Source organism: Rhamphochromis sp. 'chilingali' (genome assembly GCF_963969265.1).
Source record: "Rhamphochromis sp. 'chilingali' genome assembly, chromosome: 11".
NCBI classification, from domain to species: domain Eukaryota; kingdom Metazoa; phylum Chordata; class Actinopteri; order Cichliformes; family Cichlidae; genus Rhamphochromis; species Rhamphochromis sp. 'chilingali'.
Genome location: NC_137938.1, coordinates 25,160,041 through 25,231,642, shown reverse-complemented (window position 1 = coordinate 25,231,642; position 71,602 = coordinate 25,160,041). Strand labels below are relative to the sequence as shown.

The 71,602-nt window shown below is 40.3% G+C and overlaps 5 protein-coding genes across 8 annotated transcripts in view; 2 read left to right on the top strand and 3 right to left on the bottom strand.

Annotated features, from left to right (window-relative positions):
• LOC308405365 (telomerase protein component 1) overlaps positions 1-1,215 on the top strand; it is a 12,339-nt gene extending 11,124 nt beyond the window's left edge. The window contains exons 12-13 of the mRNA XM_080895951.1: positions 616-704; positions 866-1,215. Of these exons, the coding sequence (XP_080752077.1) occupies positions 616-704; positions 866-972 (196 nt within the window). The 3' untranslated portion in view covers positions 973-1,215. The remainder of the gene's footprint in view (positions 1-615; positions 705-865) is intronic.
• Positions 1,216-1,361: 146 nt separating this feature from the next.
• On the top strand, positions 1,362-11,858 carry pianp (PILR alpha associated neural protein). 3 transcript variants are annotated; one of them, XM_080895954.1, is made up of 5 exons: positions 1,362-2,349; positions 2,548-2,939; positions 3,323-3,401; positions 8,189-8,335; positions 9,037-11,858. In XM_080895954.1, exons 1-5 carry the CDS (start codon positions 2,339-2,341, stop codon positions 9,056-9,058), a joined length of 651 nt encoding a protein of 216 aa, XP_080752080.1. In that variant the 5' UTR covers positions 1,362-2,338; the 3' UTR covers positions 9,059-11,858. The 3 variants fall into 3 exon arrangements, with proteins under 3 accessions (XP_080752080.1, XP_080752082.1, XP_080752081.1); XM_080895956.1 differs by lacking the exon at positions 8,189-8,335; XM_080895955.1 differs by lacking the exon at positions 9,037-11,858 and having other exon boundaries at positions 6,819-8,323.
• A 119-nt stretch (positions 11,859-11,977) lies between these two features.
• On the bottom strand, positions 11,978-32,251 carry cops7a (COP9 constitutive photomorphogenic homolog subunit 7A). Of its 2 annotated transcripts, none has more exons than XM_080895953.1 (8): positions 32,150-32,251; positions 25,476-25,598; positions 21,067-21,142; positions 20,256-20,344; positions 19,228-19,430; positions 19,031-19,136; positions 13,893-14,062; positions 11,978-12,586 (listed from the first exon to the last, which is right to left on the bottom strand). In XM_080895953.1, exons 2-8 carry the CDS (start codon positions 25,596-25,598, stop codon positions 12,547-12,549), a joined length of 807 nt encoding a protein of 268 aa, XP_080752079.1. In that variant the 5' UTR covers positions 32,150-32,251; the 3' UTR covers positions 11,978-12,546. The 2 variants fall into 2 exon arrangements, with proteins under 2 accessions (XP_080752079.1, XP_080752078.1); XM_080895952.1 differs by having other exon boundaries at positions 13,901-14,062.
• Positions 32,252-35,006: 2,755 nt separating this feature from the next.
• Positions 35,007-41,925, bottom strand: cldc1 (C-type lectin domain containing 1; the record flags this gene model as incomplete). Its single annotated transcript, XM_080896834.1, has 6 exons — positions 35,007-35,169; positions 35,443-35,564; positions 36,832-36,983; positions 37,086-37,220; positions 39,938-40,048; positions 41,835-41,925. The coding sequence occupies 6 exons, from the start codon at positions 41,923-41,925 to the stop codon at positions 35,007-35,009; spliced, it is 774 nt and encodes a 257-aa protein (XP_080752960.1).
• Positions 41,926-46,478: 4,553 nt separating this feature from the next.
• On the bottom strand, positions 46,479-53,510 carry cd4-1 (CD4-1 molecule). The gene is made up of 10 exons (XM_080897025.1): positions 53,474-53,510; positions 50,012-50,082; positions 49,760-49,915; positions 49,508-49,657; positions 48,948-49,184; positions 48,483-48,860; positions 47,532-47,774; positions 47,285-47,385; positions 47,137-47,180; positions 46,479-46,920 (listed from the first exon to the last, which is right to left on the bottom strand). Exons 2-10 carry the CDS (start codon positions 50,067-50,069, stop codon positions 46,890-46,892), a joined length of 1,398 nt encoding a protein of 465 aa, XP_080753151.1. The 5' UTR covers positions 50,070-50,082; positions 53,474-53,510; the 3' UTR covers positions 46,479-46,889.
• Positions 53,511-71,602: the final 18,092 nt, after the last annotated feature.

Here is a 71,602-nt window from a genome sequence, read left to right as displayed (position 1 = left end):
CTAATGGGTTTAATTGATTTTGACACACACATTTATCTTGATATCATGCTTTTGGTTCAGGGGGTGTTAAATCTAAGGCGAATATAAGGGGCTAGAACCAGCCTGCCACAGGGCTCAATCTGGTCCACTGGACGGGTTTGCAAAGAAAAGTCATGAATACTTCCAATTTTTTCACGAAATCTCGGTGCAGTGGTACCAGCTTGACTGTACCGGGAGTAAAAATCTGTGAAAAGTTGAAAGTATTTCCACGACACACCGAGTTTGAGGACTCATTAATCAGAACATACTGTGGTTGTTCAGTTGTGATTTACTCCACATATGAAGTGTTTTGTGCCTTTGTAGATCAGCTGTGTAAATTATAATGCACATCTAATGAGAATAGATTGAGTGAACATGCAAAATTGAGACGTATTTCTACAGCAGCACCTTTTTCCTCAGACATCTCAGGCTGTTTTTCATCTGTTTTCTAAATGCGAGTGTTGCCAGAGTGTGATCTATAGGTTGCTATGCAGTAGTTTTACTGTTTGGTCCACTTGAGATGAAATCGGGCTCTTCTGTGAACTATAACGAGTTCAAAGCGCCTGCTTTATTTAATTGCGGGTGTAAATGTTACAGGGGTGATGTCACGGCAAGGATAGACAGTCTAATGGATTCCTGTTTACTGGAGTCAGAGGGAGACACTGAAGATGATGAGGAGACTGATGGTACACACACACACGCTGCAATTTCACACACATTCACATCTTCATTTGCTGCCTCACACGTTTAATGAGCAACCGTGGAATTGCCGAAATGAATACGGTCGTGTTAATTTTAGGTGATGCTTGTCGTGAAAAATCGTTATGACCCCCCTCGTCTAATTTAGATTACGAGGATAACGACGAAGGCGGCGATGAAGGAAAAGACAGCCGGTCCGCCGCCGCGGAGGAGGACGCAGGGTCCGGCTCGTGGCTCCGCTGCGCTCTCCAGTGAGCGCCGCTTTCTCGTGCCGAGAACACCACGGCCTGCAGCCATGAAGAGGAAATGAGAGGGTGGGAGCGAAGTGACAGCGAGGGAGGGTGCAGGGGTGTGAAGTGTGACAGACCGAGCCGAGTATCAGTGTTGGAAGGAGAAAGTGAGCGAGTGTGCGTGTGAGCGCGATAAGCAGATTGTTTTCTGTGTAAATATTATTTTCACATACAATAAAGCTGTCACACTGTGACTCTCACCAACAAATTTGCATCTCTTTTTTGCTCTTTTTGTATTTCCGTCTGACCCCGTCTCCTCTGGAAACACCAGTTCTTTAGCCTCCTCTGCCAGCGTAAATGAATGTAAATTAAATTTTATTCCCGTCATTCCTTTCTCTCGCGCCTCTTCCTCTTTACTGTCTGTATTTCTGTCTCTTTTTTTCTCTCTGGGGTGTCCTTGCTGTCTTTGTAAACACAATTGGAGAGGTTTCTTCTTTTTTTTTTAACCTCCGCCTCCAAAATGAGCTTATTAATGTCGTCCTCGGTATCATTTCTGTTTGGCTCGTCAAATTCATTTCTTTTTCCTCTGTGTCCGTTTAATTGAACCCATTTTTAAAAAAACACATAATTAGCATTTAAATCTCTTTCCTACAGTCTCTTGCCCTCCCCACGTCGCTCTCTCTCCCCTCTCTTACTCCACCAGACTCTGCATGTCTCAGTCGCTAAGGCAACCGATGCTTTTTTTTCCCCTCCCTCCCTCACTCTCTCTCTCTCTCTCCCTGTATCTCCCCCTTTCTCTCTGTCTCCCTCTCTCATTCCCTCTCTCCACAGCCAGAGGTAGGCATGATAACTGATATGTGTCGGAGCGCGTGTGTTCGTGTGTCTCTGAGTGACATTTCTGTGGCATTTATGCAGTAGTTGTTGATAGGAAGTTATCTCTCTCTGCTCAAAGTGACTTATAGAGTACTCGCTCCATGCATGACGACTCTAATGATGATTAATGTGCCGTGCTCAGGTGTGTGTGCGCTGTGGATGTGTGTGACAGGGCAGAGCAGACGACCGGTGTGTACTTCTGGATGTTTTTTTTTTTTACCATGCAGATGTGTGTGAACATGTGGCGGACAGTTGAGCTTTAGATTGTGATGCCCCGGGGAGTCCGCGTGTGTGCTTCTTTCAAAATGTGACAGAGTTGGCTTTTCGCCAGCACTCTTGCTGCTGTCTGTGTTTACATGGATTTTATGTGGCAAAACACAAGAAGAAGAAGAAGAAAGGAGGCGACAAAAAGCAGGACCCTCCCCCCTTTCTGGCTTTTATTCCTCTCTTGCCCCTCTGTTTTATCTTACAGAGAGAGATGATCGGAGAAGAGGAGTCTCAGTGAACAGAGTGAAGCGATGGAGAGATGGTAAGATGGATAGTTTCTGAGGTGGAGAGATGTGTGGGACGCAGATGCATAAAATGTCATTCTGAGTGATGGCCGGCTTGAGAATCAATGTCTAAGCTGTTGAGGTCGTGCAGGGCGGCCGCGGACAATGCATTTTCTCAGATAACTGTCCTGTCACTCCACCCTCTCTCATCCTTTCTCCTTCACCTTTCCTTCCAGCTCCATCTCTCCTGTCGCACGACTGACTGGCCTCATCTCTCTCCTCCTGGTTGCTTTGGTGACACAGCCCTCCACCTGTAACCGTGACGACAGAGAGGCTGAGGAGCAGGTGGACGCCTTGTCGGTCCAGCTGTCCGTCACCGCCCAAGTCACGCCCACCCCTCTGTGGGCGGTGGTCTGGGGTCCCACGCAGCAGCTGGAGGACGAGACCTACCACTTCCTCTCCAGCCAGGAAACCGATCACCTGTACCTGCATGGGAACCAGCAAGAGGCCAGCACCGCCACGCCTGAGAACTGGCTTTACCCTGACGAAAGCATGCAGCCACCACTGGAGCCCAAGAAGGGAGTGGAGGATGGTGGGACTGAGGCAGAGGAGACAGAGCCTGAGGAAGGTGGGCATCAAGAGATGAAGGATTTCTAAATAAAGGTGTCCATGAGTTGCAGTGAGCGAACACACTCACATGCCAGGAGTCCTCTAGGGAATTAGCTGTCATGAGGGTGAAGGCTGACACCCAGCTGTGTGCACCCGGCTGTGTCTGCGGCGGGGATTGCCTAATAAAGTTCTCATCACTCACAGGGAAGAATTAGCCGCTGTCATAACTGCAAAACACAGAGGAGACGTCATCGGATGGGTGTGATAGTTGGAGGCTAGAGTCTTGCACGTCCAATTTGATGTTTCAGCTGGCTACACTGTTTTCTTCTTTTGTTCTGGCTACAGCTAAACAATCTGAGATGAATAACTTCGTGAGTGTGTGTGTAAATGTGTGTGTTACAGTGGACCCACAGTTCTATGTCACCGTGACCATCTCCTCGCTGCTCATCCTGACAGCAGTCATCATTACAGCCAAACTCTGGTAGGAACCAAAATTCTCTCCTCCACCGTGTTGTGTGTGTGTTTGTGTCCATGACCACATAAATATGAGGTGGGCATTGCTGAGTAAGGATGAGGCGACTTTCCTTGTGTAAGCCTGACACGCAGCAGGGTGGTGTTACTGGATTCTTCTGGTTAAAATACCTCAGGGCCTTTTTTTTTTTTTACAATGGTAAGAAATAGAAACTGGGTATTTTCCAAAAACTGAAATTGCACACTTCAGTGGAAGCATATGAATGTAGCAGCATCTTGGACACTTTAATGTTGAGAGAGGTGTATGAGCTGCTAATTATCATCTTGTTTTTGTTCTTTATTTTAAAATCATGGTTCTTTCCATTAAAGCAGGGATGTGTTGAGGCCAGCTGAATGTTTGATTAGAACAGTCCCAACATGGGGATTTGTAACCCCACCAAGGAATTGAAAGAAAAACCTGAGGCATAATGAGATGATTAAAAACAAAATATTCTGCTACAGAAAAAAAAATTGTTTTCTGTCTTCAGACTTTTATCTCATTAATTACTAGATAATTGCACTTCATTAATATTTTAATAATTGTAAGTGGACTAATCTCGATTTGATGACCTGGTTGTTATCCAAAGACAGTGAGGAGAGGGTGCAGAAAGGCAAAATCGTAATCTTGGCTTAATCTTCACTGTAGGTTATACCTGACTCAGAAACTTGTCAGGACAGGTCATAAGTGTTAACAGAGTAAAGCATATGTAAAAGAAAACAAGGCCATAAACTGTGATGTCACCGGTGGGTTCACAAAGTCTTCACTTGTGCTGAGTCCTTGAGATGAGTGTTTTTGGATGTCGCTCTCTTGTTTTTTTTAACCAGTAAGCAAGTATGCGTGCTAATAGGTAACACTATGTTAATCACATGCTAGCCATGGGCTGAATCACAGCCTGCTTTATTGATTATTTTACTCCGAATGGCAGCATGATTTGCTAAGTAAAATTCATAATCTTCTCTTAAATTAATAAGACCAAAAACAAACTCGTTAGGATAGACTTTACATAGGAAGTGGACATACCTATGAAGCCATGATGTCACCCATTGTTTGGTGGAAGCTTCAAATTTAGCATTTTGGCTGCTGACCATGTTGGTTTGTGGAGCCTGTATTTGGGCAAGTGGACGGAGTAATTGGCTAAGGCTAACGAACTCGGGTTAGCAAGCTGAGCAAGTAGCATCCATAAACTGTATGTGAGCAACACAAAGACACAGACATCTGCTAATTAGTCTTAATTAACAGACTGATTAAAATACTGCTGTGAATTTCACTCATTAAAACTGAAGCACAGACTTGCACCGTCGCTGGAAGTTCCTGACGGTGCTCCACCAGAAACTTCCTTGTGATTACTTTGCCTGCTAGCATGTTACCACAGTCACCCACAGTTGACATGAATAACGCCCGCTTGTCTGCGGTCTCTACATTTACTCTCTGAGCAGTAATTGCGAAAAAATGTGATGGAGTTCACAAACAGAAAACATTCGCCTTCATTGTAAAAGTTATGCCTTACTGCTCCACCCAACACATTTAAACAACTTCTTCTCTAAAGGCAGAATATCATTATTTCTGGTTTGCATCATTTACAGGCAACCTGCTGTTTTCCGTGCAGACTGAGGGTACCACAGTAACTTGCTAACAACCAAAGCAACTACAAGAAGTTTTTGGTGTAGCACTGTGTATCTCTATTTCAACCAGTTTTATGCTAGCGACTGCTAGCAACCTCCAGCTACTGCATAATACACATTTTTTCTTTCAGGGCCTGTGCTAACACACTGGTATCTAGGCTTGTGTGACTCAAGCTTAAAGGCAGCTATTGACTGAAGCTACCTGTGTTGCCACAGCTTTTAAGCCTTAAAAACATCAAAACAATTGACTTATAAAACATGTCATTGCTGTACAGTTGTTATAAAGGTTAAATAATCCATAGATGCCAAAACTGTATTTAATACTAGGCTGCAAATATTCCTTTTAATGGTGTATGTTGGCCATTTAAACATAGAAGTCAGTGGCGACTGACTCACTTTTGTAGCCAGCCTCAAGTGGCCACTAGAGGAACTGCAGTTTATGGACTGGTTTCATTTTTCAGCTCTGAGGTGAGCATCATTACCACTTTATCTTAGACTCCTGTACAGCCAGGCTTCCTCTTGGACCCAGATGAGTCTCCCTCTGCTGGAAATAAATTAAAAATGCAGGTTTATGGCACCATCTATGGAACTTGTTTCCATCACTGAGTTTTTTCCCCTTTTCTTTCTTTCTCTTTTTTTGCCAGGCAGAGTTCATTTTGACTTAACTTTGGATTTTTAACTCAAACTTTTGAGTAAGTCAAAATTTTGACATATGGGTGTTTTTCATTGGCATAAACAAGCTTTAATAACCACCTAATTGTCTTTAATTTTGAGACCTATAAGTCAAATCCATCATAAAAACCCAGATGCCTCATGTTTTATAGACAGTTTAGGAGAGTGCTGAATTTGCTTTTTTATGTAGTAGTATTTAGACTTTTGTTGTTGTTTTTTTAAATAAAGCGAGTAAGCAAGAGACACCATTTTCCCCCACACATGTGTGTAATGGGACAGATGCATGGGGTTTAGATGAGTGGGGTTTTTCTTGAAGAGGAGACTTTAATGGCTGCAGATGTGTTTGCCCGCACACGCTGGCCTGCCCGTCTTGTCTGTGCGCCTGTCGCCGATTATGTTACGGGCCTAAATGAGAGCTGAGTAATTGCTCACTAATGACTTTATTAACAGCACTTGTGTTCCCAAAAGTCACGATTGGCACAGATGTATCATTTAGAGCCATTAAAGTTGCAGTGATTAAGCATTAACTATAACCAGTGATCTCTTGTCTTATAGTTTTGGGTGTTCACGTGGCGTCCCCGAGCGTATAGACGCAGAGTGGGCGGTGTGTGTGCGCATGTGTTATGTTTTCAGGCCGGGGAGGCAGGTAGGAGGTGATCCGTACACACATGGCCATTATCTCTCCGCGATGTAGTGAAGCACTTCTTCGCCTTGCTGATCAAACCAATAACGGCTCATTTATTTGACCGCTGGGACCCCTCTCTTCCCACTCTCACACTCCCTCCCCCCCTTCTCGCACTCCTCCTCCTCTTCCTTACTGTAATCTCATCTGCACATCTTACCTGAATTTCTGTTGTATCACTTTTTTTTCATTGCCTGCATCGGTATGATTTGTTCTCCCCCATATCCCCTTTTCACGCTCTCTCTTAATCTCAATTTTGCTCCCACACTCGTACATTATCTACCCCTCATACCCCATCTACCCCTCCCCTCCTCGTTTCTCCTTCCCCTTCGGCTCCCACTGGATTTTTTTTCTCTTCCTTTCGTTGAATACCTGTTCTCTCCCCCCCCCCCCCACACACACTTCTTTTAGGTTCCTCGCTTTGTTCCAGTTATCGTCAGTGCCTTGCTCTAAAGCTGCCTGTCTCTGCACAGCCGGTACTTCTCTTATCTCCCCCACCAGTCTCCTATCTCTCCCAGCACCGCCAGTCCGGCTGCAGATCCACAGATAATCCTCCAGCTTGCCGTGAGCTGATACATGATAAGCCCCCCTTTCTCTCTGTTCCTGAGACTGGCCTTCGCTCTTGTTTCGATAACTTACTTCACCTGGCGCTGGCAAAAAAACAAAAAAACCCTACACTGCTTAGTGAATCCCAAGTGGTATTAGAATAGCGAGAACTGCAGGGAATCAGTCTGGAGACATGGCAGCAGCTCCTCTCTATAGACTGGCTCGTACTTCAGTGTCATAAATGTGTAAATAACACCATGTGTTAGAGGGAGAAAGTGCCGCGGAAGGAACGGGAAGGGGGTACAGATGGACCGAAATGATAGCCTATAGTGGAAATTGGCCACAGTCCAGTTCATTATGATTATAGAAGAGCGGCATATGTGCTCAGTGATTTTCCCAGCCCTAAAATCGTCAGTGTGGCTAATGTCATCAAGTGTGTGACGGTGTGTGTTTGTGTGTGCGCGTACAGTGAGAGGAGTCAGCCAGGAAAGAACAGGTGTTACTGAGGGACGATGAGGGTGCACGAGGGCTTTTATGGCGGTGAGAACAGCTTTGTTGTGCGTCTAAGTGTTCCAAAGAGCCCGAACCTGCGCCTCTCAACTGCGTCTTCACCAGAACTCCCCTCTCCTTACAGGAGTAATGGCACAACACCTCAGTCACGCGCCACCGCTCCGTCCGTTTCTTCGCCTTGTTGCATCCTTCCCACCTCCAACCTTCTGACTCCCTCCCCACATCTCACAGTGAAGTCTCCTTCCCCATTTCTCGCTCTGCCTCCCTCCCCCCCCCCCCTCTCTCCCCTCTCCGACAGTGTTTTAATGAGTCCGATGAGTGCACTAATTCTCTCTCACAGTGGCAGGATAATGTGTTCGCTGATGCTAAATGGATCGGCTGTTCCTGATGTTCTCTGACTTTGTTTCTCCCTCTGTGTCTTTCATTCTGATCGCTCTCCTTATCGTTCCTCTCCGCGCCTCTCTTCATTTCAATCTCTCTGTCGTTTCCTCGTATCCGTCTCGCCCTCTCTTACTGTAATATCTGTCTCAAACTCAAACTAACTTTATTGCATCTGTTTATGCCCCGTTTCTCTTCTCGTTTGTCTTATCTCTCTTCGTCCTCGCACTTGTGTCCCACTCCATGCCGACTGCTTGCCTCTTTAACTCTTCATCCTTTGCAAATCTTGTCCCCCTACTCCCCTCCTCTTCCTCCATCTATCTATCTGACTATCCTTTCTCTCCCAGTTACGATCGCAGCTGTTCCCAGCATCCGCCCCCGCTTTCCCGTGGCGTAGCACCCCCCCTCTCCCTCGCTCTCCCTCGCTCCCTTGCTTCGGAGGACAGCCGGCAGACGCTGCACAGCACCTCCTCCTCCTTCACCGACAGGGAGAGGTAATGAGTCGCCTCACCAGCTCTACACGGCCCGAGTGTGTGCGCGTGCGTGCGTGTTTGTGTCAGTCTCTAAGCCGCATGTGCGTGTGCGAGTCTCCGTGCAACCCCTGGATTGAAGTTTTCTTCCGTGTCTGTGTGTGAAGCACCCGTATTACCTTTTCGCATGCACTGTAAGGACGTACCTGGAGTGTAATTGGACGGTGGCGCTATTCTCTGTGGAGTATTCAGGCCTGAAGTGTTGGCGCTGCTCTAAGATGTATCAGTGTTTTAAACTCCCTCACCGGATGAGTCATCCTGGGCCTATCAAAAAAGGCGCCCAACCACCATCCATGAAATGATGCTTATATTCGAGAGTATTTAAAGTTAATCTCAATCAGGATAATTATAGAGCTACACTCCAGTGCTCCCCCTCTCACTTCCTCCCCTCCCATCAGCTTCACCTCCACCTTCCTCTCCTCCTTCCTCGCTGCTCTTCCGTTTCTTCCTCCCCCCCCCGCCACCCTCTCCGTCCCCCGCCACCCTCTCCGTCCCCCTGCGACGCAGCGTTCCTTTTGCATGTACACAACTTTTCCAGCTTCAGGCTTTTGTGCTCCACTTCTCCTCTCTTCTTCTGCCTTTTCCTTCCATCGCCGGGCCTCCCCAGCTTCTTCCTTTCCTTCTATCCCTCTCACTCTTCTCCTCTGTGTCTCTTGCTGTGTCAGGATCCCTGTTGTGAACCTCTGAGGTGACTGTTTTTCCATATGGTAAACATTTCTACGGGGCCTGAGGAGGAGCATCAACAAGACCGGAGGGTGCGCCCGCAGCACCGTTTTTATTTTCTCTAAACTGTGAAATGAATTCAGGGATCCCAGGTATCCAGCCATCACAAAACACTCCTGCTTCCCTGAGGTCTAAAAAAACAAAAAACAAAAAAAAAGGAACATCTGAACTCATCTCCCTCCTTTCCTCCGTCCGTCCGTCCTTCCTTCCTTCTGGCTTGGTGTAAATTTCTGTTAATGTGGATCTGCGTCACTGTGACATGTTCTCCATTTTCCAGCCTTTATTTGGCCCCGAGCTCTGCTAAGCTTCGACTCGCCACGACTAATTCACAAACAAGCAGTTTAAACAACCATGAAGCATCCCATTATCCCCAAAATGCCCTACCTGTGCTTCCACAACCGTTCTCACCGATCCAGCCCCACATGTGAAGCTGTTTAGTATTAATGGCAATCCCGGCAGAGTCTTCTTTTTACATAACATGACACTCAAATTTGGCTCAGATTAACAGGCTTGTAGATGGTTAAAAAGCCATTCTGAGCACCTCCACACACTGAACGGGGCATTTCACAAAGCTGTTTGGCACGGCTGTAGCCAGCAGTCAATGTGTTTAACATGTCACGCTCCAAAAACTGCTGTTTATTCCCTGCTTTGAGCGCCCGAAATGCAAATAGTGTGGCTATATCCCTCTGCACTATGCAGAGGAGCCTGTTTTTGTTTCAGTTTTTCCTCATGATTTGTTCTCTTAATTATCTGGCCGACGTTCACCTTTTCTCGGCGAACCTTTTTTTCTGCCGGACGCTGCACAGGTACTTCAAATATTCAGGACATGAATGGAAGCGAGGAACCGTTCCTGCTGAAAATCGATGTTTCCCAAAGGTTTGGATGGTACACTACAAAGACAGATTGATGTATCAGTGAACTGCACATGTGATCAAAGGACTGATGTTAGCACAACAAGATGTTTTTCTTCTTTTTTCCCCCCCTCTTCTTTTCACCCGACAGCCAAGTATCTCAATCTGGAAAACAAAACCACCATTGTTCCCTCTCACATTATTATCATCATTTTTTTAGCTGTCTTGGGTGTACCAAAGGAAAGTAGAACATCAAGGAGCATCGTTTCTGTATCTCCTGTGAATCTGCATGTATACACCTGTGAGAGTTGCTTTGAATCTATTATTTATAAAATGTCTATTTTACCTATCAGTGAGTGATGTCTTTTAGACCCTTTCAAAGCCAAATGTCACTTTGTGTCTGGCAACTTTTCTAAGCAGCTTTGAGGCATGACCCCCTCCTCCCCTCCCCCTACCAGTTACACAAACACACACAGATTCCCACTACACACATAGTGCTGGTGGCATCATGCGTAGCTCGTGCAATCCTCCAGATATCCAGTCTTGTGATTTTTAGTAGCATTCCTGTAGAAATGTGGTCTTTCTGTACCATGGAAGTTCAATAAAGACTCAATACTGGCGTTTTAGCTCTGCCTATCTGTTTATTTCTGTGCATGTTGAATAAATTCCCCCTGGAGCGGTGCGATCGGCAATGCTTTACGGGAAGGATAAAGCTTACACCGTGCATTTTAATAGCTACCCCTGTATCCTAATCTTTTTCTCCCTGAAGTGAACATTTAGTCCACTGCCTTGCATTGATTTGAAACCACAAGCTTGGCATTGAAAAGTCTTGAATATGCCAGCCACGGTTGGCTGTTTTTACACCATTGAGGAGCAGATGAAAGGAGGTGAAGAATAAGGCGCTTGCTTTTGTCTGAAACTTCTTCCTTATCTCCTCACCTCATACGGATTTCTTGCGCTTTACAACGATTAACGGGGTGCTAAGCAAGAATTTCCTCTGTGTAGTTTCTCAAACAAATGTCAATAAAATCAAGGCGGGCACGAGTAGAGAAATGCCACTGGAGTGTATTGAGATTCTGCGGCAGCATTGCCGCACAGCGTTTCCATCTCCTCTGGGCATTTTACTGATCAATCAAAGTAATTGATTGGCTCGGTTCCGCGTGGAAGTTTTAATGGTGGTCTAGTTATGAGACGTACCGGCAGGTGTTGCGGCAATTTAGGAACCATGATGGGTAAACAACAAACATTAATGCATAAGTTTAAAAAATAACAGGTGTGAACTCGTGCATGCGGTCTCTTGGTCACATGATCACACCTATAATAAAGCACGCAGCTGACACCGTCGACTCATCTCTCACTCGCAAACACCTCCAAAGGTGTGCAGCTGTTAGATTTCACAGATCCAATCTAGTAAAAAAATTGAACCGATGAAACTGAATCGCACTGACTGAAATTAACACCACTATTTATAAAGGTGAGGAGAAAAGTGGCAGGAAGGAGGGAACGGAGAAAAACGGGAGGTTAAATGAAAAGGGCCTCACAATTTCCGTCTGCTGCCCTTTCTCCATTGCTGATGGTCAGCTAATTGCAACCATTACTGTCACACGGGACAATGAGCGGAGAATTTAGAGGAAACAGAATCAAAAGAGTGAGAGAAGGACAGAGCGGTGAAGATGAAGGCAATTTTGACTGCGTGATGGAGGTACAAGAAAGGGTGGCAGGCAATTTCAACAGGCAATTTTGACATTGAAATAGAAGCTCTGGGCAAAACATTCTCATATGAAATATGGATGCTCTTAGAGTTTCTGTGTGTGTGTGTGTCTGTGTATGTGTAGCCATGCTGGTAGTGCACAGGGGAAGCCTCAGCTCTATAATACATTAGTCTCTTTGGGGACATGCCCTAATTAATGGCTTGACCTCCTAACGGGTAGCCCCCTTCTGCGAGTTAACATTTAGCAGCGCACCCTCCGGAGTTAGACTCTGAAGCGCATTTAATAAAAGAAGTGACAGTGACATTAATGAGACAGTCGAGACAAGTACAGGGCTTCGTTTTATTTTCCAACAATTTATATTCAGATTTTTTTTCCTTTTTTTACACGTCTCACCTCAGAAGCGAGCGAGAGAGACAAATAATACAAAGCAACATAGAATTAAACTAAACCAAGAGAACAATTTAGACCAAAAAAATGCACACACACGCACACACACACACACACAAACACACACACACTCGCGCATGCACACACACACGCATACACAAACAAACAGGCGTCAAATACACTGATCCTGTTTCTGGTCAAAGGCAACTGACTCCTGCTGCAGACTGCTCTGTCTCCGTGTATTTACACAAACAGTCCGCCCGTTAACGACTGCAGGAGAAGATGTCACGCCTGCTTTATCCATCAGCTCCGTGTGTGGTTCTCAATCCGTCAGGGTGAGATTTGGTTAGAAGAAAAAGTTCCCGTGAAGCTCCCTGGTTGTTCTGTGGTAAATGAACTGTGATCATCACATTTTATTTATTTATTTAAATGTTTGTTTTTGTCAACACCGTGTGTGCCCGTTGATTAGTGAGTGTCCATCAGTGCCGCTGTCCCTTCGTCCTCAGTTGGACTTGGACCAGATCTTGCCGCTGCCTCGCAGCCTGGACAGAAAACAAATACAAAACTCAGCTGGTGTTTCTTTTTTTTATTTAAATAATTTGATGACTTACATGTTTACTTTCTGCTTGCTCTACTGAAGCAACAAATTACTGATGCAACCTGGGTGCAAAAGTGTCTTTATGCTAAAATTCCCAACACCAGTATTTACAGTTTAGTTTTTTTCGCAGTGGCACTGATCACAGTGGATTTTCTTCTTCTGCATATTTCGGCAAAGAGCAGATTTCTAATAATAACAGCTGCAGTATCAGTCCCATCCTTTAAATAGCTTCATAAAGAAATGGTGTCAAAACTTGTTTTCATTTGAGGATTGAGGTTAAGCTATCATTAATTTGGATTTTAAAACACTGAGTGGATCTTCATTTGAATGATGTGTGGTGCTGAGTGATGGAAATTACAGGGCTCTATGCTTCGTCAAAATGTGACAGGCAGCCAGAAAATAATCACTGCTCTCTGTTTGACAAGAACAACATAAACAGCAGCCAAGCAAAGCATCTTGGCCGGTCACTGGAGGGGGGAAATGGTTCTTTCAGGAAGGAAACACGCGGGGCGTTTGTATATCCACTGACATTTTACAATCCAGGACAGATGTGAAATTAGCCACTGGTAATTAGGCCGGATGGAAGCAGAACAGAAAGAGAGTTCCTGATAGCGGGGTTATGGTACCGCTGCAAAACACTAATGTGCATCTGATAATAAAGCTACTTCATGCAGACACACGCTCTGCACAGACAAGCCACTTACAGCAGCAGCTGGCTTTTTACTGTTTATTAGAAAAATGGAAACACGGTGGTTCTCGGCTGAATTAACTTTTGCTCTCTACAAGAAACCCGGACTAATGGCTTTAATTTAGTGTTTGAAGTAGTCTTTATAGTTTCATGCTTATAAGTAGGGATATACGTATTTATGAAGCACCTTTCAAAAATCACAGTTACAAAGTGCTTCAAAGAACAAAAGGAGGTGCAGCGATAAAACAAACGTAATGGAAAAAACCTCCATATGAAGCTTTCTGTTCCAATTTTGTGACTTGTAAAAATGAATTTCTTATTTGGATGGGGGAGGGAAGAACCTCAACAACAGAAACTTCATTTAAAAGCGTACCAACCAATTTGAATAAAATGCGCTCAATCTGTAAAATATTTAGCCATGAAAACAATAAATGCAATTTCTATGCAAACTCCTGGTGGGTGCTTTTGTATAATAAAATAAATAAATATGAAAGCAGCTCACTCAAAATACTCTGCTGCCCGCTACGTGCAACCACTACAAACACAGCGGGACGCCACTCACCCTTTCACCTTTGAGCTCTTTTTGCCTGGTTGTCTCGGTTCCTGAGAGGAAGCGGGGTCTCGTGGCTCGGCGGGTTGGTCTGCGTCCTGATTGGAGGCGGCTCCAGCTGGAGCGGGGCCTGACGATGGAGACGCGGCGCTGGCCTTTAACGTCTTCTGTAGATTTGAGACCTGGTGGAGAAGTGAAGAGAGAGGGTAAAAACTGAAAATTAAAGGGACGAGCGTGGGTGTCCTCTTGTGTTAGTGACACCAGGAGGCCATGTCAAAAATATTTAGAACAACTGGTAACGTAAAACTCTTGTGTCTGGGCTGCTGTTGGTCCTTCAGCCTGCTGTGGAGAAGACAGCAGCCATAACAGACAAAGAACTTCTTTGTAGTGAAGTGAAACTGAGTTAAAAATGATTAAGACGGTCCACTGCGGCTGCTGTCTGTGTGTCTCGTGCTGATTGTTTGGTCTTTGATATTTTTCCCATCTTCTTTCCCCATTGCGCTGAACTCTGCTGTCCTGTTCAAGCCAAACTTTCAACCAATCAGCATTCTACCTACGTACAGCGTCACTGCTACATGTCTTTGTCGGCTGCACACCCAGAATGAAGAAAAGGATCTACACAAGCGGACAAACACACGTCAGGGAGCAGATCTTGTTTTTTTTGTGCATGTAAAAAGTTACAAAAACCAAACTCCACTCTAATTATCCTTTTATGGTCGCGTGCTGAATTTTGTAGGCTGGTGTACTGGCCGTGTTGGACACCAGAGTGTATGACCGTTTCTTTCTTTAGCGCCATTTCAATGATATAACAGTACAGGAGCTCAGAGATGGTCTGATTACAGAGTAGGAGATGCTGCAACAGCTTGAAAGCTTGCTTCCTACTTTAACTTCTTCTATTCCCATAACAGCACTGATGCTGAGAACATGCAAGTGACAACTGCAGTGTGTCAGGTGCACCTGAACCAAGAAGTGTCAACGATCACAGGACTGTGGTGACATCACAGTTGACGCACAAAAAACAAATGCTTAATAACAGGTTTTTCTTCCTCAGAAAACGTGTAGCTGAAAAGTCTCTTTTGTAGTTGAGGATTTTTTTCTTCCTGTTACTTATCTACATCACTGTAGATAAGAATGAACAACTGCCTCGGTCCCACATTAGTCTAAAGGGCCATATACAAACGGAAGCATTCGAGGGCTGCCGCGGAGTCCAAGCCTCGACTGACCGATTTATCACCTATCTAATGTTCGCTGACGATAGCGCCATTTTTGCCGAAGACGACACCGAGGCAACTCACATCCTCTATGACATCGCCCGGCACTCCAAACTGTACGGCCTCAAGGTTAACGCTGAGAAGACCAAAGTCCTGACCACCGACGGCTCACCAACGATCGTCCACCTTGATGGTGTGCAGATCAAACAAGTCCAACAATTTCAATATCTGGGGTCCCTCGTCGAGGAGAAGAAAGTGGCATCATCAGCGGAGATATGCTCCAGAATCGGGCAGGCGGCGGCAGCATTCGCTTCCCTGCGCTGGTGCGTCTGGAAGAAGAACAACATCTCATTGGCGACAAAGATCCGCCTTTACTGAACCCTGCCCATTCTACTTTACGGCGCAGAGACGTGGACAATGCTCAAACACGACCTGAGCAAGCTCAAAGTTTTCCAAATGCGTTGCCTTAGATGCATTCTCGGCGTTTCCCTTCGCGACCGTCATTCGAATGACACCATCCTCACCAGCTGCGGCAGCCAACCAACGATCGGCGACCTAATCCAGCGCCGCCGACTCCTTTGGTTTGGCCACATTTGTCGAATGGACCCGAGCCGCTACCCCCATGGCCTACTCTGGTTGACCCGCCCCACCGATTGGAGGGTGCATCGAAATGCACCAAAGAAGACATGGATGAAACAAATCCAGGATGATTTGAAGGCCCTTCGACTTGACCTCGAGCAGGCAAGAACCATCGCCTTAGATCGAAAAGCGTGGAAGATAATCGTTGGTCAAGCAAGAGAACCTGCGGCACCTACAGGAGCGTACTGGTTGCGCGGCAGACCACCGCCGCTGGTCGCCCGCTAAGGACAAGAAGATATACAAATGGATGTGATGGTGAGAGGCAATGGACAGTGAGTTCTTAGGCCTGACCAGGAGGTACCAAACCCCTCTCCTACGACAACCTATGACAGGCTCCAGTTCTCCCGACTCTTCAAGTGGGACAGGTGGAGAGAACCAAATTCAGAGACTTGTAGAGATGACTGCCGAAATGACCGCAACACAAGATGCTCATTTATCCTGAACCAGAACCTGTAACATCCACTAGCAACCAGCTGTAAACAATGGGATTCAGAGCGATTCAGCTGATAAATCAATCACTTTAAATTCGGGGAGAGGTTATCTGTGTCTTCTAAGGTAATGAAGAGCCCGTGGATGACTTCTGGAGGGAACAGCCTGCATTTAGAAGCTTTAAAGTAGATTTTGTATCAAAGGAAACTTATAAAAGCTTTTATGTTCCACTGATTGTAATAAGTTACCTTTAAATATCCACTCCTTGCCATCTTTTCACTTCTTCAAACATGCTTTGCTTTGTCACCTCAAACCAGATTACTTATGCTTTCAGTAATTCAATCAGTTTTCTTCATCTCTTCTTTTAGTGGAGTGATTTATTGGATGATTTGTTTTCTATAAGGTTGCAATTTGTTTTCTTGTTTCTTCTTTTCTTTGTTGTGCTATTTTATTATGTTTCTTCTTCTGCACTTAAATATAAAATGTTACATCTCGAGCAGTTTAACCGCATGTAATAATTGTCAGCACAGTGCACGGCAAATGTGGCTAACACTGCAGTGTTGTTTACTTCTTCTGTTACTCTCTCTGCTTCCATAAACTGTATTTTAAAAGAGCCGAGTTCCCAATAAAGCAGTTCTCATTTACATACCTCTATTTTTCTCTTGTCAGACAACAGGACAAGCATGAAATAGTGACACAAACACGTCCCATTATACTGATGTTAAGCAGCCTTAACTGACAAGCCATTATCCGAGCTGCTGCACTGCTAAATCCTGATTTTATAACGACAATGATGTAACAAAACCACAATTCAGAAAAGTTAACGGCAATGTATAAGCTGCGATATTGTCCATATTTACATGTTAATCTCTCAGAGGAATGCGTTTAGTTAATCTTATGAAAACGCTGTTAACTTAAGCAGTCCGAGTCCACTCATGTGAACTGCAGGTAGAAGCAAGTTAAATTTAGGATGTTTTAAGACCTTTTCAAGAGAAAAAAAAAAAGAGACCAAGCATGGAAAGAGAATACACATTCATTCATTTTTGGCACGTTATCCATGGTTGTCTGTCTCTATGTGTTGAGCCTGTGACAGACATCCTGTGGTGACCTGTCCAGGTCGTTCCTCGCCTCTTGCCCCGTGACAGCTGGGATAGGCTCCAGCGCCCCTCATAACCCTGATGGTGTCAACGGGAATAGAGATTATTCCCACTGCCACCGATACATACAGGGTGTATGAGAAAGAATTATCGTGGTTTATTTATCGTATTGACGCATGCTGTGAGTCCAGAGGGGCAACACATCGAACACTTGTGAACATTGTTTATATTTTGTATGTAAAGCTTTTATCAAACTAATTTTCCTATCGTTGCATGAACTGTTTTCTATAGATATAAGAACAGCCTCATATAAAGCAGCCACATCTAAATATGCAGCAGTGGCAGAAACAGTGGTGTTGTCTCATCCATACTAAAGTCAACACTTTCAAAGGTCATCTTATAGTTAAAGTACACTGAGAACACTTTCACTTTAAGAACACTTTGAGGGCTTGATGCAGCTTAACTCTTTGTGAGCAAACGAACGCTTGTAAAAGGGTACGTCTGTGCCAAGAGAGCGGCTCGCTGGCACGACGAAAGCGAAGAAATGTTGATTTGGTAAGTAATTCCTAATTGGGGAGACTGGCCAGGTTTCAGAGTATGGACAGATGTGAAAGGGGAGTGGCAAATGTCACCCAGCGGGTCAACAGAAGGTCAAAAATTCAATCCTGGGCTCTTCCATTTCACCTGTTGAAGTGTCCTTGGACAAGACACTAAAGCCCAGACTGCCACATACAGTCAGATGATGTGTTTTATGATTAGAAAGCTCTCAAAGCCTCTGCTGCTTGAATGTAGTTTTAATGTAAAAGGGATTTGAGTGCTCAGATGGAGTAAAGGAGTACTATGTTATTATTGGTCCATTTACATATGACACATGTACAGTTTGTTTAGTGAACATGTAAAACTATTCTAGTTACCCCCAATGAGTCTGCAAATATCTGTAAGTCTACATTAAAACAACAGTGAGGTACCTACATGAATACAAAAACATGTTTGCGTAGCTGCATCTGTTCCTGTTCACACTGCCCATGAATGCCTTTGAAAGTCCCCTCTCACTTTTCCATGCAAATTTGCAGTGAAAAGTTTACGTGAGGCTTCGGCCCCTTTTCCACAGACAGGACTTTAACCTTGCTGAGCTGCTCTCTTGCACGGAGAGGGAGTTTTGTACTAAGACAGCTTTAACCTTGGAAGATGCCCACTTGATTTGTCAAGCTCGAGCTAGTTGGAGCAATCACACATCATCAGTGAATTTACTGTCTAAATCTGGCATGAATACTAATAATAGAGGGGTGTGTCAGTGCCTGTGTGACTGACAGCATCTAGCAGGCTGCCTGAGTGTTGATGAAGGGAACATGAGAAAAGTAAACAAACTTGCACCGTGGCTTCATGTCAGTCAATTTAATGCAAATCTCGAAAAAATGTAAAATAAAAATGCATTCATTATCTTTTCTATTTTTTAACCCCACCAAGCAATTCACAGAGCTGCGCTAACAGAGAATAAAAATGTTTAGTTTAACATCAGCTGGACATTTAAGGGACTGCAGGTTTTTACTGACACAAAGTGCATTAGAAAAGAAATCACTTTAAATGGCTGTTATGAAATTGTTAATCGCATTCCCACTGATTACAGACTGATTACAGAAATGAGGTTGCAAATAACGAAATATGCAGTCAGGGTGAAACTAGAATACCACAAATGGCTGGTAGGGAAAAAAGGGGAGATAGTAGCCAAGCGGAAAAGAGACAGAACTGAAGACTGAAGGGAGGAAGGACTTACTTCTGTTTCCACTTGGACTTTGACCTTTAACTGGCTCTCTCTGTATTGGTTTGCCCTCGAGACTTGCTCCTCAATACCACACAGAACTGCCTCACAACCTGCACACCTGAGAGAGAACAAAAGCACGGAGTAAGAAAAACAGATAATTGAGACATAAATCTAAAGTGTGTCCACAGACACTTAGAGGTGATACTGACCACTCCTGCAGCGTGTTGATTATGTTTGGCAGCTCATTAGGGCCGAGGTCGCGACCCACGCTGCAGTCTACCTCCACCTGCTGGTTCCTCTGATCCAGTTTCCCCTGGATGATGTCGCAGTAAACAGCTTCAATCAGCAGGTCCTCGAGTTCCCGCACGTTCTTCAAATCGAGCTGTTGCAGGAGCAGCGAGTACGGCAGGCACTGAGGGGAAAATAAAGAGAAGAGGAAAGTGTAGGTAAGCAGGCAACTAATTTGATTCCACTTCAGTGCTCTGATGGAAAATGACAAAAAAAAAAATGTTACAGTGAAAACGCTCATTTGTGTAAATGTCACTGCCAGAGGAAGATGAAAGGAGCTTAAATCTTTACAATCCTTCACTGGGCAATTAGTGAGTTCAAACCCACATGTAGGGAGAGCGGTGACACATTAAGGAGAAAAACAAGGGGGCAGGAGTGAAAAGAGGGATGTTAACGGACACAGATATTAAGTTAGAGGAGGAAGAAAAAAAAAGACAGCACTGGTGAGAATAATGAATCTATTATTTATCAGGAGCAGAGAAAAGAAAAGGGCACAAGGAGAGGTGCAGGACAGTGGAGAGATGCTGTAACAAACCACATAAGATGAATACTTTATCGTGGACATGGAGTGCTGGCACTGAAATTTCAAATGACACGAAGGGTACAAGTTGTGCTGGTAACTTTTCTTGAGAAATTAAGAGGCTCGTCTGTTGTTTTCCTCCAAATTTAGCTGATATATTTACAGCCACAAGCTTAGGATCACAGCCAACCTCACACGAGTGTTAAAAAGAAAAAGAGAAAAAAAAAATCTGATTATGAGCCCGAGGAAAATAGCAAAGCCATCTAAAAGCAGAATTGCCCACATATCATTTATATCAGGGCTTGCTTTATGACGCCTGCAGCAAATTTATTTTCTAAGATTGAGACAAAGAAAACAAAAATCAATACAACACCACAGCTCATCTGCACTTTTATGTAAAACCTGGACGAGAGAATAATGGACCTGTACCTTGAGGTTGGAAGCCAAGCTGATGATTGACAGATGACGGAGTTTGTTTCTCTGTGCCGGGGTCAGCTCGGGAAGTGAGGCTGCTCTCTCTGCAGCAGCAGACGAGAATAATAATACACAAAAAAACAAATAGAAACACAATGGGAAACATTTACCAGAACAGTGTGTAAGTGTTACTTTACAGAGGGTCAAACAGCCACACATAATAGAAGCAAAACTTATTACTATGAGGTGTAATGTAACACAGCAAGGTGAAGGTGAGTGTGGAGCTGTTTAAGCAGTCAGAGAACAGAGTCGGGAGGAAGTCCATTTCCTGCAACTGTGCCTCCTGCTGACTCGCTACCCTGGTGACAGGACTCACGCCCCCTGAGACGGCAGCTCTGACAGCTCCTCTAAGGGATCCACTACACAGCTCTATGAAAGTAAATGTGCTCCCTGGCGGCAAGTCTCAAAAGGGAAAGAACAATAAAGTAGGCTACAATCTTTTTTTCCAGGCTATTGGTTGATCCTCAGTACATAATTAGTCATAATTAGGATTCCACTTCTACTTGAAGCTTCCTGGTGTGTTACGCAGAAAGCAATTTAAGTTGGAAAAGATTTGTTTACAGTCTGTTTGTGACACAGACAATCATCAGTCTAAATAGGCTCCAGCAATTTTTATCCATGAACCACCTGCCTGCAGCATTTCAGGTGAGGGTGTTTAAAGCCTCTGTGTCAAGGTGCCTGCCTTGAAGCAAAGAAATACGGCTCATAATAAAAGAGTTGCAGGGCCACCCTATTACTTATTTACATTGTGCTGCCGCTGCAATACCTTTGTAGTCGCAGTAGGTTCCATAGGCAAAGAGGTTCAGGAGCTGGTACACCGGTGCATGAGGACCATTCTCCAGCTGTGGTTTGGAGAGAAGATGAAAGAGAAAATGATGTGGCAGAATATTGTAAGTAATGAGACTCTCTACGTAAGAGCTATTCAACGGCATTTTATCCATGGACAGAGCAGAGGTGTTTCTGTGAGTCAGTAAAAAAGAAAGAAACACAAAAAAAGACCTGACGGGTATATTCAAATGTGTTAGGACTATTCTGCATTCATACCAGGCTCCAAAATCCATCTCTGGCGATCTGTGGGTCATTCCATCTCAGTTTATAATAAAAAAAAGAAGTTCCCACATGACAGTTTCACAGTTTTGCCTGAAAAGATTCCAGGTAAAGATGCACTATTTAGCAGGAATTATGCTGGATTTCAGCTCCCTAGTGACATTAATTTTTGCAGAAAAAATACTTTAAGTTATGAAAGGTTTTAGATGTTTTATAGCATAATTTTTGAGCGGCAACTTTAAAATTCTAGAAAATTACTTGAGCTGTGTCCTTCAAATATTTCAGAGTAAATATCTGGTGCTGACTCTCTGACTCTCAGGAGTGAAGCTCAGGTTAACAAAGAATGATGGATGTTTGAAGCATCATAAATATTTGGATGCCTAATCGCTTTCAATTTGGAGTCCTGAAGAAACTGCAAGTTCACGTAGGGATAAGTAGGGGCTTATATTTTCTTTATAGCTTCTCATATACAAGACACAAAATATTCTTTAAATCAGTCCAGATCAGCTGAATAGTTTCACTGATATTCAAGCTTGAATATGGAAAACAAAACCACATTTTCATTCAACTTCACTGTGATATTTCCCAGGTATGACCCGATGTACCAAATCTAAATTACCTTTTTTGAAAGAGGACATTTCTGCTAATAACATATCAAAATTTGTCCCAGTATGAATTTTGAAATACTCATCTTTATGTATGGCAGTTGAGGATTATAATAAATTCAAATATTTCTAAAATTTACTGGATCTAAGACAAAGGGCCTAAATTTCACCCGCTGCCTTTCATTTTTAATAGCCGAGATAAAATTTGAGAGATTGTCCTTATCAGATTATTGGCTACAGAGATACTCGGGCTTCAAAAGTGCATTTTAACATTCTTATTTAAGTATTTCCAAGATATAATTTTCAATCACTTGATCATAAAGTCTCAGTAATTCAGCTAATGACATTTTTTTTCAAAGAAATTATAAATACTACACCAACAGCATTTAATTCATTTGAAGAAATATAATATAACACCACATGCATTCACATGCATGAATTCTGCTACCTGTATAGCTTGCATCATCAACGTTAATGAAACAAGTTATCTTCAATAGCAGAATGTAACTAAAAGTTGAATTCCTTCATGGAAGTCTCAGCCTTTTTATGTCATCCTCCTTAATTACATATCTGCATCCAGTGTACCAGGAACTCCTGCCTGTAATCATGTGCTTATGGTACTGAGCACACATCCTCTCTTCTTGGCTAGAAAAAAAAACTTCCTGCTGGGCCCTGAAGGTGCATAAATTAAATTAAAACATGTTGCTCGGCTTCTGAAACAATCTTTGGCTCCCGTACATAAATTTAAGAGTGTCAAAAAAAAAGAAAGAAAACACCTCATACTGAGAAAATGAGACAGAAAACCATCACAAATTTTGATATATTATTAACAGAAACCTTCTCTTTCTAAAAAAGGTAATTTGGATTTTGGTACATGGAGGCATACCTGGGGAATGTCACACTGAAGTTGGATGAAAATGTGTTTTTTTTCCCTCTCCACCTATACTGAAGCTTGAACATCAGTGAAACCATTCACCCGATCTTTTAAAGAATATTATATGCCTTGTGTATGAGAAGCTATAAACAAATTATCAGCCCTCTACTCTCCCCTTCCAGAATTTGTAGTTTCTACAAGCCTTCAAATCTGCTGTCAGAGATTAGACATCCAAGTATTTATGACACTTCAAGCTGCCATCATTCTATGTTAATTTAAGCTACACCCCCGACAGTCCATATTAATATCGTCATGGTACCAGATATTTCCTCTGAAAAATCTAGCTCAAGTAATTTTCTAGATAAATGAACTTTAAAATATCCCCTCAAAAAAAGATGCCAGAAAAACGTCTGACAGCAGGGACCTGAAATTTAGCATAATTCCTATTAAGAGACTATCTTTGCCCTGGCAAATCTGAGATGGTCAGGTGGGAGGCATATGATGAACTGACACAGAATGACCCCCGTCTAATATTTCCTGGTCCTTAACATTTAAATAGTAATCACATCCATCCATTTCCTCACCAGGGTTTTTTCTTGGCTCAGAGTTGGCCTTAGGCGGGTGACTACACACAGCATGATAAGGAAGATCGCCTGGTACAGTTACCTTATACCTTATGTGGCCATTTAATAAACAAACGTGTCAATTATATTTTAATTAATAAAAACCTGGCTAAAACATGCATGTTAAACAGTCGGGTACTAACATAGTGCTTTTCTACTAAATCTGATCACTCTTTGCTACTCCAAGCCTCATCCACCTGAAACACACACATTCATACAAGTGCTTTCATCGTTCACACACTTACACTCTGATGGATGAGGGCAACTCTGCAGTCAGTTTCTTGCCCAAGGATACTTTGACAGGCAGGTTAAAGGAGACAGGGATCGAACCACTAGCAATTAGCAGACAACCTGCGCTACCTCCTGATGCACAGCTTCCCCATGGTTTAAAAAAAATATTTTAATATAACTTTTAAAAAAAAAAAGAAAGAGGGCAGGTGAAATTCTTCTTTGCTAATGTCCAGCTGCTCTATTGCAGAAATCCTATTCCATTTCAAACCATTTTCCCTGTCCTTATAAATAACTGGAGGCCATCTATTAAATTTAACAGAAATTATAGGGGGGAAAGGAATGACCGCAGTGGCCCTTCGTCTGACTTCTGTAATTGCCTACGTCGATTTGAGTGTTGTGCATGTCTGGAAAGTAGCTAAGAGGAAAGGAAAATATTCACTGCTGTTAAAAATACAAATATTGTCTGATGAAAAGAGAACACTTGTCTTTGTCCTGCCAGAGGAAAATCACAATAGAACTGAATAAACTCACACAGGATGTTTGGAATAGATTATTGTGTAAATAGATGCACAGTTAAAAAACAGTGAGGGGAAAAAACACAGAGGTAAATATTTGTGTAGGCTGTTGTATTGTTGCTCTTCTGTCTAAACTGACTCCAAACCGACATTTTTAATTTCCTGTGGTATTTATCACTTTGTCTGAACTGTTCAGAAATCTCAACTTTAGCTTTTTTCTCTTGTCTTTTTATTGCAATCTGTTAGTTAAAATGTCCTCTGCTATATTTCTTTAGGACTGCTTGTCTTCATTTTTTTTCACCTTGGTATGGTTCTTTATTAAATAAGGACAAATGCAATTTATCTGTTTAGCTCCTAAAAAAGGGTGTCTCAAATCCTTAGCAAATATTCCCGCTGGTCTGGCTTTTTCTCCATCCTTTTCACGGCTTAACTTAAGTAATGGATGAATGTTTCTGCTAAATCACACTCTCCTTTAAAAGCAGCATTTCGCTTCAAAAACAGGGTATTAGCTGTGTGTATGTAACGTGTTATCCTGCACTTTATGGTGCCTTCAGGAGCTCGATGCTTATTATGTGTTGTTGTGTTGATCGGAGGGTGAGTTCTGATTTCAGTCACTGGAACATAACTGTGGTGTTTTTCCACTTGCACGGATGGCAAATGTGATTCAGTTTGTAAACACTTGCAATCATACTACACACAAGCTGTGCAGCCACTGGTTTGGCTGATCAGCTTCTTCTTGTATTCATTAAAGGACATTTTTGTAATTTCCCTCTGCAGTTTTTAACTTAAACTCTCACCACCAGGGGGCAGCATTAAGACAGGAAGGTCTGCCATTTACCTGGCCAAAACTGTAAATAAGACTGTGCTTAATCATTTTCTGGTTAAGTGATTAAGCTTAAAGGTTATAGTGACTTACTGCATAATCTTGTGGGACCAGCTTGGCTCTAGTTCATCTTCAGTTTATATATCTTCAGGAAATTGACTTGTTAAGTCTGACATCATTATCACTTCAGGATCCAAAAGCTCCTTCAGGTCCAAAAAGCAAACAAGCACTGAGGCACCACTGAGTTAAAAATGGTGCAAATTCTTTCAGCTCCAATAAAATTATCAGTGTGGTTGTTCTCTGTGGTGTTGTTGGTATCTTTAGTTAGTTTTGGAAGAATTTATTGATGGTGCATTTAAACACAAGACTTAACTAATAATGATTTTCATTCATGCCAGGACTGACAATATCCCAAAGGGCAGAGTGTGTGGATAAAGCGTGAGGAAAGAGCATTTACCTCTCTGACATTAGGCAGCTCCAAGATGTCAGAGAAAACATAGAGGCCTGGGGTCTCCAGCAGAGAGCTGACAGCCTGGGCCAGTGCTGAGCCTGACAGAGACAGGAGCTGCTCCACCTCCATCTGATGCCGGGAGGACACAGGTACCAGAAACACAGTTAGCAGGTTAGACGAGACAAGGATACTACAGAGACAAGGATGAGCTGCAGAGCAATCACGATAAGAATCAAAGAGATATCCTCTCTTATTGCCTTAGCTCTGCCACTTTATTAAAGCCCTCTGGGGACATCATATCAAAATCTTTGAAAAACACAAGAACAAGAACTACAATGGTCTATTAATGAAGCCTCAGACCCCACAGCATCTGCGTGCAATGCCATGCCCTTGTCAAACCTTGCAGCCACTCGTCACTTGTTGAAAATATATCTATATAAATGAACAATACTCACTCTAATTTAATGTCCAACAGCCAAGGGCTCTTGACCAAAGCACTTAACCCTCAAACTGCCTGGAGAGCTCCTCAGACACTGAAAGAGCAGCTTAACTGGGCAGTACCAAAGCAGGCAACAAGTGAAACGAATGTGAAGCAGGGCATGTATATTCATCAGCCCACTCCCTCAATAGAAATACGATGCAAATGCACTTTGGGCTGAAGGCAGCACCAGAATAATTACCTAAGTACTGACATGAATCTATCTGCGCCTCAAGCAGACACTTAAAATCTGGAAAGAAAACAAACAACCTAATAAACATCCAGGACCATACCCCGATCTAACCCGTCATATTTAATGTTTTCTTTACATTCTCTAGTTATAAAAATCTAAATGTATGCCAGTTTGATCCCACTTCCTCCTGATTCAAATGAGCCTCAACTGAGCAACTGATGGGATATTTTAAGATCTTAATCCCAGTAGACACATCCTGGGACACAAGGGAAGTTGGTATTACAGATGCATGATTAAATTATTGCAGTTGCATCATACTGGCATCATTACCTTAGGCCACTTCCTAAAATTTATGCAACAGTGTCTGGATACCCATTGTGGTGCTAATACTACTCTGCCTGCTTCTGCTGATGGCACCAATATAGTATCTTATCCCCATAAATTGGACACATTTAGATGCACATTTTCTGTATGTCGCCCCATCGCATCATCATTGAGGAGGTCCAAAGTGCACATTCCCAGATGAGCTGAAAAGGTGAGTGGACATGCGATTTAATCAAACAAGTTAACCTACACCGTGCTAAAGAAACACCGCCTCTCGTACTTTCAGGGCTTTCTAAAAGTCAAATCAAGCTCGAAGTGTGAGGCTGAACTGGATCCATCTGTATACCTCAACTGAATTTAAAAGATGGCCAAAACTGGCTGCATATCAGTGAGAGGTGGCATGAGGAATTTGTTGATCTGCTCAATATGAGAGATGCAGCTGTCCAGACACAAGATACTGTGATATAATAAACATGAATAAAACAGAAAAAACCCCACTGTCATTCATGAATAAATTTAAATGGACAGACAGCTGCAAATTAAGATACGTGGTTTTAACAAAGACCTTAGGTAATGCCTGTATTATTCTTTTTAACAACGTATCCTTAATTTTGCCTATTCATTTACTTTAATTGTGTATTAATGTTAATACAATGTCCCTGTCCTACCATATTCAGGCATTACAAGTCCTACTCAAAACATTCAGTTCTTTAGCTATTGTTATTGCTGAGAGGAGCTCTATATTTGGACAGCTAGAAAATCAAAGTGACTAAGACAGTTTATTAAATAATAAAAAGTCTATACTGCAAGCAGAAGAAATACAAAATTGAATTTTGGAGCTGCAAGCTTCCACTGTTTTCTAATACCCCGAACTCACTAAACAGCTCCCTGTGCTATAGACTTTGCATCGCAACCAAGACACATGCTGAAGGTCACTGCAAACCACTGCTAAGGCTTGAGTTTTTGTTTTGACACTTCACATAGTCAGCTTCTTATTAAATGCTGAGGCAAACTGAGCCATAAAAACACAGAGGTTACAGCCTGTGCAAATACTAAAAACCTAAAACAAAGAACAGAAGCTTAAATCATTTTAAAGCTACTTAAAGGAAAATAACTGATGAGATGTTTGGTTCTAGATTAACTAAGACCATATGGACAGAGGACAGAAATTATCACGATGTGACAATAAAGTTGCTTGTTTTGGTTAGATGGGGTTTGTGTCCTCTTTACCTTTCTGCAGGCAACTTTGGGAGCTGCATATGTTTTATGTTTGACTGCTGTCTAGACCAGGGTCACTGCATATAAACACATTGATTTGTGTCATTTTAACAGCATTTTTGAGCCCTCATAATCTCTTAAGTACAGGAGGAGCTGTAGCATGAAATTTTCTGGGCTGAAAAACAAATTTAACATCGAGTGAAGAACTGCAACCAAATTAACTTTACACCCACTCCAAGTGTCACCATCTAAGGCTAAAATCAATTTTTTGTTTAGCACAGTTTCTTCTGTAACCAACTTTGAGGATCATCATGGGATATATCACTGTTCAAATAACTAAACTGTATCAATGTAATGTCTATCACATAGAATAACAGAAACAAACACTGGTACCCAGAAAGAAACTTCAGGAAGTGCATTTTGGATAAACTCTCAAGGGTTATACGACTGTGTAAGCTATCTGGCTGGTGAAAACAAGCTATGAAAGCTATATACCTACATTTTGGTACCAGATTCATTTTTAGATGCTACTCAAACTACATGCTTTATGTCAGTGCAAATTTTCACCCACTGAGGGCTTGAAAAAAAGACTTTTTCATAGTGTGAAGGTAAATTTAGCATATGTTCTTAGAATATTGAATGGTCATTAATAAAAAAGAATCTGTTTATTCGGAGAGGCTCAGGTGGGAGACACTCACTGAATTTATCGTTGAATGACCCACCAACCTGATTAGCATGTTTGCTGTTTCTCAATGCTAATGTTTTCTTTCTACCCTTTCCCCAACCAGTAGAGACAGATGGCAGCCCTCACTGAACCAGTCTGGTTCTCTCTGAGGTTTCTTCCTGCTAATAAGACCCCCTACTGTGCTTGCTCAAATGAAAATTGTTGTGCTTTACTTTAAACTACCGTATTTTCCGCACTATAAGGCGCACTTAAAATCCTTTAACTTTCTCAAAAATTGACAGTGCGCCTTATGTATGAATTCTGGTTGTGCTTACGGACCTCGAACCGATTTTATGTGGTACACAGTGCTCAAAAATCTGTCAAAAAATGTTTTAGAATGACTTAAGCTACGAAGCCGCACAGCTTGATGGATTGTTGGAGCATTATGGCTACCATAGTCAGGAGCCTCGCGGAGTAATCTGGGTACAAAACTCCGTCCGCATCAGGTCCCAAAGTCAGACGAACACTGCAGCATCACCGAGAGTTATAAACTGTCTAAATTCTTTCCTCTGTAATAAAATGATCAGTGTTGCTGCTTTACCGGGTGTAACAGTTAAGTTTAACATCCAGGCATCCATGAAAACAGAATTTATTACATTTAACGGAGTTAGAAATTATCAGGAAGTTAGCTCGCTAGTTTCCACCTAAACAAGATATACCATGTTCTGACAGAGAGATTTCTGAAAAAATTAAAATGTACAGCTCTGCTATCACTTCCAACATAAGTGAAGACAGAAAACTAAACAGCAGTGACGTTTGTAGCGTAACTGAAGTTGGGCTAGATGGTATATAATGATGTGCTACATGATCGCTAGCGGCACAGCTATGCTAGCATAACATAAACAGTAAAGCTGGAATGCTAACGCTTGTTTCGCTTAATGCGCCTTATAATCCGGTGCGCCTATGTATGGAAGCAGACCCGTTCATCGACAGTGCACCTTATAATCCAGTGCGTCTTATGGTCCGAAAAATATGGTAGTTACTATTCTGAAATCCCCTGAGATTACTTGTGTTATAATTTTAGTAAGTAAGTAAGTAAACTTTATTTATTAAGCGCTTTTCGCAGACAGGCAATCACAAAGCGCTGTACACAAATATTAAAATATTAAAATAAACAATAAAATCAATAGACATTATATACAATGTAAAAGATCAAATGTAAATAATGTAAAAAAAATAAAATAAAATAAAATAAAATATGTAGATCAACAAAAGGCTTGTTTGAACAGAAGAGTTTTTAACTGTTTTTTAAAAACAGTTAAAAACAGTTTTGTAGCATTTTAAGTATCATCTACGTATCAAATCTGTGAGAGTTAAAACACTAGTAGACTATTTAGAAGTAAGGCCATAACTATTAGTCTGTCAATTGGCTTCATTTGTTCGGAATATGAAAATTAAAGATTAACCAACTGTGGAATTATGGGCCCATATTGGTGGTAATTATCATTATTATCTCATTTTGAATTTGATAGTAGCAACACGTCTCAAAAAAGTTCTTCTTTTTCATAGTGTTCCAAATGTTTTCAGTCAGCAAAAGAGCTGGATTGCAGGCAGTCCAGTTCAGCACCCGGACCAGGAAGTCACGCTGTTTTCATAGCAGCGGTATGCAGTTTCACATTGTCTTACTGATTTATGGAAGGACTTTTTTGAAGAAAAAAAAAAAGCCAGATAATCCCTCTCCTCTTTAGTCAAGAGGATACAGTGTCCACGTTTTGCAAAAAGAATTTCAATTCATATGACCTCAGAACAGTTTTCTATTTGCCTCAGTCCCTTTTCAATGAGCTGTGACCCAGAGAAGATGAGGTTTCTGGATCATGTTCACATATGGATTATTATTTGCATAATAGAGCTTTAATCTGCATTTGTGGATGTGATGTTGAAGTGTGTTAAAAGACAGTAATATCAACAAGTGTTCCTGAACCCATGCAGTGATTTTCAGAATAACATAATCCTGTCTGTTTTTAATGCAGTGTTGCTTGAGGGGCTAAATTGCAATGGCATCCAATAGTGATTGTCGACATTGTCCCTTGGGCACTTTGAATCATTTAATATTGTTGTGGACTGCAGATGATGAGATACTCAAAGTCTTAACAACTTTATTATCGAGGTACATTACTCCGAAACTATTCTCCAATTTGTAGATGCAGTTTTTGTTTTTTGGCAACAGATCATGTTACTGACTTTTTGCCAATTAATCCAATTAGTTACAAAATGTTCCTCCATCTGTTTCTTCTTCATACTGCTTACTTTTTTAACCTTTAATTGCTCCCAAACCAAATTTATGGAAACATGTTTCTGACATGAAATTAAAAATGAACGGATATTTTTCATAAAACAGTGTCTCCATGTGAATAAAATCTGGGTTTGTGAGATTTTAAAATCATTCCATTCTGTTTTTAGTCACATTTTACACAATGTTGGAAGTGAGTTTGTGCTTGCCAATACACTGATATTCCCTTAATAAGGCTAATACTAGCGCTTACTAATATTCACTTCATGTTTATCAGTGTACCCTTGAGAAACTGTCGTTCACACTCTACCAGAGATAAGGGTGACACCTTCAAATAGCTTGTTTAGTCAAACAAGCAGTGTACCCCACAAATTATATTTAAAGTGTTATAAATACCTCTGGGAACTAAACCATTTTTGTCATGTTTGTTTTATGGATATATTTAAATTGACTGTTCTGCATGAAAAAGGAGCACAAATACATTTTAGCACTAATTGACATTCATAAATAAGAGCCTTCTTTGCTGACAGTTTTCGGTCAAAGTCACAAATAAATCTGCAACTTTTCAGGTCATTAATACAATACTGTTTGAATCAACTTGTGTGCATAAAGTTTGCATTTAAATATGAAACTACTTCAAGCAAAGTTCCTTCACCACTTGGAAGCCACCTTGAAACCTATCCGTGCGTATATTTCCAAGCATTATCTATAATTATTTGTAATTTAATTGTTCAGCAGCACAAAAGCTGCATCTACAGAGCAAGCAGTCAACCTGACTGCTTTAAAATGGCAGACTTTGCCCAGAAATTGGGTCTTTAAAAAATTATTGTTTCCTTGCTTGAAGTTTTACTTCTATCACCATGTTAATTTTGTTACATTCTTTGTTAAAATTAAATTAATATTCGTCTTTCAAGTCTAAAGCAGTAAACAGAAACGTCTCTGTCATTCTGCACTGATTCAAGATCTCAATTTTAAACTTGTTAATATTAAATAACAATAACAACAACAACAATAATAATAATAATAATAATAATAATAATAATAATAATAATGATGATGATGATCTATTTATTCAAACAAAAATCAACCAAAACTCTCGCTTACAGAGACTTAAAGGGTCATGTGTTGTCCTGAAGTAAGTAGTTAAATTTAGGGTGCACTGATATTAAGCTTATATGCTTACCCGGGGCGAAACATCAAATCAGCTGTCAGACAAAGTGCTAAAGATACACATTATAACTGTAGTTTTGGGTAGCTGCCCGACTTTAAGCTCACTGTTTACGTAAACATTACCTATTATTCAAGCTCAATGTGTCATGCTAGCTCGGCTGCTAGCGGCTAATTAGCCGCCGACAGGCTTCATCTAACCGCTGACTTCAGGCCTCAGTCCATTTTAAGGCTTTATATTGACTTCAAACATGCCACCATCGTATTCAGATAGCCAATAAACTACATATGCATTGAAATATTAAAACAAAAATGGTAAAACGCAGATTAGCGTGTTAAAATTTACCTTGTTGTGTTGGTTTCTGGCAGACAGTTTCCCTTTCGAGCGCTCAGTTCCGCTACAACAAAGTGACGTAATCCGTGATTGGACAGCCGCTCAAAGCAGGCGGGACAAAGCCAGCTGTCAATCACGATTTGTTACAGCGGATTAGAGAGGAGAGCACCACTTAGCGGCGACTGGGTATACTCCACGCAAATGTTAGCGGACTGTACCGAGTGTCAATGTTCTCATGAACAGCAGTCAGTGATGAAATGCTTCTTCCTGCTAAACACAAAGCCAAATAAAACAGTTAGCATGCTTTCAACTTGGGAACATAAATATGAAAAAAAGGCCTCAACTGTTTATTATCTTCAATAACCTTTACTAATATTTATTTTCTCTTTAATATTACTCTACATCTCCCAAAGTCTATGTATGTATTTCAGAGGGAAACTCAAGACAAGCATGATATCTTTATCTTCTTATTTTGGCTGCTCCCTTTAGGGATCGCTACAGTGGATCATCTGCTAGCTCCTAGCATCCTCCTCTATTAGAATAGAATAGAATAGAATTCAACTTTATTGTCATTGCACATGCACAGGTACAGGGCAACGAAATGCAGTTTGCATCCATCCAGAAGTGCTTTAGTGATATAGATATATTACAATATATATTAGCAATAATATAGATATGTGAGTAATATTACAGAAATGGGTCTATTATGGTATGTTATAATGTACACGGTATGAAGTATGTTGTGAATATTCTATAACTATAAGTATGTACAGGCTGTAGTGAGTACAAGCTATGTACAGGCTATGAACAGGATATAAATATGAAAAACTATACAGAATATGAAATAAATAACTTTACAGAAATCTGAGATATACAGCTATACAGCTATACTGCATGTCCTCCTTAAACAACATCTGAACCTACACTCTGGTTTGGTTCTTTCCTTTAAGATATTTCCTTAGGAATTAATACAGTATTCTGATTCTGAATCCTCCTGCCTGGATGCTTGATATTCAACATTTTCTCAGTGATATATCCACACTCCCTCCTCTGCAAATAAACCAAACCATCTCAGCTCTCTTATGTACCCTCTGTTGCTTTGAATGGTTGGCCACAGGTATTTAAATCTTTACTATCTCTACTCCTTTTATGATCCCTCACACACACGTATTCTGTCTTGCTTCTGCTGACTTACATTCCTCTTCTCTTCAGACTATGCCTCCATCACTTTACCTCCTACCTACTCTAAGTACAAGCCACAATGTCGTCTGCAAGGAGCATCCACCATAGAGACTGCCTGACCTCACCTGTGAACCTGTCCATAATCATTGGAAACAACAAAATGTTCCCCATACCCTTCACCACGTGCTTTTAAATTACATAACTGATCAGTAGATATAACTGTATTTAAGTATTCATGGCCCCAAAAGGTTGATTCTGTTCATCTGGACGTAGCGTGACGAAACGTTTCTCCAATTGAAAACGCTACGTCCAGATGAACAGAATCCACCATTTAGGATTTACTTACTCGTGCCTTTTTAAATTGCACAAGTTTTCCAGTATATGTTGTTAGGGCTTGTATCTATTTAAAAGTTATATTGTCTGTTTATTAAAAGGTGCTTTACTAGGGGCCTTGTATATGACATTCTTGCAACTCATAATACTCCAATTCTTGTGTAATAGTTGACAAATGTATCAAAAATAAACAAAGAATGTAAAGTCTGTAAGAGGTCCGCAAACTCATATCTACACGAAGGCCATAACATTTAACAAGAGGTCAGTAATTTAGCTTTAAACAATAAAAAAAAGGTTTGTAAACTGTTATATCTTTTTTATTTGTTCATTTGTCTGCAAGCAGCATGGAATAGACAGAAAGCAAAAAGGTAGATGATAAAACATAGTTTATTGATTTACAAGTGTACATACATACAAATATAGAATACTCCAGACAAGCAACATGGTTCATCTTAAAGGGAAAATACTAAGAAATTATACTTTAGCTGACAGCAGATATGAAGGGCCAGTTCAGCAGAGCAACACACACACACACACACACACACACACACACACACACACACACACACACACACACACACACACACACACACACCATATCCACCAGATGTTTCAGATGTAAGTCGAAACACTTGACCATGTTTACACAAAGAATTGCCGAGATATTATCTCATTTCCTGTTTTGCAGCCATTTTCGACTGAAATTCAATTGAAATCCTCAGTTTTAAAAAAACGCAACTTCTGTGTACGCACAAAACTCGATCAACAGAATCAAATCACCTCCCTAACTTTTTTTTTTTTTTCACAGGGTTTTACGGGCTGTCATATGGGTTTTGTGTGATAAGGTAAGGTGGATTTCTAAGATAAGGTCAAAATAGGACATCCGCTGCTTGGCACCCAACAAACCCTACAGTGCTGTTTCTAAACCATTTTGCAGCCCTCAACAGCAGACAGATTAAAAAAATGTGACACAGTGACAACATTCATGCTCATTTCCCAGCAGACCGTGCAACTCTGAAACTACACGAGTTCATTGTAAAGTCAAAAATTGCCACCTGATGTCATGGTCTCACATTTTTTTAAAAATATTCACGTCCTTGTGTACAATCAGTGCACCACTAAGCAAATGATATCTTTCAGCGAACAGCTTAATCTCCAACAAGCTTTCTCAACATAATGTGCAGCTTTTCAGCAACCGTGAGCTTACAAAAAAACCCCAAAAACAAAAAAGCAAAACTGTGCTTATTTTAGTGCCGACATCTATTTTCAGTAATCCCAAACATGCCCCCATTCATTTTCACGTCTTGCATATCCAGCCTTCGCAGGTCTGCATCATTTTTAGTGGTGTAGGGATTCAGTTGAGCTGAATGGCATCCATCTGGCAGATTCGTTTATAAATGTGATCACAAGGAACATCAAACCATGTCTTGGAGTGGCTGTCTAAGGTGGCACAGTCCTCTCCGTGTTCCCCTCCTGTGTGGTGGTTATCTGGCTCTGAGCTCGCTTGATCCCAGTATCTGTGACAGAGGGAGAGAGCAGAAAGTGTGATAGATAGGTGAGCTATAAATAACAACTAAACATGTCTGACAAATGATAAAAACAAGTTCACCTTGGCCAGCAACCTGATTTATTGATGATGAAATGTTTGATATACCTGAGGCTTTGATATAAGTGTGGGCAGAGTTTGCCATTTGAATTTATATAGGTTGTTCCTGGACAGATTGATTGGTGTCATAATCGAAAATAAAAGTTTAAAAAAGAAAATAAATGCATGCATTAAATTTTGTTACTTGTGTTCGAGTGTCGTGTTGTCCACCCATTTCCACTCTCCTTCAGTCTCTATGTCAGACAGGCCGATCCAGTAGTGGTAATAAAATCCACCAATTCTCTTAGCTTCCTTTTCCAGAGCATCCTGGAGAAAATGAACACACATACATGACTCAGAGTCCTTTCTTACACCTAAAATCTAAACTCAACCTTAACCGTAACTTAGAAGCTGTGCTCCTTGAAAACTGTTGATGTAAAATTTATGTTGCAAAACGTACACCCGCAAGGTCGAAAGCTCAAAATACATTCTCTTAATATTGCACTATTGGAGAATGATCTCCAGTTAATGCAGTAAACCAAACCCACATAGCTAGAAGCACAACAGCAAATCTAACAGCATATAAGACTAACAGTGTCTCTGTTGTGTCCGGCAAACCATCAGTCATGATGCAAGAATGCCAGGAAATGGAACCTGAAGGTGATAAATGGACTTTAGCCATCATAAATCTTATTATTTACATCCATGCCTTTCTTTTTTGTGACATGTCCCAGAGTCTTTCTTGACAAATTAACTCAGTTTACACTGTGATGTGGTGCAACAAAGCCAAAACGATAGTCGAACATGGTCTGTTCGGATCACCTGTGTATGTTTATTTTCTTAAATTAGCATTGTAACTAGGCGTTAACTTCTGGGGCTCCACTCAGCCAGTCGCCACTTGAGGCTGACGCCCTAAAAAAGTCAAATCAGTGAACATCAGCAATGAAATGAGCATTTTAAAGACCTGATATAAAAAGGTTTTTGGCCTATTTAACCAATTCCCCTTTCACAATAACTGGACAAGAGGAGATTTTGCTCTCTTCTTTTCTTTTTTTGTAACTTAGTCACTCAGCTAGTTGGCTAATGTGGTCTTATCTGGTTCCAAAAGACCAAGATGGTGATCACATGAAATCACACAAATGAAATCATGAAATCACATAAATATTACTCACACTGTGGAGTTTAAACAATTGACTGCATTATTTGTGTGTGGCTTAGTTACTGTTTTTTAACAAATTATGTTGAATGTGGGCTGAGTTTTATTTTTTTGCTCCTATTGCAGCATCCTGGTATTGTGCATGACTCAGCTAACTGCCACACTGACCATGTTAACTGTGACACTTGAATAGAAGGAAGGCATCATTAATGTTATCACCGAAAAATCCAGTGGTCCTCTTAACTTCAGCAGATAAAATAACCTTGCCTCGCAAAGATATATGAGTGTCATCGCTCCTTCCACCCACATCCACTCCTTCGCCAACAGCATGCTGTAACCCACACAATTAGGGGAATGAGCAACACCTGTGCTGGTCAGCAGGGTTCAACACACTCACACACACAAGCACACGCACACAAAACACATTAATTTGCATACATGCTGTTCTATGGTGTGCAGTATGGTGAGATGGCTGCCCATTTCTTCACAGCTGTCTCTGCTCCTCACCCAGTCCAGCCTGTCATTGCTGAAATAGTAACACTGATTCCCGATGTGAAGCCAACCTTCAGGACACTCCCTGCACTGCTTAACTGTTAATGAGAAAGAGCAAGATAAAGGGATGAGGGGAAAGGGAAATCAAAGACAGCAGGAAATGAAGACTGTGTTCATTTGTTTGAACGACTTCCTGCCACCTGTCTTTGAACAGCCCTGTCCCAGGGCAGTGTAGTCTTCACACAGCTGGATGTAACGCCTCTGCATCGATTTCAAACCCAGAGCTGAAGAGGAGGAAGACTCCAGTGGGGCTGTTGGCACCGGCCTACTAATCACTGAGAGAGAGAGAGAGATAGATAGATAGATAGATAGATAGATAGGCCACAATAGGTATACGTGTTCAGCTAAATGCTAATTTAAACATCGAATCAGCCAATCATGTGGCAGCAACTCACTCACTGCATTTAGGCAATGTGACATGGTCAAGAAAACTTGCTGAAGTTTAAACTGAAAATCAGAATGGGGAAGAAATATGTGCATGATTTAAGTTACTGCAGTGACCTTTTGACTTTGGTTGTTAAGTCAAAAGATCATGGCGCCTTATCCCGCTTTCAGCAGCGCCATGTCACAAAGCTCAAATCATCACAAGCTGGTTTCTTAAACATAACAATGATTTTCCTGGACTCAAATGGCCTCTGTAGTGCTCCACACAGAGCACTACTGAGATGTTGCACATCAATGTTGATGTGAGGCTATCATGTCAATATGGGTCAAAATCTCTGATGAATGTTTCCAGCACATCCAGAATTAGGGCAGCCGTGAAGACAAAAGGGTATCCGACCCAGCAGTGGCAAGGTGTACCTAAATTTCTGATGAGTGTATGTACCAAATTTTATGGCAATTCATGTGATACTTGGGAAGATCAGTCTGGAAAAAAGTGATGGACCGATCAGCAAAGCAATCCACAGCAAATGTGATCGTTTGGTGGAGCATCCGCTGGCATGCTTTGCTAACAGCTATCAGAGTGCTCGCACACTAATGTTTGGAAATTAGCAGGTTGATAGGAACATTATGAGGAAAATCTAATTGTTGACTCAGCGATGATATTGATGAAAAGAACACGGATGCATGTGCAAAATTATATGAGACAGTGAAGACATTTCAATCAACACAGCCAATATCTCGGGGTCGATCACCGGATAAATCCATCCAGTATTCTCGTGTTGGACTGAATATAAGACTGAATATAAACAAATGCAGTTTTTATACTGTTGTGGTTTCTCATTTGCCAATAAACCGCTCCCTCTTGAAGCATATAAGCCTTCTCTTTACAGTCTGTGACTCTGTATGGTTTCATTGCTGCCCTGGCTGGAATGATCGTGTTTACATGAGATCCCTTGCGGCCAGAAGAAATTATCATTTGCAATCTGGTTTCATTGCCACATATTTTTCCATTTGTGTGTCTGCTCTCTTTTATGTTGCCACTTCCCATTTGAGTACTGAAACGTTTAAAAAATATATTCATCTAATGACATAAATAGAGATAATGGTTACTATAGTTACCTCACTGTCATTAAGAAGTACCATAAGAAGTGGTGACATCCTTCAGGCCCAATCAACATGTTACCCTGAAGAAGTGTCGCAACTGGTCATGTGTCAGGGAAGTGAAAGCCAAGGTGCTTGCAACAGCTGAACTGATTCAAAGTTATTTTCAGCATGTTTATCTTGATTTACTGTAAGCTGAACTGTGGTTAGTAAATCACATCAGAGTTAATATGTGCTAGAAAAACGAGTTGGACCTTTTACCACTAATGACATGTGATCCTTTCCTGGAAAGCCCTCTCAAAACACAGGTGCAGGTGCTGCTGTGGTAAAATGTGGCTTGCATGACGTCACAAAAAACCTTTCTACAAATGCATATGCTGCAGATGTTTGTGAAATGAAATGTGTTAACTTTTCATACGGCAGTTGTGATTTAATCTGCAGCTACTGTATATACCATTACATTACATTTAATTTGTTTTACTTAGGCAGACTTGCTCTACAGAGTCATGAAATGGAATTAAAGCACTCTCTCTTTCGAAAGTCTTAAAATATGTTAGAGATCCTGTTGTCATAGGAAGTATTTCTTTTTTTTTCCTCCTCTTGCTGCAAGACATCCCAGTCATCATTTTCGGATCTGAAAATTGTACTCGATAGCTTGGGAGTGTGCGTCTGAACGAGTGTGTATGTGCATGCGTGGCAATAGATCAAGCACGTACGGCCCCAGTGGTGTTTGTTTTAAATGAAAGAGTGTCCTCACAAGCACATTATCAGGCTGAGCTGCCAGAGACTCTTGGCCCTGCAGGAGAAATATTTCACAATTATGGACTTTTGTGCTTTTTCTATTACATGACCCTCACTGGACTGGAGAGAGTGCTTTATCTTTTTTATTGCCAATTCTAGGTGTCCAAAAGCCCACTGAGCTGAAATAAAGAGAGAATAATCAGCGTGGGATAGAGACCCAAAGACACAGACATAGACAGGCAGATGTAGAGCACAGTGCAAAAGTTTTAGGCACTTCAAATGTTTCATTTTCTATCAACCAATACCTGAGGGAGACATCAGGTTGGTACTAAATTCAGACTGCAGCACAAAAATGACTCCAAACATAGAGCCAGAGTCATAAATGACTATCTTTAATGACAGCAAGAGCAATGAGTTTCCCCCCTAAAGAGGCCTGATCCCAACATGGTGGAGTCAGTCTGGGATTTCATGAAGAGACAGAAGATACTGAAAATAAATCCACTGATGAACTGAGATGAGCTCCAACATATACATCCTAAATACTTCGAAGCTGTGTACATATGCAGGGGAACTGATGGTAGTTGCTTGTAGCAAATATTGATTTTTTTTCCCTCTTTCCTACACACTCTTTATGAAGAAAAACTGATAAATATGGACTTTTAGTTACTAAGCTTTTTATTTTAAGTACCAAAGTCTTTTGCACTGGACCCAAAGTACAGCACACACAGGAGGGGGCACGAGGTTCTGAGACAGTATTTATACTTACAGAGCACAGCGAGTACGATGTTGCCACAGATGGAGGCCAAAAAGCCAATAAGTATCAGGAGAGAAGTCTTACTCCTCAAACACTTGACGCCTTGCTTCAGTCCCTGGGAGCCTGATTAGACACAAAACAGTCCACAGCATGCAAGCTGTCAATTCACCACTTTAATTCCTCTGGTGTAGCAGCGAGAGCAGACTTTAAAGGAAATTGTGGGGCAGAACCGTTTGACCAGAGTTTAGCTTCATTATATTTTCAAATCCCCAAAGATAGCAAGCCAGTGGATACTCTCTGCCTCATGCTGTCACATATGTACACTAACACTAAAATACAGAGTTTCAGATACTGAAAGTTGTGCATCAATTTTATCCTTAGAGATTACAGTCATGGCCACAAGTTTTGGCAGGGTGCTTTGACGCCCCAGTTTTTATGGTGGTGGCTCTCAGCATTCCTGTATTATTATGATCAGAAGCAAATATGTTAATTACAAAGAGCTTCTGGATTTGTCCTGGCAGCTGATATTAAACACACTGCAGAAGATACAAAGAAGACAGATCAACATTCCCCATGAAATGTATGAAATGTGTTTGATTGTTTCTTTGCTAGATCATAAACACACACACACACACACACACACACACACACACACACACACACACACACACACACACACACACACACACACACACACACACACACACACACACACACACCAGTTTAAATAAAGCTGAAGCAGCAACAAGAAATTTGTACCACTGCCAACATTTTTGGCTGTGATTCTATAAGACAGTTGGACTTAAAGCATAATCTGCAGCCACTTCCTTTATGAGACGATGTGTTTGTAAAAAACATTCATCTGCAAAGTAAGATTGTAGACCAACTCTGTTTAATATAAAGAGGAAATTAAAGTTTAAATGAATTTGATGAGAGTAATTTGAACTAAGATAAGAAGGAATAACCTAGCAACATGAGCTGAAGATGCACAATCCACACAGAAAGGCAGCACCAAGCTTTGAACCCTGGATCCTGCTGTTTGAAGCATGGAGTCCCTGAGCTGCCAGGAAAGCATAGACACGAGCATTCAAGTGAAATTTAGATACGTTAAAACTGCAGCACTAAATTAAAGATAGTTCAAGTTCTTTCCAACATCACATGGACTTCTGCTCATGATAGCTGTGAAAGTAAGCTCACCTAAAAAAAACTGATTCCAACTGTGTTTCTTAATATTTCATTGTTTTTACTACTACATTCAATGGATACGTGTTTAAATAGTCTTAACCTCCTGAGATCCTTCGACCTCATGTGAGGACATCACATTTATGGCTGTTCTGCACCTTAAATTTCAATGTGCTCAGTTTTTTCATGCTTTGTTAAGCAATGTTAAATTTATTGTCTTATGCTGCAAAATAAGAAAAAAATAAAATAAAAATAAAGGCACTATCCCCTTGTGAGAAAATACTATTTAAAAAAACAAGGCATAAGAAAACTTTGTAGCAAAGTAACAAGTTTATAATCTGGGGTAAAGCTTCATTATTAGACTAGACTATCAGGAGCAGCTAATCACACATAGCTCGGGCCTCAGGAGGTTAAAACAGCAAAATCTAAAATAAGGTAGCACTAGCTACACAATAACTTTACCACACAGCAGCTGTAATGAGCAACTTATATGAATTCATTTGTAACAAAAACTCTGCTATAATATATAAAAAAGTAGCATTAATAAAGTCAAGTGAAATACAGGCGGTAAGTACTTTGTATCCATATTTTATTCTGCATCCAGTATAAAACATGGGTACAAAATAGTAGTCTAGTACCATGTAAATCATAGCTGAGTTTAGCAATTAAGTAAATGTACTCAAGTCCACCTCTGGCTCTCACGCATCTGTTTGTTCACACAAATTACCGTCGCTGTATTGTGGGACGAGCCTGTTCGCTCCCGGTCTGGGCTCCTCTGTGAACTCGTGCAGGCTGCTGTAGTTTTCTCTCTGCTCCATGTCTGTAGTTTCCTTCTCAACCCTCTTCCCCACTTTGTCCTTCTATATGCTACCTCTTCAGGTCCCTAAAGGTTTTGGTATCTTTTGTCTGGAGAAACAATATTTCTCCTTAAAATTAAATTTGTCCCTGCTGGTTGAATTATTGAGGCACGTCCCCCTGAATCAAAGAACGTTGCAGTGTTAAATATATTTGCTCAGAGAACTGCACAACACTACTCTTTGCCCTCCACGAGATAACTCAAGCTTTTCTGTGTCATCTGTTTTGTAAAAAAGGAGAATTTGTTAAGCCAAACAGGGAGGCTCTTTCCTCACATTTTTGGCACCGTGTGCTTCTCATTGGTGGGACATCTTGCCATCAAGCCCCATCTTGCGCAATCCCAGAAGTTTCCTCGGCTCTGTTTGGATTGAGCCACCGATTCTGGAAATTCGTTACGGATGAGTCAGAATGGGGGAACGTGTTCTTTAACAGGATCCGAAAAAATACAGTGTGTACTTGAACTCCTCCTGACATTAATTAAAGCAACAAGAACTAGAACTGGAGCTGTGACAAGGTTGTGATGGGAAAGCAGGCGGGAACAGCGTGTTTTAAAAAAGAAGAGCCAAGCTGTGGCTCAGCGAGAAAAGTACAGGAAGTCAGAAGAGAAGAATTTCTGGTCATGTGCAACCACAAATTTCAGCACAGCAGTCACTGAATAAGACACAAACATGAAACACCCCTCCTCTCTGTTTTAATTAGTTTGGTTTGAATAACAAAACCTCATGAAGCACAAGAGCTGACAATGTCTGTGGGAATAAGGTGCCAGGAAAAAAAATAACTTGGACATGTACCAGAAAAAATGTTGACAGTGTGCTGGAAGAACAGAGTGGGCATCTGGTGTGTGTGTGGTGAAGAGGTGATATTGTTACAGCTGTTCTGCTTATGGAGAGAATACAAATAACCTTAAGGACACACGCACATGTTTACCAGCACACACACACACTTGCAGTGCTGGTAAATGCTGAGTCATAGTCAGTCCTCCATTTTTGCCAGTTTTAAAAAAGTTGGGGACAGAAAGAGAACTTTGCTCATGTTTTTGGTAAATAATACTGAACCTACATGCCAGCTCCCCATCATCAAATGTTTGTTTGTGCAATCCAACATGGCAGGTTATTACTAGTTTGGCTACAAGAGATTGCACCATCTGAGTTTACATGGTTTGATAGCCATGAAGAGTCCAATCTGTCTGGAAGATTTGTGCAAGCTGTACTTTTCCCTTCTCTTTGACACACAAACTGCTATATAAAAGATCAAAAGGGCACAGAGAGGACACCAAAGACTGCGATATCCTGCAAGCTGACAGCTGACATGCATCTTATCCAAAAGAAAGGTAAGAAGCCCCGATGCAGCTCCAGATATTCGTATGTCCGGATCTGTTTGCATGTGTGCTAATGCTGAGTCTGCTGTCTGTCATCAGCCACCTTGGGCATTAAAGGCCTCGCCATCCTCTGCGTTGTGCTCGGCCTGTTTGCTAGTGCTGAATCTGCTCAGGACGCAAACAACACAGAGGGAGAGCTGACCTTTCTAAAGCTGAAACTAGAGTCTTTGAAGGACCGCTTCAGACACATGTGTAACCAATACTCCGACCTGGCACACAACTGTTCAGCTCCAGGTACCAAATGTTCAGCAGATGAATGATAATTCAGTGCTTGTTTCTTGTTCTGCACCTTTCTATAAATGTTTAACTTGTATATTTGTCTGTCCCCGTGTCACCCTACAGCGATCAACTGCACAGAGTGTCCTGACGGGTGGGTTCACATAGGGGATCACTGCTTTTTCCTCAGCAACGATACCGACGGTTGGCTTAACAGTACGCTCAAATGTAAGGATATAGGCGGACATCTCGCCATCCTGACCACCAAAGAAGAGTATGTGAGAGTTTCTTTGTACTTTAAAAGTTTCAAATCTATTTCTTTGGAATTCACAAGTGCTAAAGAATTTGACTGTACCTATTTTTAGGACGCTCTTGAAAAAGAAGCCAGGACGATTGGGACATTTAACCCATTCTACTGGCTTGGGCTGAGTGACATTGAGAACAGAGGAGACTGGAAATGGGTGGACAACTCAACGCTTCAAGTTTCGTAAGTATGAATTGATTGATTCAAATTTCAATGGTCTTCTCAGGATGGTATCATCATACAAAAAGTGGGTGATCTAACAAAAAAAAATAAAGTAAAAAAATAAAGTAAAAAGCATTTCTGATGGTTGTTAACAGATACAGTTTACAAATGATCATCAGTTAGAGAGACAAATAGTTCTCACTGTGGATTGTGTGATGTTGAAGCTTGTGGACATTTAAAAATATGTAAAAGCTATTAGTTTAAAAATGTCCATCTGATGCTTTGTTAAAACAGGTTAATTCAGCTGCTATAGCTTTCGTGTAAAAAACCCTAAAAAGTTTTGGGGTTTCACTTATGAGTTTTTCCTCACTGTAACTCGAGTGCGATGTCTGCACCTACTCTGAAGACCACACAGGCTTTGTCTCATGGATGCAGGAACTTGCATTCTCTCAAATGGCCAGCAGGGGGCACCTCATATAGATGCAGAAAGAAGTCAGACTGTATGGAAGTCAATAAAGAAATCACTCATGAACACTTTCCTGATGCCTTATTGTTTCAATTGATAGTTATTTTAACACAAAATTATGCATTTTGTAATATAACATCAGATTGTAGTCAAAATGAGGATTAGGCCTGTGTCAAACCAGAGTGTGGTTTAGCTCAGGCCTAGTTACTGATTGATACGCTGCTGCCTTAAGAGCTGCAGTGCTCCTTGGGTCGCTCATCGTCATTGCTAAACTCAAGGTTTCATGGCAGGACTTTGCAAACCAGTGGGTGACACCATGCTGGCTGTGTCCATTTTTTATATACAGTCTATGGTTGGTAGAGAAGCAGTTGGGAAACAGTAAAAAAAAAAAAGTTGTGTGATTGTTGTTTATGTCAGTTAAATGACTCCTTTGGCCACTTCTAGATAGATGTACGGATCACATTAGAGTCTGTTTGGTAGTGCAGATTGCGCAAAAAATGAAGATAAAACGATTGCTGAAAATATGAATTATTAATTTTCAGTTTATAAAACAATGCTGATGCTAATTCTGACCATTTTGCTCTTTAATCATATTTACTTAGTTAAACAATTTTAAACAAATATTTATATTATTATGACAAATGACAAACACGACATTTCTTTACAATCCTAAAGCAAACATGTATAAATGAACACGCTAGTCTGAATAATCATCGAGTAACCTATCGTTGGTTTAACGACAAACATTGTTGCATGGAGCTGCAGCACCTGCCTGCCTACACACTGAATGCTTTAGAGACTTAAAATGAAGGCCTGGGTGTTTCTGTAACGTTGCCATCATCTTTTATTTAGGTTTCATATGCTGTAAAGGAAACATACAGTTTGACACCTACACAGAGTTTTGGTTCATGCATGTTCACTAAAGACTTAACAATAAATGTACTTCTTTTGAGAAAACGGTGATCGAGGCAGAGTTGAGGATCAGCTTCGATTAAAATCAACCCAGATGGGTTCACAGAGCTCGCCAAGTCCTTAAAGAGCATTTTCAGCCTGTTAATCGGGCTTTTGTACACAGCAAAGGTTTCTTGGCACCAAGTACATAATTACTGGTTTAAGTAATGTGGGGTGTTTTTATTTTTATAGGTGTCATATTACTAATAATGCTGAAGAGGTTGCTAAAGTCTCTGGACTAGCCTATGGTGTATGTGAAATGAATTCCCTCCAACAGACGGTGTTTAGATTTATAGATGTTTTAATATAATTGCATGTCTCATTACGTCATGACATTTTTCCATGAGAAAACTGTTCGAAGAAGAAAACTACCACTGTTTTCATGAGAACATCACCATATTAGACATGATGAAAAGTACAAAGCACAAACATTTATTAAATAACCTTTACGGCAGTTCCCTGAAAACCTGATGGTTGCGCTGGAGGACAAGTCAATTTGATCTTTTTTTTTTTTTTTTTGTTTTTTGCAAAACTTCACAGCAATTCATCAACTAGTATGTAGGTGTAGGCATGTTTTGCATCAGTTCCTCCATCCTTCAAACTAACTATAGTCACAACTAGAAATGTGCACAAGCACAAGGAACCATCCGGTAAATAAACAGGTCCTTTAGCTGGTGATGGCTCTTGAAGAATAAAGAATTACTTAAAAGTAATGCATCTTCCAAGACAACTGTTAAAACAGTGCACAAACTTAGCAGGTGAAATGCCACTTCAGCAGAATATTAATGAAAGTAATGTTAATCTTCTTCCATCTGCGTTGTAAAGATTTTGGAACACACTGAAGTCTGAGCCGGATAACAACGCGTCCGCTGGGGAAGCTGGAGAGGACTGTGCGGTGGTGGACACCCAGAATCACAAACTGGTACGACGTTCCCTGCTCCTTCCAGTATCGACGAATCTGTCAGATGGATGCCATCCCGCTAAATTAGCCCAAGAGGACCTCTACAGGAACATCACTCAGAAAGATTTTGATGCTTTATTGAAAACATCTGCTAATGTTTTTACACATTACAGTTTTCATCTTTCCATTTTTAGCAATAAACTTTACACAAATAATATGCTGCACATGTAAATTTACAGAAGCACCTACACATCTGAAAGCATTACAGACCTCCTCAAAAATATACATAAGGGTACAGGAAATTTAGTCTACAGATAGACTCAAAGTGTAAATGATTTAAAGTCACAGACGGTAATAATCATACACAAAATACATAAAATCAGTCCAGATTGCCTGATATGTTTGATCCTCAATCCAACAAAACTCTTTTGTACTTTCCAGTATGGCAAAATGAGAGATGTAAATCCAGGTGATCAGGTAAATCAGAACATATCAGATCAGAAATTCAGCGTGTTCCCGTTTCTTCTTAAAGATCCGGTCTGTGAGCTTTCATGTTCTGTAAAATCCTTTTGGTTTGGGGCTGAAAAAGAAAAAGTCCCAGGTTTCTGTTTGAGTTATGGAAACTGACGCAGAACTACAAAAGCCAAATCATAAATGCTTATTTAAGTAATGTTCGTACTTCAAAAAATATCTCATGGCTCAAAGTGTCATTCAGATTTTAGTGCTAATAAGTGTGCATGCTTATAAATGTGGCTTTGGAGCCATTTTACCAGTTCAGGAAATGGTTAGTACGTACTTTTTGCACTGGCAGAGTTGATGCCTGAGGAGTCTCGTTTTCTGCTAATGTGAGTGACAAAGAGGCAGACACAGAGGGGTAACTCTTAAAGCTGAACTAATAACTCAGTGTGATTGAAAAGAAAGGAATATGAATGGCTGAACTGTACTTTTCTGCGTCGGTAGTGGATGAAAGCGAGCACGAGGAGGAGGAGAAGGATGACTGCTGCGCTGCAAATGATCACTAGCATCCACACACTCAGTCTGGGTTCTGTACACAACAGAGACAGACAGTCATCAAACAGTATACAGTATAGAAAGAACACATCATGTAAAATAAGTTTCTGTCTTAAAATTTTGTGGTCACAAGGTCAGGCCCATGTCACACTTCCTGCTCATCTCACTTCCCGTGCTCACCGATCTTAAGCAGTATCTCATCTGACGTCAGCTTGTTGCCGCCCTGCCACAGCTCACACCCCCACTTTCCGTTATCTTCTTTGCCCACTTCCGGGACAGTAATATGGGTGGGGTAAGAGATGTAAGATGACGTTTTAGGTGAAGTCCAATTTAACTTCATATCATTGGGCAGCTGGTCACCAGTGCTGCAGGACAGATTGACCTGCTGACCGTAGATTAGCTCTGCTTTTGGGTGGGCGATGACTGGAGACGAAGCAGAAGAGAAAGAACAAAGAAATAAAATGAAAAACATGCATTTTATAAAATAAATTGCTTCAAAGAAGTTGTCTGTAACGGCATTTTCCTGAAATCAGACTAAAACTTTGGCCACGAAAGCAGCGATGATGTCTAAACAAGACATTTTGATTTCTTTCCCAAATAAAAGCTTGTAAAAAACAAAAGGTTTGGCTTCAAACCTCCACATGTGAATGCTGTAGAAATTCAACATCTCACATCAATATTTAAATATAGCTTTTATCATTTGAATATAATGTGAGTTGTGGGTTTGCTTGAGAACAGTCCAGAGAAATTGTGTTATAGGAGCAATTTCCTGTGAGTAAATACATCAGATCTGTATTTGTTTCTGGTTCTACTTTAAAAAACATTCAGCCGCAACTGAGAAATCATAGTTTACTTCATAAATTCTCATAACACACGGTTCAATTAAGATTCACTGTGTTAGCACGCTGTTCTGGCAGAGGGGATGCTTAATACAGCCAATTAAAACAAGAGGAGCTTGTGAATTAGAAACATGTCACACTGTGGACACTTGCAAATAAATTCAGTAGCAGAGAAATGAAAATACTGGCCGAGCAGGAAGGCAGCAAGAGCTGTCACAAAGAAAAAATAACCCTAAATATAACGGAGGTGAGTGCAACACAGAGCTGGTCTTGTCAAAAAAATGTGACTTACTTTCCAACACCACTACGTCTACTGTGGTCTCCAGAGTCCTGCCATCTTTAAATTTCATTGAGCACGTGTAGCGCCCTCTTTCTTCTACTGTTGCCTTTGATTTGGTCAAAGACAGATTTCCGTTTTTAATGTTATATACAGGAGACAGTCCTTTGTCTTTACCCTTCTTCCAGGTAAGTTTTTCCAGATCGAGGGAGAAGAGCTGCTCTGGATTGTCAGAAAGGGTGCCTGAGGAGAGTTTAGGAGCAAAGTGCCACTGAACTTCCTCAATCTCCTTTTTTTTCACTTGTTCCCAGCTAACATGAGAAATTAAAGAACAAGGGATGGTGAGAGGCGAGTCTGTGGATGTATACTGATGTGAAGGCACAGGGGCGAGGTCTAAAAAGGAGGAGAAACTGTTAGAAACCTGATCTTAAAGATGAGGATACACAACTGCGAAACAAATGCAAACACACAGAAACTCACCCACAACTGTAACAGAAACTGGGAACTTCTTTTCATTGGTATTTTTTTTCACTACGCAGTCCCACTGGCCGTTGTGTTCACTTCTGGCTTGAATGTAGAATATTCCTTTGTTTCCTTCTCTGTTTCCCTGGGGACTGAGCCAGTAAATCTCAGGTGTGTTTTGAGGAACACTTCCCAGACTGCAGGTCAGACTCAGATAATCGCCAGACAACAGAGGAGAGGCTGATTTCTCAATCACTAGCACAGAAAACAAGCAGAATAAAGGAAACAGAATAGAAGTGATATGTTTTACATTTTAAAATAAACTTTTTTCACATACGTAGTTTAAAAAAACAGATTGTCATGTCCAATGAATTCATAAAGGCCATGTTAAGAAGTTAATAAGTTAAACTGCTCTTACATCAAACATCTCAGGACACAAATTAAAAACATGCGCTATATTTGAACAACTTGTGTAAGACTGTTGAATATGATGCAGATATGTAAATACAGTGGTTTAAACTTTAATAACCATTAATTAAACTTACACACTAATCATGTGACCTTATTTTTGCTCTTACCATTGACTTGAATGACTTTAAATACAGTGATCGAGTCATGCTGACCGGCTGCGCTGATTTTACAGACAAAAGTCCCAAAGAGGTCTTCCTGCAAAGCGTTTATGACCAGCGAGGCACCAGTTAAGGACAACCTATTTTTCCACTTCTCATCTACAAGGCAGAAAGTTATTGTTAAAAATATTTTTTTATTTACCTGTATTTCCCTGCTCAGTAACAATAAATAAATAATATATACATAAATATATGGTTTACCATTACTGAATCCCTTTCCGCCTAAGGGGTTAAGCCAGGCAAGTTGATGACCATCCTGTTTTTCAAAATACCAGTACACATAAGAGTTTGCTGGATAGGATGTTGGCTCCAAGGTAATATCCTGTCCCTCCTTAGCATAAATCTCTTTCTGAGCACCTACAAGGATGAGAAGGATGTTATGTGTTAATACGGAATATCAAACAGTCCAGTTTCCAAATGAAAATAAATAAGTCTACAGTCAGGGCGTCTTACCGGTAGTTGACACAATCACAGCGATAAGAAGGAGAAGGGACTGAATGAAGTTCTTCATCCTTGTTATATGTCTGGAAAATATAATAAAAATACAGTTTATAGATTTTTATAGTAACTATAAGCTTTATTTTTATAGCTTCTTTCAAATGTTAACTTTTTTGATTAAGACTTCAAGCCTGATTATTTGCTACTTTCTTAAACGAGCAGAACAACATTCAAGAAATGTATTACTTTCTTTACATCAGAAAGCCCGAGGTATAATTGTTATATATTATATGATCACAAATGTATGTAGTTCTTTGAAACAGATACAACACAGAAGAAAACCATAAAGAAAATCTCCATGGAATTAAATTCCACATCAGCCTGCTTCTTCAGTTTATATGGCAAATCCAATTTACTGTTCAATTGTCTGAGATTTGCTGCCTGAACTCAATACAATCCTTTAAAAAAATGCATTGACCGATTGATTTGAGGGTGTTTAGTACTGATGTTGTACTTCACTGCATACGAATCAATAAATAAATAACTCTCTATGTAACCTGTAAATGAAACTTGAAGGTCTTTCAGAGCTGTTGAACAGGTCCGCAATACATCGTAAATATGTCGTACTGTATTTAATCATTTAGTGACAAACAAGAAGAAAAGTAGATGTTGAAAAATAAGCATTTCAGTAAAAATGAGTCTTTAGTTTAGTTGTAGCGTCCTGTGTATATTGAAGTCTGCTGCAAAGTGAAATCATTCAACAGGAAGCAAAGGGGGGTTTGTGGTGGTCTCAGATTTTGAGAGATTTGAGAAGATAAAAGACAAGTAGTTCAGAGAGCTGAGAGTAGGCGGCCTGTGGTGGGCTTTGGATGAAAAGAAGCAGACAAATGTTGGAGGGAAGAGGCTCAGAGCGTAAGCTGGCTTGTGGTGGGACTTGATTTAGTGAAGGGTGCAGATTCTTATCCCAGTCCTCCCTTCTTCTGCCTCTCACACCCCCTCTCTTCCTCCTGTGTTCCACGAAAGACGGATCTCTCCACGCTTAAAAAGACCACAGCACCGGCAGCACACCTAGACTGTGGTTTAAGGTAGATGTTTCTCTCCTTTTTTTTTCTGTGTTTCACCCCTTATCTCTGTTTTTCTTCTCTTTGCCTGTACGCTGTGTTATGGTTGTACACAGAAACTCTAAATGTATGTTTGTGTAAAAAGATAAATAAATGAATATTGAAAAAATGTTAAAAGAGGGCATTTATGTGCCCTCCCAACAAACACACTCTTGAAGGGGAAGCAGCTTTAAAGTAAGATTATGAATATTTCTTTAATGTATAAGCCGATGTTCATTAAAGACTTTTTATTTTGAATGAGCAGATTGAGCGAATCAGATTTATTTGTGCAACACTCCACAATTTCCAGAGATCTTAGGAACTATTTGACTTTTAAATGATAAGACTTGAGTTCAGTATCATATTTTTCCTTTTTGGATTAAACACTTTAGATCAAAACATAAATCGATCAAAAATAATAAATTATTTTGATTGAAGAAAAATGGCAATGCTGTGATGACACGATTCTCTATGAGACGTGGATAAAGCTGTGGGCTCTTTATTCGTGAAACAGACGAAGATCAGAGAATTGTTCATCAAAATATTCTTCAATAGTGAGGTAAAACAGAACTTTACGCCTAAATACAGGTTTTTTTTATCGGCGACCGAATGTGTATGACTGTGTACGTGACAAATAAAATTTGAATTTGAATTTGAATTTGTTTTAAATCTAAATTTAATGCGTTATTGTATATAATATGTGGAGACACACAATAACTGCTCGTGTCCAGTTATTTTGAGTTATTGTTTAAGGTTTAACTGCTAATAGATATTTAAACTTACGGTAAAATTAAAGGTTTGCGGAGTCTCTAGTTTGGGCCAGCCCGGGCGCCGGCTCTACATGTCTCTGTGCAGTAAAGTGCCCCCAAATACCTTTAATAATATTACAGGTTTTCACTAGTTTCACCATTGGAGGGAAAATCAGCTCCACGTATGATGCACAATGTCCTTATGGGCTAAATGTGCATAAATGTGTTGGGATAAATATAAAAGTCACCAAGTCCTCCTTTGTCCTACTAATAGCCTCATTATTCACATGAAAAAATAAAAAATAAAAATTCTCGTAACAGCTTTAGAGTGCAGTCATCTCTCTAGGGGTCTCACTCTTAAAATCTTGAATTAAAAAAGCTAATTGTTAGCGCTCATAGATGAGCCAGCTACCAGAAGAAGAAAATCAACAGGAAATATTAAAATCTGAGGTGTTTTTGTGTTGAGGGAGAATGTCTCAGAGAATTTATGCTCCAATATAATCTATTTCACTCGACTGAAACTGCATAGTGTTTAATATGAATTGTATCAGAGTTTGTAAGAAACAATAATGAGGGAAGATCGTGATGGAGTGAAACTGATGACAAACTGACGTTCAAAGTCATCGCACCTGTGGAAGTATAACCCAGAAACCAACATGATCGTATCTGCAGTCAGGAGGGAGCTACAACAACAAATACAGAGATGGGGGGGAGGGGAGGATGAGGGTCAGACACAGCAGAGAGATGAAGGAGGGGAGCTGAATGAACAGAGAAACCAGATTAACAGCAGCATTTCATTTAATTTCATTCATCTCATTTTTTTAAATCTTCATTTGTCTTATTTATTCTTTTTTTTTGGCCAGACTTTAAATTAATTTGACAAAAAGTTTCCTTTATTTTTTTCACCATCACCTCAAACATATTTTATTTATGAAGCTTAAGAAAAAATTTAAGTGTTATATTGTTTGTTTTTCAGAAAATCAGGAATAGTTGTGTGTCATAAAGCGTGAATTTGTGAGTAACTTAAAAAATAACTGTGGTACACAACTATCGCTAATGCTACGTCAACATATTTAGTTCAAGCTAAAATAATCCACCGGTGTAAATGTTTATATCCTATTTTATTGTAAATGTATAATTTGAAAATTACACATACATCTTTTGCTCAGCGGTCATCTGTTTTGTACGGGTCAGTTGCTCAGCGCTTAAACGATTATATGTTTTAGTTAAATGTAAGAAAAAAGAAATACAAGAAATGGATTAGCATTTTAACATTTTTAATAATACGATCTGAAATTACATTTTCAGGCAACGTTTAATGTGTGTGTTTTTAAAATCCTCCAAAAAGTTTATTATTTAGTTTTTGTTTCAGTTTTTTCATATCTGGAGAGGATCGTCACTGCGCTGTCGATTTATAAAACTTACCTTGGAGCTCTAATTGCATAAAACTCAGCGTGATATTCTGGCTCCACTGGGCCTGTTGAGGCTTTACATGTTTATATTTCAAACTTATTATTTAAAAAAATGTGATACTGATAATTCTAGTATAAATTAACTTTACAACGTGTGCCGTGGTTCTGAATTATGTGTGTATTAGGTTAAAATCTGAAAAATTACACAATACTTACAGCGGCTGCTCAGTGCAGAGTGTCCCTCTGTGCTCAGTGATCCGGAGTCAGTCGGAAGTGTTGTATATTTATCAAACGAGCCCTCTTTTTAAATGCCGTTGCACCTCCCTCAGCACTGATTGGCCTGGAAGACACACACACAGATGCTGATCAGACCCAAAGTCAGAAAAATGACCTTTGATTGGTTGTTAAACTCTACTCAAGATCAGTTTTCGAAAGTTTTCTACCCCCTTAAACTGTTTACCGTTGGGTACTGTTTAGAGTAAACAAAATATCTAAGATTCATATACACAAAACACTGAAACGCATCGCTTTGGCAGTGTAATCATGTCGTCATTTAATCAGTAAAATTAAATGTTTTTTTGAGTTTCTGTTTTTACTTTTAATCTGTCCAGTGGCTATAATAACAAATAGAGAACAAATCTTAATGGGGTAAAATGTCTTAGCTCATTAAGTATGAGATGCTGTTTATGTCATAAACTCTGTGAAGGGTCTCTCCGGACTCATTATCTATCCTTAGCACGTTCTAAGCGGCACATGAGCCGCTTACAAACTAATTTATTGTAATTTTCCACTGGTCTTATAATTGTACCAATTTAGATACATAATTAGTGTATCAGAATTCAAGCATGAACTGCTGAACCAATCTTCACAAAAACAGTTGACTGATGCAAATTAAAAATGCGACATTTCCTGGAGAGAAAGTCGGATAAAGTGCAGAACGGGATGAGAAAAGCAAAAAGTTTAGGGATGTTTTTTTCCTGGGAGAGCGGCATATATGAGATTAATTTATATATGACGGAATAACAGACTTCATGGACTTAAAATCTTCAAGTCTATCGACGACGGTGCAGTGCAGCGTCTCTTCTGTAAGGTCTCGCTCTCACTTCCATGACCAGTGCTTTTCAGAACCTCTTCGCACTTTAAAATTGCCCTTATCGTTCATTTTTTCCCCATCTTTGACATGTTTAGATTTCTTCCAGAAAGCAAACAAATATTGCTGTCTGAACACGGCGAGCGAATCATCAATCAACCAATAATCACGGCCTAAGTTTTAAAGTTCAGAACAAGATGAATGGATGTTAAAGTAGAATAAAGTCAACAAACACAATTACTTTGTGAAATTTATAAGTCCAACCAGCCGCGCGTGTAAAGGTGCTGAAATCACAATCGTACAAACATACCCGCCAGAATAAATGTTCACAATATGTCTTCTTCAGTTGTTGCTGAGTAGCTTAAATGTTACTCATTTTTCGATGTATATAATCTGTTTGTGCTTGTTACGGAGCTCCGCCGAAGCTACAGCATCGAGGAAAACATTCATCAAAATAAAAACCACTGTGTCATGTTATTTGGCGGTAACTAGCAGTAAATTGAAATTTCCTTTCAATCTAAGATTCGATGAACTGATTTTAATAAAACAAACTGTACTGAAATGTAAAGATTTGTCGAGTAAAGAAAATCTTCCCTTTGTGCGTTTGACAAGAAAAGACCCGCCAAACGGTCAGCGCGGGTGAAAGCGATCAATAGTTTTTTATTGAATGTTTCCGTCTTACATAATTCCCGTTTCTTTATGTCTTACCAGCAAATTTGTATTAAACAGAAAAACTGATCGAACTTCATCAGAACAATGCTGGGTTTGCGAGTTTTAACTTCAAATGACCGCGTGGACTCGTTTATGACGTTAGCGGTGTAGAAATATTTGTCTTTAATCTTTAATCATGAAAACATTTCCTACCATGAATTCATCGGTCTACTTCACTCATATTTTTTCATAGATTACAGGAATTGGAACAATGGTGTGTCAGGGATAATGGAAAGTTGTGTGGGGTCATGTATGATGATGGAAATGTTTCTGGTTTGTTTTATTTAAATGTTTTTACTTGGAATCGCTGCATTACAATGTTTTACAGTGAGCGTAGCTAACAGACTCAGAGAACCAAATCTGCAAAAGTCGAGCACATACTCGGTGCCCGATGACGATGAAATATAGCTAAAGCGTTTGAGTTGGGTAACATCAAAATGATTTAAAACCGTTGCTGATTACATTAGAATAAACACAAATAGAGCCATGTAAATTAGGTTTTGTTGTATAAAGTATAAAGGGGTCACTTTAGTTGCTAAAATATCTGGGACCCTTGGTTAACAGACAAACACGTGAATAAAAGGTTGACCAGACTGAGGTCTATGACGGCCAACATTAGTCTGTAAATGTAACTGTGCTAAATGTAATTATCAGCAAACTACTTTGTTCATTTAAAAAAAGGCACGCAGCATCAATCCAGTTCATTTTACCAGAGTGTGATCAAATTCATGGTAGAGGCGATATTCTTCTTTTCTTTGACATGAAGGCAATCGGTCGTCATCAGTCAATCTGCCATGCCACTAAAATTTATTTATACGTATAGCTTGCAGAGTTCGGGCAGTCCGGGAGAAATATAACAACACCTTTCCCTCAATCTCCCTTCTTGACCTGAAAAGTGATATAAAGAGTCCCACAGATGACTCTTGTTGGGGATCGGTATCATAATTTTGAGCTTAAGATTTCAGATTCTCTGCACATTTCACTTTTCTCTCTGTACGGCACTCTGATTACTCATTGCTTTATTACTTAATAATAGTAACTGTCCACCTGTGAGGGAGCTGATCATCTGCTTGTTCTTATTTGCACTCCTAAAATGCAGCCGAGTCACATCTGCGCTCGACTCAACAACATCTGTAGATTTCTGTGTTTTCTCACTGTTGTCAGCTTCTCAGCTTCTCAGAAGTTGTACACACGAGCTGTATGGGTGAGTACAGTATTGCCTTACAGCTATGGCAGCTGTGCTGATGTGCTAGATAAAACATTAAACTGCAAACTAATTACAAAAATTTGAGCATCTTTGATGTCCTCAGAAAACATGAGAGATCCTGTGACTGGAAGATTACATTAAATTGAATCAAAACTGCTTAAAATTTGGGCACAATACCAGTGAAGTACTACACTTTGAAGGCAGGCCTGAGAGGCTCAGCAGCATGTTTGACACAGATGCACTGACTCTGTAAAGGGTTATCGTTTGGCTGTTTATTCTGCTGAAATAGAAGCTAATCGCTTATTTTTCATTCAAGAAATCAGATGATCTCTTCCATCACAGCTAATGAAGGCTACAGGGATCAGACTGGTGCTGCAGAAACATGCTGCTGAGGTGGTTTAGATACAGGAACCACAACAAGAACAAAACAAACATCTCACACACGTCTCATGTGTCTCTCTGAGGTTTCTCTGCCTGCCTCTGTACTGCCTTCATGAAGGGCTCACACCTGCTTCTGTTCCTTCTGAGCTCGAAATGAAACAAGCTTTTGTTCACTCGTAAAGCAAAACCTTCACGTCTGTGCTGCCTCAGCCAAACGTTTGCTTACAGGCCTAAATGAAATGAGCTTTTAAATGGAGCTCCTTTCAGATTACTCGGATATAAAAGCGGCTGCAAAGCCCGCGATCAGCGCGACACCCCTTTCTTTCCTTGGTGGATGCATATTTGTTTATGAGCTGTGATTTTGATGGAAAACACCTTGAAAGTGAGGACTCCCTCATTAGTCACACACACCTAACGAGGGGGTGTGCACCACACTGTGTCATTACTGAAAAAGAAAAAGACAAAGTGTGGGCCACAAGCAAGAAAGATGGGTGATTCACTTTTTTCATATGCCTCTCATGCTTCCTCAGCCTCCAATCTCTCCTACAGAGGGTTTCCCTCGGCAATCGATCTCTATTTCCTGTCTCTGACTTGCGCTGGTTTTATTGTATTTGATAAAATTACAGGTTAGACTTATGGCGTGCGATTTAGCCAAAGACGGGAGGATGTGCTGAAGGTGCTGGGTGTGTGCTGGAAGTTTAAGAGTCTGTGGCTGTTTTTGTGTTTCATAAATAAACAAAATGTCAGTGGAAAAGATGTTAAGAATCAGAAACAAGTGACATTCTCCCTCAGTGCCTGAAAACATTTAGTGTGTTTCATCATGAGGGGAACTTCATTCAAGCTTCTTTGAAACCTCAAACTTGTGAAACAGTCGCAAAGACAGAAAAGTTTACTGTCTCTCCCACTCATCGCTAAAACCTCCATCATCAGTATCTGTAAGTTATTTTTGGTTTGTGGGCCGCTGGATGATCGTTTTTATCAAAAGGAAAATGTAGATTTTGCCACAGTTCATGTAGATTTTCTAATTCATATGGACTGCACACGACTGCTACTATAAATCTGTGATTAAGATGATGAGGTTAATGATGACGTTTGTTTGCAGTGGAAACACTGCTGTATATTTCCACAGCGCCTACAGACGTGTGTGCAGCATATGCGCTGAGCGTAGCTGAAGCACGTTACTGCATTCCTGTAAGTAATCGAGATAATATGATTATTCGCTTATTGTAATAAATGAATAAACAAAATGGAAACAAAAAACATTTGATGTCAGTTTTAGAGCATTTCTCAAAACAATGACACAAACAAAATTCAGTTTTCAGTCAGTAATGTTTTTCTGTACATCCTACAGTTTATATCCGGAAATTATGGAAATGTTTTGCAATTTTTTTTCCATCAACATGCATTCAAATAAGAACTAAATGCATTTTAATTGCATAAACGTTAGGCACAAAAACACTATTCCACTACTCACATGTTGCCACTCATTGTACAGACGGCCACATTCAAAGTGTCAGGAAGAGTTCAGTGATGTTCCTTTGCTACATCTGCCCAATAGCTAAAAAACACACTAAGCTGCCATTAGATTAAATAATCAAATCATTTTAAAAATATGCCTCACATGTGCATTTGTGCAGTTTTTTTGTTCGCTGCAGGCTCAGCCTTGCGGCGTTGATTTTGAGGAGCCTGCTTCCTAATGCCGCTTCAGAGGCAACAGGAGAGGCAGATTTTTTAATGGGCAAAAATCATCTTCAAAGTTAAAGGTAAACTAAAAGAAATAGAAATAGAAAAAGTGTTTATATTGCCTTTGATAATGATGATCATGACCTGCGGTACGAGTCCAAAGTTTGCAGACTGATGTTTAAAAAGTATCTGTGACAAATTTAATAAAACATCTGATGCGCAAATACGCACAATAAAACACAGGCAATATGAAGCCAGTGTGACTTTTGGAAGATGTGAATGTAAACATCATTAATTCGGAAGTGAGAAATGTAAAGATGCATTTGTCGTTAAGTTTTCCACTCGCTGGGCTGCTGCTGATTTTTCGCAAACAGTTATTTAGTAGCAAACTACAAGCAAAACACACACATACTTGGTAGAAGACACAGTTTCCCGGTTCTATAAGGTAAAAGAGGCTTAACTTACTCAGCTGATGTCGTTCTGTACAAAGTCTTGTTACAAAATGTGGAGAAATAAAGAGATAATTCACTGTGACTGAGTGGGTCATCTCTCATATTATTATCTACTAATTTCTACCTCACAAAACAATGTTTACTCAGTTCACTCTAAATATCTTACGACTGTATAAGGAAAACGTCAAAGAGTCAATCTCCTGAACATGAAACATAAACATTTCGCTCTAAGCACTTTCTATTTCTTTTCCATGTGGGTAGTCAAATTAAGTGACACTCTTTTTAGCACGAAATCCCCCCCCCCTTCATGTCTGCTGCAATCATTAAATGTTAGAAAACACTGACAGAGAAACACAAAAAGGGAAAGACTTAATGGTACCTGCGTTATTTGTCACAACTTTAGGACGTCTTTTAAGAATGAAGACAATCTCTTACATTAGAGAAAAGCCAGTACAGGTGCACAGTGAAAGAGTTTCTATTAATATGAACCTACTGAAACAGGAAAACCAGAAAACATTTGTTACACAAACAGAGCTGAAGAGCATTTAAAAAGCCGGCCATAATTTAATCATAATGCTTCATTTCCTGATTCACTGCATGTTACCCTTTGCCTACTAACAACACTTTCACTTCTTTAGTTTTAAAAGCCAACAACACACAGCAAGACGAAGAGGAGCAGCTGAGACGCCACCTATGAGAGGACAACTTTAACAAACAAGAAAACAAATGATTTTAGCCTGCGACCGGTCACTGACCGATCACCCTCTGCAGGTTGCTTTAACAGCGATTCCAGTCATGAAAAGCTGCTCTGACACTAAAACCTGCGTGGAAGTGAAACACGAGGGGAGTTTACTGCAGGGAAATCACCCAGCACACGATCATTTCAAAAATAATCAGGAAATTCAGTTTTTAAAAAAGGAGTGCACCTGCAGTGGGGTTACAGCTGGCTGCTGTGTGCTGCCTCTCCCTGCTCTGAAAGCTCACACATCATCCTGCTTACTATTGCAACTGTTTTGTTTTGGGTTTTTTTGGTGTTTTTTGCAACAATCTGCTGCTGTTTGGCATTTAACAAATTTGTAATGATGGTGGCTACATTGGCACTTGTGTCAGGGTCATTACGTATGCACGTACGTTTGCAAAAAAAAAACCCTCTCCGAATACTTCAATCTAACAAACTGGAGCTGAAATCAAGGACAGTTTACAGAGTTTTGCGCTGTAGTTTGTGCCAATTCCTTTGTACAAAAAAATATTAACAGGAAGCTACTGTAAACTGTAAAAAGTACGTTATATATAATTCCTTTTTCTTTGGTGTTCAGAGTATTAATTCAGAAATGTTATGGTGGTTATTTTAAGCTATTACGTGTTGAGGCTTTACCACCATCAACGAGACTCCTGTAGGGTTCAGTTGTGCTCACTTTCGGGGTAGATGCTCTGAAGTTAAATACCAAAGCATTCCCCTAACCATGTTGTGGAAGAAAAAGGGGAACTTCTACAGAGCCGATATCTTGTCATAGTATGACAAAACCAAGAAACTAAACTCGGGGTGCCCGAGCGAGGAGATGCTGCTACAGTCATGTGGAAAAGATAAAAACACCCTCTTTGATCTCTAAAGTTTTAATGTATCACACATAATAAGAGAGATCTGATTCTTAGCAGTACTTAACATTATTTAAATACAACCTCCAATGAACAGCAACATGTGACATGACATATTGTGTCATTATTTATTTAGTAAACGTTAAAAGTTAAGAAGAAGTTTATGAATAATTAAACACATCCGTTTCTTATATAGCACTTTTCTACTCAAGGACTCAAAGCGCTTATACATTTTGCCCCATTCACCCATTCACAGACAAGCGCTTGTTTCTACTTCTACAAGCCTGTTAACTTACTGGCATACAAATTGGAGCAGGGAGAGAATCAAAAGGGATCCAACTTCCAAAAAGTAGATGACCTGCTTTATCTCCTGAGCTACAGCCAACATAGCAAAATTGGTATGGCTCGGATCTGGACCACACAATGTGCTTACACATGGCTCACATACCGCAAAGAATGACGGCCTGTGCTGCCCCAGAACAGTTTCAGCTCTGGCCGCAGATGTCAGCCTAATGTGTACCTTAATCAAGCCGTGTAATAACAACATGTGCCGGAACATAATAGTGCAAAAGTAACATGAGGAAACTCTGTTCAGACAGTGAATGGACTGATTCTTATATAGCGCTCCTCTACTCTCCCAGATTACTCAAAGTGCTCTATACAACATGACACATTCACACACTTTCTCTTAACTGAGTGCTTCCTAACTACATTCATACACATTCACACTCTTGATATGCAGACTGGAGGAAACAGGGATCGAACCACTAACCTTCTGATCTACCTCCTGAGCTACAGCCACCCTGTGATAAACATGAGTAAACCGTCACTAGGTTTTGGATAAAGTGTACACTCACAAACCTGTCAAACCTGCATTTGAAACGTTGGCTACCATAGCAGTATAGTATTGCAACATGGCATTTGGGTCTTCTAACTAAAATAGGAAAATAGGAACATAAATTATGTCATGATTGGCAGACCTGGCCCACATCTGGTTGACATACACCCTGCCATGACACCAGTCGGGCCAGATCTCTTTTCTATGATCCTGGGCCACATAACCAAAAACATAATCGAGCCAGATGTGGCATGCCATCACATAGCCAGTGCCATCTACGCCAAGCCTGACCCATATATGGATGACATACCACTTACCATGCCAGAAGTCAGCCAGCAGTGACGGCTTGATACCAGATCCGGGCCAGACCTGCTTGCTATGTGGGAGCCACCACTTAATTCCTTCATCATAGGAATTAAGTGGTAAGTAGCAGCCTGGTGCTGATAATCAAATGCACTTCATTAATTAATCATGTTAACTGTTTTAACAGGTTACAGGTCTGGAGCATTCAGGTTTGTGTTAACAACAAGAAAGATATCAACGGTCTGGTAATCTAACTAACTGCTATATGTAAATGCTATAAATGCTTAAGGCCATTTCCTAACATTGTGAAGTTTATTATTCTACACCGAGAAAGATTGTTCATCAGTGGAAAACATTTAAGACAGCTGCTAATCTTCAGTGGACGTCCCAGCAAATTCACACCAAGGTCAGACTGAGCAATGCTCAGAGAACGTGCCGAAAACCCAAGAGCTACATCTCAGACTCTACAGGCCTCAGTTTATTAGATGTAAAAGTTCATGACAATACATTCAGAAAAAGACTGAACAAGTACATCCTGTTCGGAAGAGTTGCCAGAAGAAACACTGTCTAAAAAGAACATGGCAGCATGGCTTTGCATCTGAACAAACCACACTACTGCTTTTAGACAGATCGAGCTAAAATAGAGAAGTTTGGCCATAACGCTCAGAAAAATGAACCACAGCTTATCAGCACAAACACCTCAACTGTCAAGCACAGTCAGGAGTAATGATTTATGTTTGTTCTGCTGTCACTGTCCTGAGCTGACAGTTAACTTTATACGAAACACTTTTAGAAATGTGAAGCAATCTGTCTGACGGCTAAGTCATGCAACAGAACAACGATCGCAAGCGCAGCAGCAAATCAAAAGTCAAAAATCGAGATGTTGCAATGGCCCAGGAAAAATCCAGCTCTCAACCGGACTGAAATGATGTGTTGGGACCTGAAGAGAGTTATGCACAAATGAATGCCTACAAACCTCAATGAACTAAAGTAAAAATGCAAAGAAAAGTGGGCCAACATGATGTGAGACACTGATAAAGTCATACAGAAAATGATTATTGTTAAAGGTTGTTCTGCAAGCTCCCGAATCTTCTATTTCACACAGTTTCTGCTTTTTCATCTAGTTTTTGTTAACTAAACAATGAAAGAGTTTAATCACATGTTGTTGTTGTTTTAATCTTTAAGGGTCGTGCGACCCAGTGTCGCACGACATCACATATTTGTGATCGCTTATAGCATCACAAATATGTGATGCTATAAGCGACCTTATAGCATCACAAATATGTGATGCTATAAGCGACCTTATAGCATCACATATTTGTGTTTTATAGTTTACTGCAGAGAAGTTTTGGAAGTAGACTGTTACTCTGATACTAACAGATGCAACACTACCTTACAACAACCTCACAGGTATGCGGCCATACAGCTGCTGTTATGGTATGCACATTTCTTTAACTCTACTGGCCTGACAGTAGGACAGGATGTGGTTGCCGTGTTGCCTGCAGATCCCTGCTGAGGATCAGATGATATTTTATTATGTCCTGATACATAAAAGTTCAGAATGGGAAAACGGTCCACTTCCTTTTTTCACATAAGCGTAATTTTACAGTAATATGCTGTTTATGGAGGTTACACAAACAATAAATACATGTATCGCAACAATGTCCTTTAACAGTGACATTTCTAACCTGCTGATATCAAGAAGTAAAAAATTTGATTTGCTGACCTGAATTTGGCTCCTGATGGTTTGTAGCGATGGAATGACAAGACAAATGGAAATAGCAGAAGGAGGGACACACCCTGGTTCAGAAATTGCAGTTTCACTTTGTATGACTGCATGTTTGTGTCTATGAGTGTGCACATTTGGGTAATACAGTGAAAAAGAGAACTGACTAATGCAGTCCCATGAAAAGGGAATCCTAATGTCTCATATGAGAACACCTCCAGTGTAGACAGGTTATATTTTCATAACAGGGTAAGGGAAACACATCTCAGTAATCGCCTACAGAGAACATCAAAATACATACAGTGTGTGCCTCTAGGAGACTTTTTGCTCACTGCTAAAGTCCAAGAAGAAGAAACAAGTACATTTAATGACTCTTCACGATGATATGCAACAAAAAGAGTAAATCAGCAGCACTTTAGTTAGTCAGTAATAAACAATAAATGGCTTTGAACTGCTCTGAACAGCTTTATGGGTGTTCCTGGATAAACAGAGATAAACAATTCAGTCCTTTGAATTGTAGGAATAGCATCCGGAGCATGAAGCTGAAACAACCAAGAACCCGGGGACATGTGATCGACATTCACAGGCCAAATCAGCCAACCAACCTCAATCCTACTGAGCAAACTGAAAACAGACTACCCTCGAAACGAGAAAGGCAAGAAGACAGTTCAGCAAGTAAGAAGTGCCTGCTGACACCTGTGAGGTGCAGCATTCAGCTGTACGTTAACATTTTGGTGTAAAAAAACAAAACAAACAGTCAACACTTTAAGCTCAAGGTAGCGCTTCTGTTTCAGACTGTGCTGCAGCGCTGTGCTGGTTGGCCACTGATGGAGTTTATCCGACATGTATGTTACCAAATTTAATTTCTGTCACAAAACATTTAATTTTAGAGCAAACTGGAACATAAAATGTGCACACGCAGCAGAAGTAACATCATACAGATATGTGAAAACCAGCAAGTGTCTTAGTTAGAAGTTGGGCCGCAACGTGCCGCCTGAACAGCTTGGGTGCACTTTTCTACAATATTTGCGTTAAATCTTTGAGACTCTGCTGGGGGGGATGCTCGCAACTCTTTTCCAAGATATTCTCTCATTTGATTGGGAGAGCAGTTCAGTACATCAGCCTAAAATCATTCATACTGGGTTAAAATCTCGTGTCTCGGGAGGCCGTAGCACATTGTTTTATATTCAAACCGTTCAGTGACCCCTCGCGCCCTCTGGACGGGGGCATTTCCATCCTGGAACAGACCGCTCCCTTCAGGATAGAAGTGCTCCATGAAAGGATAAAGTGCAAATCAACTTTTTGGTTGCTTGATTTCTAGTGACGCTTTGCTCTCGAGGGACAAGCCCCTCAAAGTAAAAAGGGGCCACTGCATCGCATTGCTTCGCTGGCAGGGTCGGGGGTTTTCAGGATTTTCCTTTAATTTGTTACCATTTTGTAATATCATTTTTGAAATTGTGAGTTATATGACTCCTTTTAAGCTCTGGCAGTAGATAAAACATGGAGAAGCTGAAAGGAGGCGATCTATTAAAGCGCTCGCGCAGAAAGAGCCAGGTAAATTTATTTTTTAGTATTTTACACCAGATCTTTGTGCGTCTGCAGCCACTTTGCCATGTTTGCTAGATCTAATTTTAATGGTACTTATCATGAGTAAAATTTAAAACACTATGAGCCACGGATTAGTGAAATCTAGACTGTTATCCTGATATAATGCTCAGAGATGAGAAAAGAAGCACTATAATCTCAAGTGAGATATCTCTAACACTAAATTATTGCCCATTTTTGTAATATTAATCAAAAAATTTGAGCCAGTTTAATCCTACACTTATTATATTTTATATTCGAGTGAGAGTACAGCACTTGGTAAATTTCATTTCATTCATTCATTTATTTATTTTTTCATTTATTTTATATTGGCATTTTTCATAGGAAGCATTTTCAGTTTCAGGGTCCTCCTAAAACAAAACCAGTAGGACCCCAAAGCCACGCAGGCTCACTGCTTCACGACTCGTTGGGACCATTCAATAAAACAAGGCCGTCATTGATGTAACCACCGTACGCGCCACCTGTCTTTAACGAGAGGTCAAAACTTTTATTTTCTGAAGGTAACCTAGTTTGGATACCTGTGTAATGCCTCTGAGTTTAGAGTTTAAAGCAAATATGAGATTTTACCACTTAGTGTGATCTAAAGTTAATTTCCTCAGTATAACAGCTGAACTATGCTCAGTGTTACAGTTTACAAGGAGATTTGCGTTAAACAAGCAAATTTTTCATTATATTACAATCATTTGTTGCCCACCACACGTAGCATTTGAACTAACCCTGCTATAAGTAAATTTTTTGGCATCTTCTGACATTGTATTTCTAAAGATAGTACGCACGCTGGAAGCTTCTCAGAGTTACTTGTTTGTTAACGAAAACTCAGCAGATGAGGTGCGATCCACACTCAGCTGTAAGTGGGAACGCTACAGGTCTTATTTACCTGAACTAAATAAAAGCAGTACATTACTGTCGACACTATCAGTGCCAAAAATATAAAAATAAGATAAGCTGTGAGATTTTTTTCGACTTTTTAAGGCTGTTTTAAGGCAGAAGTTTTAACTTGTGAAAACATTTTTAATGTTATATACTTAAAAAGAGAAATACTTTGCTACAGTGTGTTTTAGTAATTTATAAATGCCGTAAAAGAAACACTTTACCAAATGTGTTAAAAATATTTGAAGGTATTTGAAGCTTTTTGATTAACGTTGCTATTTACCTACAAAATTAAGCGTTCTGCATGGCACAAGGCCCTCAGCAAAGCTAGCACTATCATATTTTAGAGGAACAACACACACACTAAACTTAACATTCAAGCAAACCTGCCTGATTTTAAACTGTTAAGAATATTGTAACTTTCTTTACATTTTTTCAAAAAAATTAAAATTAGTTTATGTCCTGATTGCGTAAGATCAGGACAAATTTAGCATCTTATTGCAAAATCAACAATGTGTTGCTGGCGCTGCTGTTATTGCATAAATTTTGATCTTTACGTTTAAAGAGACTGCAGAGCAGAAAATTCTATTTTAGGCATTTCTGATGTGACATTTTGAAATCCTCCTCAGGGTTGTCATTAGGTTTAAGCACATCAGAGAGACTAATGAAGGCTGAAAGACGTCCCATAGAGGGTAAAATCTACAGATCAGGTCCGGCTCATTTGAGAATTGCTTAAGTCTGATGATAAAACAACCATAAATCTTTCAGTGTTGACGAATTTAATTCAATTCATGTGTTGACAGTCAGACACACTGAACGCTGGCTACGAACTGTGGATCGTCACTTTCTTCTAATGATATAAATATATATGAAAATAATTGTGCCAGTTTTTCAGGCAACAAACACAAACACGAGCAGATCAAATTCAAGACAAATCAGTCAAAAAACTTTTAAAAGCAGCCTCTGTTGGGACCACATTTGAATCTTGACCCTACGTGCCCCTTTACGTCTATCAGAGTGGATCTTTCGCAGCGTCTCTGACATTTGTCAGCATGTAGTTATGATTCGAGCCCTTGACATGTTGTTATCCTGATTAAAGTATCATCTCCCTTGAAGAAAAGCTTTTAAAACCTGCTACTATCACGTAAAACACTAAAGTATACATACAAAGTATTACAGAGTACTTACATGGGATCTTCTCAGTACAGCTATGAGTTCAGCTTTGACACTTGGTAGGCTGTGTGCACTGCAGGTGCCTCTTTCAAACACACACACACACAGGAAGTCAGCGTTCACTATGATCTCATCCCCTCTGTTATGCACTTAATACATTTTACAGACTAGATTACATATTCAGGCACAAGCCTGGAGGACACTTTTAGAGGTTTGATAAGCTCAACTTAGTGCACAAAACAGGGGCTTTTCTTAACTCATATAAAAGATTGAAAATACTTCACTTGTGCATATTTATGAGCATGTATGTATGCCACGAGTGGTCGTGTTATTGAGGTAAACAGGTGTTTACTGTTTATTCCATATCATGAAGTGCTGCTCTGGTGTCAACAGCTGCATGGTATTGCACCAGTTTTAGGGAATTCGTGAGCTTTGAAACCAGTGTAGGCATGGTCTAAAGCAGAGAAGTGCAAAAGAACAAGGGTGTAAAAGTTTTAAACTATAGTATTTTAATTATTTTGTTACTTGTTACCACTAAAGCACAATGAGGATTTACATGCGCAGTCTGACGGTGTTATGTGACCCTGTGATTGTGACATGCAGATAGAAATAAATGAGAAAATGTTGTCGTCAAGTAAAGTTTATTGAATGGAGAAAATAAACATTTGATTTTAAAGCAATACAAGAAGAAAAGAAATATCTTACATATGAGCAGAAAAACACAAGAAAGACATTCTCTTTAATCAGCTCGATAAATGCGTTACATTTAAAATGACGTATAAATGTTGAGGCAAAACGAGTGCAGATCTTTAGTTACAATTGTGCTTAAAAGGCAGACAGGCCAAAAAAAAACAAAAATAAAAAAGAAGCAACAACGCTTGGAGGAAGATTGACAATCTGACAAAGAAAACAGCCGAGGATGTCACGGCTCACTGACTGGAGACATGCAGGTGAGCGTGGGGAGTCAGATGACAGGATTTGGGAGGAGAGTCCAAGGACATCCGGTGGGTGGATGGAGGGGGGTGGAGGTGGGGTGGAGGGGTGAAATGTTTAGGACAAACAGTGTTCAGACGGGAATTATACTTGCAGAAAGAACGCCTACACAAAAAGTTCCTACATCATTACATTGAATTTTTATTTGCATTAAAAGCCTAATTTACATTCACGCCGTGTCCGCACTGGGGTTCTCCATCACTCACTCCTTATCTCCATCTATTCCTCCTTGCCCCTCCTCTCTTTCACTCTTTATTCTCCTGCATCTCCCCTCCTTTCAATCTGCCTTTCATGTCACTCCATTAGGCGGGGTGCAGAGGGAGGGCTGATGGCTTCTCTCTCCGGCGTCCTTGCTTCGGTTTTGCTGCAGCTGTTGGGCTGTGATAAAGAGAGCAAAGAGGAGAAGTTTTCACACTAATTACAACATAATAATGGAGCACTCGGTAAAAGCCACTGTGAAAATGAAGGTCAAACAGTCATTCGTATAAAGTGAATAGAGTCTATTAGAAAGCATCTGTAAAGTGAAGAGAGATCGCTGAAGTGGGGGTAAAAGGGGATTTTTTTTATGAGACTGGAGTAAAATAAGAACATTTACTGGTCACACTGGCAGTATTTCTTATGCCTGGGTCGTTGTTGGCCCTTCATCTTCAGAAATCTCTTCTATAAAAAACAAGAGAAGAAAAAAAATGCATTTTTTGTTTGCTACAGAGAGCCATTCTTCTTTGTTTCATCTTCAGTCATCACAGCACCACATAAAGATGTGATGAATGGATCTCCTCACTCACCTTCCTTCTTTTGACTCTCACACACAAGACTATGACACAAACCATCAGGAGAATCGCAACCAGGCAGCCAACACCAATGGCAACCCACACCCACCAGGCGAGCCCCAACAGCCTCGGTGAAGCATCATCGTTGCCGCCTGAAAGCCAAACAGATTATTGAAGCATTAAAAGTGTCAGATACACATTCAGTGAAGGATCTCTGTGAGCAGAAGTCGTGATAAACTGTACCCACAGTTTGTGCCGCAGGGTTTCTCACTCTTGCCATTCAGTTTGGGTGGCGACTTTGTTGTAGTTGGAGGCTCTGAAGAACAAAAACACACATCTTTATGTTTCTTTGACCACATATGCACACAAAGGTCTTCATTCCTAGTGCCTGTGTATTACCTTGTACTGTGATGGTCAGACTCTGACTAAACTTATTGCTGCCACAGGTGACGATACACTGCCAGGCCCCGTTATGTGAGCTTGTTACAGGTTTCAGTTGAACTGTTGATGAATCTGTGGGAGAATCTGCATTTGGACTCTGCCACTTCACTTCACATCCTTGGGGCTGACCTTTCACCTCACACTGAAGCGTTGCCTCATCGTTCGGCTTGAGAACAGCAGAGGGTTTGACGGAGACCGAAACTGAGAAGGAGAACAGACGGACAACAACAGATACAGTGAGAATCACAAAGAGAAAAGGAGACCATGCTGAACAAGGTGCTTCATCCAAACTCGCTACACACATGACAAAGCTTTATAACATGAGAGGAAAAGAATGAGAGCATATTACACTAAGTATTAAAGGAAATGTGGTAACTCTTTCACACATTGGAACATTTTTGGTGATATGAAAATATCATAGATAACCATTTAACTGTAGAGGGATTGTAATAAGTAGTGACCCAGCTAGTGACAGAAAAGATCCGGCCTGGACTGTTTATTACATCACAAGCTGATGTTTGTGTCCTTTTCCTTTACTACAAATTAGTGTAGACCAAATTACATTTTTTTTGTCCATAACTGTCATAATTTGCTTACACAGGCATCACTGTCATATAGAAACACAGCATAAGCTTTTTTGTTTAAGCAGCCGTTCACTAAAATAAAAAACAAGAACTTAAGACTGTGGTGGTCTTGCCCACCCCGTGTCTCCACTCCTGTTCAGGAAGTTTCAGTGGTGTCCCACGTTGGGATTAGAGACATCAAACAAGGAAAGCTGCCTGTACAACAGAGTTTGTTAAAGAGGTTGTTCCCCGTACACGTCTGAAAGAGGACAGAGCCTTTCAGTCTGTGGAACAGTTTACACCACAACTACGTTTGGCTGACTCTATGGTATCCTTTAAAAAGCATTTAAAACGTATCTTTTTAAACAAGCCTTCTGTTGATCAACGCTTTTTAAATTTTACATTTTTATTTACTATTAAACTTTAATATTGTGTATATTGAAAATTCTGTGACGTAACTTTCTGTTTATTTTAATCTTTGTGTACAGCGCTTTGTGACGGCCTGTCTATGAAAAGCGCTTAATTAATAAACTTTACTTACTTATTTAAAGATGTTGAAGGCTGACTGGGAGAGGATTAAGTTGAATTAAGGGAAATGTAGTACTCTGAGCTTGATTTTTCAATAGTATAATCTGGATTTTGGTCTCTGCTGCTTTGAATTGTCTAATGTGAGTACAAAACATAGTGTGTAAGAAATACGTTGTATATTTTTGTTGTATATCCTTTTACCTGTTATAGTAACAGAACCATCAGTCACATTAAACAAATTTCCCCTCATTTCACAGCAGTGTCATTTTTATTAACCTGATTATCAGTGTAACATGAAAGGATCCAGAAAACAAAACCATAACTGTCCTAATATGTTAAACCCATCACTGTTCCAATAAATATGAACATTTATTTGTAATTGTATATTTTCAAGGGTCTGCTGTTTACCTGACAACACAGAAAGTGAATGTTCATGACTTTTCCCATCTGCCGAACATGTGAACCGTCCAGCATCTGTTTCTCTCACACTGGAGATTTCCAGATTCATCAGTCTCACGACTGACCTCTGTGCAAGTTCAGCACTGCCTAACACAGAAAATAAAAATATGTTCTATTATAATGTTACCATCAAATACTTTACTGTTAAGTGTTCTGAGATAATCAAAGACCTTTGCGAGGGAAGCCTCTCTGATCAACACTATGAAGAAGGTCATTTCCATGAAGCCACCGCAGAGAGCGTGTGTAGCTGCTGACCCCACACTTCAATGTGACTTTCTCCCCGACTTTTGCAACAAAAACTTCACCTGCAGCAGAGAGTGCACCCAGCACTGAAAAGAAGACAATCACAGTGAATAAATACTCTGCTTTTAATTATGCTTATTTAAAGGAGGATATAAGAAACGTCTCTACATGGAGACAAAACCAGTCATATTCTCTGTATGTCGTCGTAAACTTGTGCAGTGACATTAAAGAACCTGAGATGATTAAAACATCACTTCAACCATATTTATAGAAGATTTTTCAGTTTGATTAAACATGAGGTCACACACCATCTACAACATGTGTGTGCAGTATTTTAAAGTATTATTCACAATATTGTCTTCACAAGTATATTCACTCACCAAACACAAACAACACAATCACCTTCATTCTGAAAGTCGACCTGAGGGTTTAAAATAAAACACAAATGAACATTACTGTTAACACGACATCATAAAAAGAACACCAATTAAACGTGAACACTTTCATTTCACACACAGCCACAGAGAGATTCTTCTTCACATGAACACTTTACAGAGAAACCACCAAGCCCTCGCTCTGTTTCCGTCCTCTCTCTGTGTCGCATGTTAAAAATGATAAAACTCAGTGTTGGACTTAAAAAGTGAAAAAGAGTGTCACTGAGAAAGTCAAACATTTCTTGTGGCTCTTTAATTTAATCTCACCAACAGCTCATG

Coding starts and splice junctions, on each gene's coding strand:
- cops7a (XM_080895952.1), bottom strand. CDS start 25,598: ATGGAGGTGGAGCAGCTCCTGTCTCTGTCAGGCTCAGCACTGGCCCAG. Junction 19,431..20,255: donor GCTTGGCTTCCAACCTCAAG/GTACAGGTCCAT, acceptor TTTTCCCCTCAG/TGCCTGCCGTACTCGCTGCT. Junction 14,063..19,030: donor AAGTCCAAGTGGAAACAGAA/GTAAGTCCTTCC, acceptor CTTCTCCACCAG/GTCTCAAATCTACAGAAGAC.
- pianp (XM_080895954.1), top strand. Junction 2,940..3,322: donor GGAGACAGAGCCTGAGGAAG/GTGGGCATCAAG, acceptor TGTGTGTTACAG/TGGACCCACAGTTCTATGTC. Junction 8,336..9,036: donor TCCTTCACCGACAGGGAGAG/GTAATGAGTCGC, acceptor TTGCTGTGTCAG/GATCCCTGTTGTGAACCTCT.
- cd4-1 (XM_080897025.1), bottom strand. CDS start 50,069: ATGAAGAACTTCATTCAGTCCCTTCTCCTTCTTATCGCTGTGATTGTG. Junction 49,658..49,759: donor CGGAAAGGGATTCAGTAATG/GTAAACCATATA, acceptor TCTGCCTTGTAG/ATGAGAAGTGGAAAAATAGG. Junction 47,386..47,531: donor TGAGATACTGCTTAAGATCG/GTGAGCACGGGA, acceptor TGTTGTGTACAG/AACCCAGACTGAGTGTGTGG.